The following is a 72,089-nucleotide window of genomic DNA, read 5'->3' as shown; positions in this document are numbered from 1 at the left end:
CCCTGCTTGTGTTCCCTCTCTCGCTGGCTGTCTCTCTCTGTCAAATAAATAAATAAATTAATAAAATATTAAAAAAAATAAATTCTAGTTGGTTAACATAGAGTGTAATATTAGTTTCAAGAGTAGAATTCAGTGATTCAGCACTTACCTGTAACACTCAGTGCTCATGATGATAAATGCTCTCCCTAATGCCCATCACCCATCTAGCTCATCCCGAGCCCACCTCCCTCCATCAACCCTCAGTTTGTTCTCCATCTTTAAGAGTATCTTATGGTTTGCCTCCCTCTTTTCTTTTTCCCTTCCCCTATGTTCATCCGTTTTGTTTCTTAAATTCCACACATGAATGAAATCATATGTTGTTTGTCTTTCTCTGACTGACTTATTTAGGAGTCTAGCATTATTCTTGTACCTGAAGCAGGTGTAGACATTACAAGAAAGAAAAACTACAGACCAGTATCTTTCATGAACATACATGCAAAATCCCTAACAAAATATTAGCAAATCAAAATCAACAATATTTAAAAAGATTATACCCAAGGCCAAGGGGGAGTTATTTTTATATTCTAGCAATCATATTAAAAGGAGGCACTATAGTGTAGGGATTAAATTCATGTACAATGAAATCAGAAATTAATTGTGTTTGAATGTTAGATCTGATTCTAGCATAGTGACCTTGGCCAACATATTTCATCTCCATGGTATATAATTTAGTATCTCTAAAATGGGGATGGTAATCGCATAAATGAGGTAAAAAACAGGTACAGTGTTTCCACGGATAGTCCATGAATATGCTTCCAAAAGAATTCTAAGTAATTCTTAATGAGTTTGTTAATAACTATTCCTTTTTCACTGGTATTGATCTAAATGATAATTTATATTTTTCTGTCATATTTTACTGTACATTGCTTTATTATACATTGCTTTCCATTTACTTATTTAACCAAAATTCTGATACTTTTTCCTTCTCTTAATGCCATGCCATGATTATTAAAAGTAAAACTCCCATGATGAATGGCTTGGGGACTCAGGTCATGGAATCATCAAATGGTCACCAAAAGCTGTTATTGTTTGAGCTGGAGCAGTTGTGAGTAGCACTACCCCTGTAGCATCAAAAGGGAAACATTTTTTAAAAGATCCATTTTAAAATGAAAATACTGCTTTCTGGGTTTGTTTGTTTGTTTGTTTTTAATTTCATGGCCAGGTAAGTGGTGGTAACATATGTAAATAGCCTGCTAAAAGTATTGGCTATTTTTGTTATACTGGTAATGCATACATTTATGGCACAACAGTATAAAGTTTCTCTCTCTCTCCTTCCTTTTTTTTAAAATCTGCATTTCTGTTTTTGAATTCAACAAGCACTTTTTAAACACCGTGTGGTGTCAGACTCTCCAAGGGAAGTGAGAATTTTCATTTCAGGTTTTATGCATTGCTCCATATGCCTAGATTAAGTCTTAATTTACAGGGAAATTTCTGACTCTTGATTATATTACATTTGGATAGGGACTAGAAAGGACCTTGGAAATTGGTTTTAATGTGAATAGCCTTACACCTGCCATATATTCACAGCAATTTCTAGAGCAGCGATTGTTTTTTATTCTATTGGCATTAATTCTAAATAGGAATAAGATGTAAAATAAAAGTCTTTACCACAAACCATTATCATCAATTACCCACACATTTTTGTACACATGCATGCCCACGTCCATCCAACCACTCATCATCTTTCCCAAACTCACACCACTTATGTGGGCCAGGATTTAGGACTAGGACAGTCCCTTCTGTCGAGAAGCTCATAGATCTAGCAGAGGAGATGGAGAGACTATTTAATTGTAAATTATACTATTATGAAAAGTTTATTATGAGAATTTGCAAGTATGATGTGAAAGCATGGAGAAAGAGTCTATAATCCAGACTAGAGGAGAGGGAGAAATCCTTGAGTAATTGTTGCATAGGTGGAATGAATTTTTAGAATGAGAAGTAGTCATCCAAATGAAAACAGGATACATTTAGTGCAGAGCAAAAGTATGGGTAAACCTGAGCGTTCATGAAAGTGCAAAGGGTGTCCTTGTAGTTTGTGGCATGATGTTTGTGAGGTGAGGGAGAGATGGGCTGTGGACTGATCCCAAGAGTTTTATATGCCAATCCTGTGACATTGAGAGAGCAGGAAAAATTACTGAGGAATTTGAAGCAGTGAATAGGCAACAGAAGAAACAAGAAATATTCTGTTGGTATGTCTGTTAACTGCCTCTCTTAAAACCTTTATGGTATTCCTTGCTTGCTTCTATTCCTCTCTCCTCTTTCTTTTCTTCTTTGTCCCTGTCCCTTCTCTTTCCTCCCTTTTCCTGCCTCTTCCTACCATCTCCTTCCTTACTAGTATCCATTAACTAAACGATAGATACATTTTAGCAATAGACTGCTCACATGAGATTTTATCATGGTGATGAATCTCCAAAAACATTTTTTAAGTGACTGTTGTGATACTTCATGACTATACAGTTGTTCACATATTTTTATGTCAATTTTTAAATGCTTATTTGAATGATACTGACATCACTACAATCTGAATTTGAAAGCCTGCACACTTGAACCCCTTATTTTGTATTTAAAAATCATACTTTTTTAACATTTAAAAAATTATCTATTTATTTATCTTTTTAAAAACATAACATTTAAATTTCATTACAGAGAAATAATGGATCTTACAAAATGGAAGTGGGGATTCCAAGTTGAAAGACCCTAAGAGAGAGGGAAAAAGTGCCTTTTGGGTGCCTTCCAACTCGGAGATTCTCAGAGGTGCTGGATTCCAGAACTTTGTACTTGTACTTGCATTCTGAGGTTGGACATGAGAGTGACAGATTAAATTTAACTCTCTTAATTTATTACCCTATTCCAGGCTTCTCCTAGGGCTAATTACAGTTATCAATTTGAAATATACCCTTCCAGAACCATTTTATAGGCATGTACATACAACTGTTTGTTTGAATGGAAAAATTATGGTTTTATTTTGTGAGTCCCATGCCTTTTTCTTGGGAAAAAAAAAAGTCATGATGTGTTTTTTTCTGCATATAAAAACACATTTTTAATACTTGAGCCAGGCCCCAAGACAATAGAGGTTATTTCCATAGTGTATACATCTGTAGTGCTGCCTCATCTAAAACGTTTACACTTTAACCTTGGCAGTCTTTCTTAGTCCCAGGCAAAAATAATTGCAAGGAAGGGATTTGGCAGAAGCCTCTTACAGGTAGCCTCCTTCAATGAGGCTTAGGGAATTGTGACCCCTGGTGGCCAGGGAGGGACTTTAAAGAAAGAGACTGGCCAGCATTCCGTCAGATTGGTAACTTCTCTCCCTCGCCTTGTGGAGCGGTTGGCTGGGCATGAGCTCCTGCCTCTTTAAAGAGGTCCCACTACGGGGACCCCACAACCATGACCGACCCCGGGCCCTCCTACATCGCCTATTCTTAGAGCCCTCTGCTGAGTGGCGCCCCCGGGGACCAGCTGGGGCCCTGGTGCCCTCCCCACCGGGGGAGGCCCCACTGGGCCACGCCTCTCCCGGCCCCGGGGCTCGCCCCTCACGGCCGCCCCGCCCCGCCCCGCACAGCCCCACCTGGCCCCAGCCTGCCCTGCGGAGTCGCGCCAGGAGCTTTGACTCTCGCTCCGGCTGCGTCTCTTGGGCTGGAATCAAAGACGCGAAGATCCCGGGCGTGTGGAGGGCCGCCCAGGCCGTGCTTGGAACCCCCGGAATCCCCCTCCTGCTCCGGAGGTTGATGTCCACATCAGCCCCTCTCTCCCAGAAGGCTGCAACCCTGACCGTCACGCCTAAGACTGGGCTGGCCGATGAGCTCCTGGACGTTCAAGTGGAGGCTTAGGCCCGAGGGAGTGGGTGACCCTGCGGGCATCGCCGTCAGCTACCAAGGCCACCTCTTCCACTCGCTGGCCCCCTACGAGGCGGAGGGCCGCGGGGGCTTGGACCTGGCCAGTGACTGGGCTCTGGGCGGCGACTTCATGGGTGTTGAGCCCATGGGGCTCCTTGGCTCCTCAGGCCGGTCAGCTCGGAGAATCCCTGCTTCAACCAGATGTCGAGAGGCGTGATGAAAAGCCCCCTGGAAGTGGAGGTGACCGTCCACCACGCGCCGCGGTGCCGCTGGGCCTGGCGCAGGCCTCCGCCCAGGTGCAGCGCTGGTTCTCCAGCCCGGAGCTGCGCGGTGCTTGGCTGCAGGCGGCCTGTGGGGCGTCTTCTTGCTGCCCCCGGTGCAAGAGGTCTTTTCAGTAGAGGGCTTTGCATGGACTTAGGGGATCGATTTAGGAAAGCTGGCCTGCTTTGCTGGCTGATTTATCTGCTGAAAACAAAACGGGCGCCTTAATTGCTTTATTTTGTCGCCCTAGATGCCACGTGGGACAGTCACTCTCCTAAATGGTGACTGGGATTTAAATTTAACCTGCTCAGGGACCTCTTTTCTACCAGCTGCCCCCACCCCCCCCCCCCCAGTGTGGCCGACGCTAGTCCTAACGCAAGCTTAACATAGCTGTACAGTTGCTAGCGTTAAGTACTTTTGAAAAAGATTTATTTATTTATTTGAGAGAGAGCGTGTGTGCACCAGCTTGCATGGCAGAGGAGGGCCGGAGGGAGAGAGACTCTCTCAAGCAGACTGTCTGCTGAGCCCTACTCAACACGTGGGGCTTGTTCTCAGGACCCGGAGATCATGACCTGAGCTGAAACTGAGAGTCGGATGCTTAAGCGACTGAGCCAACCTCGTGCCCCTTAAAAACCATACTTTTTTTTTAATAATAATTTTGTATTATGTTATGTTAGTCACCATACAGTACATCCCAAGTTTTTGACGTAAAGTTCCATGATTCATACTTTTTAAGTCAAAAGCAATGTAAATTGTTTTAGACTGTTTAAACAGTCCAGAAATACAGACTTCAGGAAGTGAAAGCCACATGTTACCTTACTTTTCAGGACTTATGATTTGTAATATGTTGTATTCATTCTTGGATAATTCTTTTATTCAAACACAAAGTTTCTCCTTAATTTTATGCACTTTCTTGTGTTTCGCTTAAAATTTAAATCTTTCCAAGATCTGTATGCATAGAATCATTTAGTTGATTTTAAGAGCGTCATAGTATGCCATTGTATATATGTACTAAAATGTGATTAATACCTTCTCTGTTGATTGAAATGGGTCAACAGTATTCTATATGTATACATGTCTGTATCTGTTTGTAAATACATATATATTATATGAACATATATGCTGCATACTAGGAATAGATTTGTACATTTTAAATTCTAACAAATATTATCAATTTATAGTCCCTTCATGAATGTATAAGAGTAACTTTTATATTGAAACCTTGATAATACTGAGAATTCTCTTTCTCTTTCTCTGTTGAACAGTAAAACAAAAAACAATGAAGGTTGATGGTGATCACTGATGATGAGACTGAACAATAAATATGTTTATCGGAGAGTCATACGTGTTGCTGTTGTTCATGGTGTTAGTTACCTGTGTATGCCTTCCCACTTTTTAAAGTTAGACCTCCTCCTTGTGGAGTTAATATAGATTTTTTCTATCAAATATAGTACTCTGATTGATGACAATATTTTTTCTTCTTACTGAAATGCACCAAATTAAGGCAGTTTGTATTAATAAAGGAATTTTTGACATTTGGAAATTTTTTAAAAAGAGAAAAACAGGGTCAAACACCCAGTTTCCCTACTAAGAAAAAATTTATTATTTTTTTCTTTTTACTGACTTTTCTGTTCATTGTTAAAGTATTTTTATGTATTTTATACAGTTGGGAACATACTAAATGTGTATGTTTTTTTATATTCTGTAATATCCCCATTTTATTTTTATTTTATTTTTTTAAAGATTATTTATTTATTTATTCGACAGAGATAGAGACAGCCAGCGAGAGAGGGAACACAAGCAGGGGGAGTGGGAGAGGAAGAAGCAGGCTCATAGCGGAGGAGCCTGATGTGGGGCTCGATCCCATAATGCCGGGATCACGCCCTGAGCCGAAGGCAGACGCTTAACCGCTGTGCCACCCAGGCGCCCCTGTAATATCCCCATTTTAAAATATCCACGCATTGTGTGCTCAAAATCTTCAGATGGAGTTGATTATAGGTGCTTTGAGATGTCATGGCCACTGCTATTCACCTCTGTGATTATCCCATTATCCTTTGCTTAATTTTGCTGTATTTTATCTTAGTTGTTGGCTGTAAAATTCTCCATCCATTGCTCTTGTGGTGGCTCCTCCTAGCACCACCCTTGTAGTGTTTCCTTTTGGCTACAATACTGTATTCGTGTCCATAATCCTCGGGATTCCCATTACTGCCTGGCCTGACCCCTCAAGTCCATTCTTGGCTGTAGAGGGATTCTGATGCTTCCACCTCTGCTGCTTTCCTGCTGAGGAAGCGCAGACTTGTGACATGCAGAAGCTGGGTATAATGCGGGGTGGCAAAGGGAAGAATGATGATATAAGAAAGATGGTTGTTAGTAGAGTGGGGTCTGGACAAAAGCTTGGTGTTGGGGGCGCCTAGGTGGTTCAGTTGTTAAGCGTCTGCCTTCGGCTCAGGTCATGATCCCAGGGTCCTGGGATCAAGTCCCGCATGGGCCTCCCTGCTTAGCGGGGAGCCTGCTTCTCCCTCTCCCACTCCCCCTGCTTGTATTCCCTCTCTCACTGTCTCTCTCTGTAAAAAAAAAAAAAAAAAAAAAAAAAAAAAAAGCTTGGTATTGGCAGTGCAGGTGGAGGAACTCATGTTATTTAATTCAGGTGTGGAATAAGCATCTATAATCGGATTTGATTGTTTAATGATAAGGTATCATTAATCATAATTAGAAAATTATGTAAGAAACAAATAAGTTACTGTATTAGATTGAAATCTGTAACATTAAATTTATCTTTGGAGCTTCACAAAGAACAATACCGTATGGTTCAAACTAATAAATACGTAGAAGCTCAGAGAGTAACAATATATTGATAAGCATTAAAGATAAGCATATTTCTATTTTTTCCATAGATATATAAGTTTTAAAAATGGGTTTCCTACTAATTTTTTTTTCTCAGATCTAGCGTTAGGGTTAGGATAGGTGCCTGGTATCCTGCTGTTCAGAGACTTCTCCAAAGGATTAGGGTTAGGGATTAGGGTTTCCTATTCATTTTATTTTATAACCATTTCTTTTTATTTAATTAAATTATTCATATCTTTCATAGTATGGACTTTGATTTCAATATACAAAATTGAATGCCTCCTCAGGTGGAATTACTATTAATATTTTAATTCTCTATTGTGGACATTTAGGTTATTTCTTTTCTTTTCCTTTCTTTTTTTTTTTCTTTTTTTTTTTTTTTTTTAATGATCAAGTAGATTTATTGCCAGGATGCAAGGGTGGTTCAATAGTCACAAGTCAAACATGATGCATCACATCAAAAACAGAAAAGATAAAAACCATATGATCATTTCAATAGACACAGAAAAAAACATTTGACAAATACAAAACCAATTCATGATAAAAACACCATCAACAAAGTAGGGTTAGAGGGAACATATCTCAGCATAATAAAAGTCATCTATGAAAAGCCCACAGTTAACATCATCCTTAGTGGGGAAAAACAGAGCCTTTCCCCTAAGGTCAGGAACAAGACAAGGATATCCACTCTCACCACTTTTTTTTTTTTTGAGCAAGTATGTGGCTTTCATGATTTAATTACAGAACATTTACAGGAAGTGATCCCACATAGATTAAGTCATGTGCCTTCTGAGAGAAGTCAAGGATCACTTACACACTCAGTTTAGCACTGATAAATAGAGCATAATCCATTTTTTCCTATATTGTTTTTAAAAAAAATCAGTCTACAGCGGTGCACCCATACTCCTGCCAATGGTGTATTTATATTTGATTTTTAATCTCAATGTGGACAAATAGACTTTATTCTTATTCAGTTTTTCAAAATAAAATGTCATTAACCATTTGATGTTCAAATTGTCCCCACTTTGGCCAGTGGAAGCCTCTTCAAGCTGTTTTATGTATTGTTTTGACGTGGCATTATCTATGTATATGAATAAATGTATATATGAGTATATCTACATGTAATCATATATGTATGTATATATCTATATGCTTGCATGCCTAACTACATACATATGCATATGTATATTTGCATATATATTTTTTGTTTTTATTAATTGTAAATTTATTCTGATGTTTTTAATTTTATTTTTTTGAAGTTTTTTTATTAATAATAATATTTTTATTATATTATGTTAGTCACCATACAGTACATCCCTAGTTTTTGATGTAAAGTTCCATGATTCATTACTTGCGTATATTTTTTAAATAACTATGGTGCTAATAGGTAGCCCTATAGCTTCTTTTTTAATTTATCTATTATAACAGTAAGCAAATTTTCTTGAAGTGAGATTCTTGGTCATAAATTAAGGAAAATTAATACCCATCACCAGCCTATGGTGCACTGGGTGTTGTACGCAAGTAATGAATCTTGGAACTTTACATCAAAAACTAGGGATGTACTATATGGTGACTAACATAACAAAAAATATTATAAAAAATAAGTTAAGGAAAATTAACCTTTTTTCGTATGTATTATTGTTAATTTAAAGAATTCTGCAGCTTGTTTTATTGAAGTATTGTTGACATACAATACTATACTAGTTTCGGGTGTACAGCATAATGATTCACCAATTCTATACATTACACAGTGCTCCCCATGATAAATGCAGTTACATCTGTCACCAGATGTTATTATACTATTATTGACTATGTTCCTTATGCTGTATATTCATTCTAATGAGTTACTTATTTTAGAACAGGAAGATTGTACCTCTTAATCCCCTTCACGTACTTTGCCCATCCTACCACCCCCGCCCCTCTGGTAACCATTAGTTTCTTCTCTGTGTTTATGAGTCTGTTTCTGTTTTTTTAATTGTTGTTTGTCTTGCTTTTTGGATTTCACATGTAAGTGAAACCACTTGGTGTTTGGCTTTCTCTGTCTTGACTCATTTCACTTAGCACAACATCAAAGTTGTCACAAAAGGCAAGATCTTATTCTTTATTATGGTTGAGTAGTATTCCATATTCCAGTAATAGTCCATATATTCTAATAAATATATAACCCATATAATCGAATACACACACACAATGTCTCTGCATCCATTCATCTATCAGGGGACACTTAGGCTGCTTCCATAGCTTGTAAATAATGCTGCAGTAAACATAGGAGTGCAGATATCTTTTCAAATAGATGTTTTTGTTTTCTTTGGGTAAATACCCAGTACTGGAATTGTTGGATCATATGGTATTTCTATTTTTAATCTTTTTTTTACATTTTAAAATCACTTTTATTGCTGTATAATTTACACAGAATAAAAGTCACTAATTTTTAGATATACGATTCAATGACTTGCCAAATATATGCAGTTATGTAACCACAAATGCAAGAAATGCATTTAAAATGTACTTGGTGGCTAATTGTTATTTGGAGAAAGTTTAAAGAATAACACAAAATCCGTAATTTATAAAGGGAAATGTGGATATATTAAATCTAGGTGGTTAAATGTGGAAAAATTAAATTCTAAATAATAAAAAGCACTATTAATGACTGTATCTGATTCCTCACAGCCTCATCCATGGTAAATCATCAATATTTTAAAAACTTAGACAATTTGTTAGAACAAAATGGCACTCTGACATAATATTATTTATATTTAATTGATTACTGAGTGTTTTACTTTTCATATGATTATGATTAATAGGCATTTTGTTTTGGTTAATAGTTTTCATGTTTTATTCATTTTAAAATTGGTATATTACATTTTTGAAATGTATTTAGAGGAATTAATTTCATATTAAAAATGCTAATCATCTGTCTGATGTTTTCCACAGTGTTTTTACTTTTATTTTTATAGTGTTTCCATCTTCATATAAAAATATCAATATGCATATCTATATACACTATCTTTCTCTATCTATGTATAGCTACATATGATATTATTTTGATTTTAATGTCTTGGTTACTGTCAGCTATTTCCTCTTTGTTTTGTTAATGAAGGATGTTAAGAAAGAATTTTCCAGGGGTGCCTGTGTGGCTCAGTCGGTTAAGTGTATGACTCTTGATTTCGGCTCAGGTCATGGTCTCAGGGTTGTGAGATCTAGTCCTGCATTGGGCTCCACACTTGGCCTAAAGCCTGCTTAAGATTCTCTTCCTCTCTCTCTGTCTGCCCATCCTCCCTCCCTCTCAAAAAAAAAAAAAAAAAGAAGAATGCATTTTCCTTCTTAATGTCTAAGTATTTATATATTTCTTTTGTTTTTTTCTTGACATTTAAATATCCATTGAAAATTTCCTTGAGTTCATTTTGAAAGGCAAAGACCTACATTTTTCCAAGTTTCATCTCCTTGTGCCAACACTGTTGATTGAATAATTAACCTTGTCCACACTGATATATGATTCTTCAGTAATCTGAGAGGTCACTAAGTTTACTTAGGCTTTTCATTTAGTTCTTTACATCGAAGCTTTGGTGACTGCTTGACAGCAGAAATATAGCAAGCAACTCCTTCAAATCCCCAATAATTTTCTATTGCTCTTAGGATGTAAGGCAAAGTTCAATTCACAGATACAAGCTTGCATCCTGGCTGGCCTATTACTCCAGCCTGATTTCAATTGTTCATCCTCTTGCTCTGCTAACCTTTCTGTCTCATGATCTTTGCACATGGTGTTTCCATAGTCTGGACTCTACTTTTCAGTAGTAAGTCCTTGTTAAGCAGAATCTGAACAATCACCACTTGAATGAGTCACGTAGTTCTGATGGTACTCTGTTCGTTTCCTGTAAATCTATTATCAGAGTTCTATCTGTATAAAGCTATTTAATGTCTAGACCCACCATTAGCCTGTAAACCTCCTGAAGTCAAGATCAGTGTTTTATCTCAAAACTTGACACAGTACCAGGCAGATGGTAGATCCTCAATAGGATTATTACCTTATTCTCTTTATGTATATTAGCTGAATGGATAAATTAATATATGAATGTTTTTTAAAAAGTTAATGTTTAAAATTTTTTTTTTAAAAAATGATGCTTTAAAGAAAACACCTTATGGCTGTTACTGAAGATTTCTTCTTAAAATCAGACTTAATGAAACAAGACTCAAATCTGTGTTTTTAAATAATAATTTTTGATAAATTCTTTCTTCATTATTTTGGTTTGGTCTTTTAGGTTCACCAGGCAAAGCCAATGTATGAAGCAAATTACTCTGAAGTGTCTCAATTTGTATTCTTGGGACTTTCTACCTATAGACCAGTGCAGCACTTTCTCCTTGCCTTCTCTACAGTGTTTTATGTAACAATTGTTTTGGGGAACCTCCTTGTGGTGTTCACAGTGACCTTTGACCCTTACTTACATTCCCCCATGTACTTCTTTTTAGCCAATCTCTCATTTATTGATTTGTGTCTTTCTACCTTAATGGTTCCCAAGATGATATCTGATCTGCACTCAGGGCACAAAACCATATCCTTTCAGGGATGTGTCATCCAGATATTTGCCCTTCATGTCCTGGGTGGATCAGAGATAGTGCTGCTCATTGCCATGGCCTGTAAGCCCCTCTACTACCTGACTATCATGAGCCCGCAGATGTGCATTTTACTTCTGTCTGGTGCTTGGGCTATTGGCTTCATTCATTCAGTGGCCCAGTTAGCTTTTGTTGGCCACTTGCCTTTTTGTGGTCCTAATGAGATAGATAGCTTTTACTGTGACCTTCCTTGGTTTATCAGACTTGCCTGCACAGACACCTACAGAATGGAATTCACGGTTACTGCCAACAGTGGGTTCATTTCCATGGGCACCTTCTTCTTATTGCTTATCTCCTATATCTTCATCCTGGTCACTGTGTGGAAACGTTCCATACGTGGTGGTTTGTCTAAGGCCTTTTCTACTCTGTCAGCTCACATCACCGTGGTGATTTTATTCTTTGGACCATGCATCTTTGTTTATGTGTGGCCATTTCCCACCATGTCAGTGGATAAATTTCTTGCCATTTTGGACTTTATGATTACACCCATTCTGAATCCTGTTATCTACACATTGAGGAACAAGGACATGAAGATGGAAATGAAGAGGCTGTGTAGTCAGCTCCTGAGTTTGAGAATGATCTCCTAAATAACTCATGAGAAACAAGCGGTGCCTTCTGAAAGTAATACTGTGTCCCTAAATGTTAAAGGGTTATATACTATCTTAAAACAATTAATTTTCTTTCTTCATTTCAGCAGTTCAAAAATCTTGGATAGTTTATTCCATGTTAATGACCAATAGTGTGATTGATTATATATATATACATACACACACATATGTATGTCTAATACTATTTTGCATATTTTAAATTTTTACAATACTAAAAATATACATTTTGTGTGGCTTACATTTTGCATAGTCCATAGAATCTTCTGAGATGGATTTCACATGGATTTTACACTAAAAAGCTTCATCATTATGATTGTTGCCTAGAAGGTCTGTCTGGATCTGATGTGTTGGATCCTCAGTCTATTCATGGCTGCTTTCATTTCCTGGTTCCTCAGAGTGTAAATAATGGGGTTCATTAAGGGTGTGATAACCGAGTAAAACACAGAAAGAAATTTATCCACTGAAAAGCTACTGAATGGCCAAGCATAAATGAAGATACATGGTCCAAAGAACAGGGTCACCACAGGGTGACCACACTAATGTGAGCAGACAGTGTGGACAGAGCCTTGGAGAGTCCACCAGAGGATCGACGTCGGACACTTACCAGAATGACAGTGTAGGAAATGAGCAGGAGTATGAAGCAGATGAAAGACAGCAGACCACTGTCAACAGTTACCAGCAACTCCAGAACGTAGGTCTCAGTGCAGGCAAGTTTTAGAACGCGGGGAAGGTCACAAAAAATATCGTCCACTATGTTGGGGCCACAAAAGGGCAAGGTGATAGTAAAAACCATCTGGCTCATGGTATGCACAAAACCGACAGCCCATGATAGCAGCACAGAGCCCACGAGGACCCGGCGATTCATGATGGATGTGTAATGAAGAGGTTTGCATATTGCAATGTACTGATCAACAGCCATGACTATGAGAAGAGTCATCTCACCGCCGCCTAAAAGGTGGAGGAAGAACATCTGAGCCATACAGCCCCACAAAGAAATAGTTTTATTCTCCCTGAGGAGATCTGTGACCATCTTAGGGGTTGTGATTGTATAAATCGACATATCCAGGAAGGAGAGATTTCCAAGGAGGAAGTACATTGGTGTGGAGTACAGAAGTGAGTCAAAGGTTACGGTGACCACGATGAGAAGGTTTCCTGCCACAGTCACTGCATAGGCCAACAAAAATATTTAAAAAAAAAGAAAACCTCAAGTTCCCGAGTGTTGGTGAGTCCTAACAATACAAACTCAGATGTTGAGCTATTCATTATATCCATCTACTCTATGTAGGGCTTTTCAGAAAGTCATTAAAATGTAGAAAATCTGGAAAAAGTGGTAATTTAACCTGTGATAGTTTTGAAGCTATAGACATATAGAAAGTATTTGATTCCTATAGAAAGAGAAAAAAAATGAACATTTCAGAAAAATACATTTAATTTATTAATTCAAGCAACATTCACATTACCAAATTTATTTTCAACCAGAAAGGCACAAAGGATAAGAAAGTCATTGTAAAAATTTGTAAACACAGTTTGCAGGCATAGAGTGCATCTCCACAGTGATTTGCTGTTTCTGTCATGAGTTTGTGTTTATGAACCATGAGTTCAATAGGCCAATATGTAAAAGAGCCAAATGACCCTTAGTCAAATGATTTAGTTCAAGCGAGTAGTAACATAGTAGTAATATAGTGTAACTCTGTGGCGCTGGTGACTCGTATTTGATTTTTGCCTCTTTCCCTCTCCCTAATTTAAAATACTCAGGTGCATGGATGTTGTTATATTTTTCAGCAAATTGCTTTGGCGTAATTTCTCTATCAGCTATACTGTATTATCACCCCTCTCTCTCTCCTTTTAAAGATTTTATTATCTATTATTTATTTGTCAGAGGGAGAGAGAGAGAGAGAGAGAGCACAGACACAGGCTCCCTGCTCAGCAAGGAGCCTGATGCAGGACTCGATCCCAGAACCCGGGGGTCATGAACTGAGCCCAAGGCAGACGTTAACCAACTGGCCACCCAGGCATCCCTCCCCTCTCTTTTATCTTAAAGAGGTGTACCAGTGATTTCACTTATTCCTTATTATAATAAATTATAATAAAACAACCTTCCTAGGAAGTTTCCAGACAAGACCATAAATGTTTCTCAGTGTCCAGGTTTCTTTCTTTACTTCTTTCTCTCTCTTTCTCTCTCCCTCCCTTCTTTACTTCCTCACTCCTTCTCTTCCTTCTTTTATACTTTCTTCCTTCCTATTTCTCTTATTCTTTTTTCTTCATTCCTCCCCTCATCTCCTTGTCCTCTTCCTCCTTCTTCTGAATAGTGCTGTGTATCTAATACTTTGATTTCTGAACAAAACTCGTGACCTCCACTGTTGAGCCTTTTTGCCTGTTTTCCTGAATCTATTGTTGCCGGGTTCTTGACTAGAATTTTCTTTCTTGTTCCTTTACATTGTGTATATAGATGGTCTCTGAACAACCAACAAACATTTGACTAATAGTTTTTATGTTTCCTTGGCTCCTAAATGCTTATCATCTTTGTACCCAGTGCTTTCCTCTGACACAGTATCACACTTGCGTGCAGACTGACTCAACTCTTATTTTGGCTCATACAGCCTTGACACTTGTACTCTGTATGTGTTTCCACATTGACCTGATATTGTTGGCTAACTTTTATCTACTTTTCATTATGATTTAGATCTTTTGGTCGCAGGTTTTTTGTTTTGTTTCGTTTTTTGTTTTTGTTTTTTCCTTTCTTTCCTTCCTTAAAAAAAAAAAAAAACTGTTAGTGAGTACACCAAACACACAGATCCAGACTCATACATATGCAGTCATAGAAGCACATACTTAAACCTCGTTCTAGTCCTGAAGCACCAAAACAGAGTGTGGAAAATCTGCTCTGAATTTCCTTTTTTTTGGCTTAATAGTTAATGAAATATTCAGAGGTTATTGTTTAGCTTAACTATCAGAGTTTAAAAAAAAAAACTGAATCAAGAATGAAGATTTAAATTCTAGTCCTGGCCTCAGCATTTACTAGGGAAATGTACTCTTAACTTTTGAACATTGATTTACTTTTCCATAAAAATGAAATGATACCTACACTACTACCTCACATATTGTTATGAGACCCCAGGGTAACATATATGGAATATATTCGTGGGTTTCATTGACTACATATAGCTCTTATGTATGTGCATTCACATAATTCTATCTTTAGCATTATCTCATTTTCTTATGATGTAAGGATACTCAAATCAGTAAGAACCACAGAAGAATTTTACTATGGAAGACTTGGTAAACAAGACAGCGTTAATGAAAGCATTTTTCTCTATGAAATATAAATTGTATAATTACCTAGTTGTCTTCATTATTAAGATTTAATATTATCATTGGTATATATTTCATGCAGTAATTGAGTCTACATACTGGTTATGCATAGCTTTGAAACTACGCAGTCCTCAGTCTCAAAATACTAACAGGAGAGAATCTTGAGAATTATAAAAGTAATTTTTTAGTTTAATTTGTAAAATTGGAAAATTAAAAGCAAAATTTATATTTATTAATTTAGCCTTTTTTGAAAATTTACAAGCCCCTTCATAAAATATATCCAGCAGATAGATGGATCCAATTCTGTTATGACAGGTGAAATCATTTATTATGACAGCTTGAGATTTCTTTTATTGAAGTGTACAGTTGCAGTTTGTTATTAATACTGATATTTAATCCTACCGGTTCTAGCTGAGGAGTGGTCTCTTCAAAGACATTCAGACACTGTGACATCCTGTATATATATATATTGTTTATCTTATTTTACCCCCTTGAATATATATGACAGTCATCTGCAGGTGAAAAAAAAAGAATCATATACATAAGGTGCTGACTGGTGATCAACCACCAAAGGGAATTATTTAAATAAACATGCTAGTGTTCCCTCGAGTTCAGAACAGGGACTTACTCTCTCATTATTTAAGTGGATTGTGAATTCACCAAGAGTATCAGCCATGTGAACTTTCTCTAGTAAGTGCTTTGCTCTAACTCAGGTGTTTTGGTTGGGTGGTGATGAGCACATTTATAGAAAATGGATCTATTATAGATGATAGACTTGAGGAAATTATAATTCTATCAATTTGATTACATCAGTCTGGATATTTATGATTAATTTGATAATTGAATGCATTTATTCAAGTAAAATTAGAATAGTGCCCACACTGAACAAGGCATAGAAGGAACTTCATGGTATAGACCAGCTCTTAACAGAGACAAATCTCCTTTTATCATGTAAAGGGAAGAAAGAGAGAGAGAGCAGAGAACTTGAGCGAGCAAGCAGGGGAGTCTTTCACCATGGTAATCAATAAATGAATAATGGTAATCAATAAATGATTACTTAGTGGATTTTTGCAATCAACCATTCTAAAGATACAGAATTCTGTTAGCCCTTTATAATTCTATAGAACTTTGTGATGACTCAAAAATATTAAGAAAGATCTGTAGCAGAACTTTATAAAACAATGCAATTAAGCAAATAAAATTCTAAAGGCTAACAGCATAACAGTATATGATTGCAGATGAGTTCATATGCTGCAGAAATTTTTCTGTATTTACTCTTATATATGACTTTTCCATGTTGCTCTGATTAAAATGCTCTTGAAAAGGTTACAAGAAAGTGAGGGTAGTAAATATATGATAAATGTGGTGCCACATTCATTTCCAAAGCCCATAGCAGACATTGTTAATAGATTTCTCATACTTTTTAATTGAACCCCAGAATTTTTTAAAAATTTGGTTCCTTATATAGCCACTAGCAAGTAGAATTGCCACGAAAAATAAACCTTTTAAAAATATTTATGGATGGGGTGCTTGGGTGGCTCAGTCAGTTAAGCATCTGCCTTCAACTCAGGTCATGATCCCAGGGTCCTAGGATCCAGCCCCATATTGGGCTCCCCACTCAGCAGGGAGTCTGCCTCTCCCTCCCCCTCTAGCTCTGCCAGTCCCCCCCCTACTCCTGCACTCTCTCTCTCTCCATAAAATAAAAAAATAAAATAAAAATATTTATGGTGAAGAAATATATACCATGGCTTGTGTGGCATTTGAAGAGATGTTTGCAAGAAGAAGATTCTTAAATATAGAAATCAGAAAGATAATATTAGAACAATATTGGGAACTCCGACCTGATTACTGAAACCAGTTGGTAAGGATGGTACACATAGAATTTTTTAGAAGAAAGCTGAACTGTTAGGAACACATTGTCTAGGCCAAATCAAAGTAGGGCAAATATACTTAAAAAGGGGATAAGGAGGGAAAATATGTAAGTTTGATAGAGTTTTGCACAGCAAAGGACGCCATCAGCAATACAAAAAGGTAACCTACTGAATATTTGGGAGTGATAGATCCAAGAAGGGGTTAATATCCAAAATATATAAAGAATTTCTACAGCTCAACACCAAAAAAACCAAACAATCCAATTAAAAATAGGCAAAGGACCTGAATACACATTTTTCCAAAGAAAAATGGTTAACAGGCTCATGCAAAGATGCCTGAAATGATTAATCATCAGGGAAATGCAAATCAAAACCACAATGACGTAACACCTTGCACCTGTCAGAATGGCTAGAATCAAAAAGACAAGACATTATAAGTGTTGGTGAGGACTTAAAGTTGTGCTCTGTTGGTGGAACTGTAATTGGTATAGCCACTGTGGAAAACAGTATGGAGATTCGTCAAAAAATTAAAAGTAGAATTCCAATATGATCCAGTAATTCCACTGCTTGTTATTTAACCAAAGAAAATGAAGGTACTGATTTGAAAAGATATATGCACCCCTACATGTATTGCAACATTATTTACAACAGCCAAGATATGGAAGCAACCAGTGTCCATCACTAGATGAATGGATAAGGAAGATATGGTATATATATATATATACACACACACACATATATATATATAATATTGCATATATTGCATATAATATTGCATATATAATATTGCAATCAACCTGCCCTTAGTGTGTGTGTGTGTGTGTGTATATATATATATATATATATATATATATATATATATATATATATATATGAAGTCTTGCTATTTGCAACAGCATGAATGGACCTAGAGGGTATTATGTTAAGTGAAATGAGTCAGAGACAAATACAATATAATTTCACTTATGTGGAATATAAAAAACAAAAGAATTAAAAAATAAAGAAGCAGAGTTAGAATATAAATACAGAGAACAAACTGATGGTTGCCAGAGGTGAGGCAGGTGGGGAAATGGGAAAAATAGGTAAAGGCGAGTGGAAGATAGAAGCATATACTTAGGGAAAGAACAAGTCACAGGAATAAGAAGCACAGCATAAGGAATATAGCCAGTAATATTATAGTAATTTGTATGGTGACAGATGGAGCTACACTTCCAGTGAGCATAGTATAACGTATAAATTTCTCAAATCACAATGTTGTGTACCTGAAACTAACATAATATGTATTTCAACTATACTCAAAAAATTTCATAATAAAAAAGCAAAAAAATATTAAAATGTTTTTTAAACTGAGACATTTAAAAAATTTTAAAAAGACATCAAAAGAGATGGTCCCCAAGATGTTCAAATAATTTTAGGTCTTCAATTTGCCTTTGAAAGTCTTTACAGTTTTCACAAACTCATGTATTATTATTATTATTTAATATTTAAATATTGTTTTATTCAATATTATTGTATTATTTAATAAATTCAGGCTTACTATCTGAAATAGTCCACTATTTCCTCTGCTTTTACTTTTGCTACATTATGTTCTCTATTTAAGAGGGCAGAGCTATACCAAACTGTAATACATGGGATCCCAACTTTCCCTTTATCAAAACACATTAATGGCTTTATATTGACAATAAAAAGGAATCCACTAGTCTGAAAACTCTGGTCCTTTCCTTTCTACAAAGTGTCAGCATAGATCTTCTCTCTTTTATTGATCAATCTCCTTCACCAAGGTCTCTCTTTAATACTAACACAAACTCTTTCTCACTTAACAATGTCTAGGTACTCTGGCCTCTTGCTTGGAATACTCTTTTCCCTGCTTAAATGTCTAATTCTAGAGCTTCCTTAATGTGTTAGTATAAGTGTCTCCCCTTAAAGTGATCTTCTGAGACCACCACGCCTAACATAGATCCCTCCCCTTGGTTACTGTCTCTGGAACAGGGACCAGGTCTGTATCTATAACCATGTGATATATACAATGGTTGGTACCTAGTAAATATTTTTTTAATGTTTCACGAATGATGGAATTCAGCTGAAAAAGCATTGAGTGTCCATGTGATCTGGTAAAGCAAGCTGCACTGAGCAGTTCATGGTTTCAATCTTTAATATTTCAGTTGATATTGATTCTTTGAAAATTATTTGAGTACTCAAAGATATGTTGGAAATATTTATTTTTAGGCATATTTTTACCTTCTACTAAATATATAGTGTATTGAGGCTATCCAGTGAGAAAGTATTCTTACCCTCAATCAAATCACAACCACTCTAAGAAGTTCCATACGGTTGCCAAATATTGATAGATATTTGAACACCTATTAAGTTAATCTAACTTTAGAAATAAAAATTGATACTAAATACCATCTAGTGTGCTATCTTACTAAAGTTACCTATTTTTCCATACTGAGCCATTAAAACTTTATAAAATTTTTGTAAGACATATGCTTATGTATTTTAAATGTTCATCAGGGTTGTTTCTCTGAATTTTTTTTTTTTAAGATTTTATTCATTTGAGAGAGAGAGAGAGCACAAGTGGAGGGGAGACAAAGGGAAACAGCAGAAGGAGAGGGAGAAGCACACGCCCCACTGAGCATGAAGCCTAATGCGGGGCTCAATCCCAGGACTCTGGGATCATGATCTGAGCCAAAGGCAGATGCTCAACCATCTTAGCCAGCCAGGCACCCCTGTTTCTCTGAATTCTAAGACAAGGAAGTAATTAAAGCACACTTATTTATGTGTTGAATCTGTGCTGTGAACATTTCCATTAGATTTTTAGTAAAACTGACCTTAATAATTGCATGGATTTTCAGGGAGGAAAATAGATAGTATTTAATATTTTCATTTTAATTATTCCAATAAATATGTAAGACCGTAAACCCCCAAATAGCAGAGACCACAATCAATCAGTTGTTGTAGACATTACTTAGGAAGTGAGCCAGGAACCAAGATGCTGGCTGCTGAGTCTCTTAATGGCTGCTTTCATTTCCTGATTTCTCAGAGTATAAATAATTGGATTAAGGAGGGGGTGATTATAGAGTAAAACACAGAAAGAAACTTATCTACAGAGTAACTATTGAATGGGAAAGCATAGATAAAGATAGTGGGACCAAAGAAGAGAGTGACCACAGTGATGTGAGCAGATAGTGTGGACACTGCCTTGGAGGATGCACTGGAGGGGTGCTGCCAGATGGCGACCAGCATGATAACGTAGGACATGAGCAAGAGAATGAAGCAGACCAGGGACAGGAGTCCACTGTTGGCAATCACCAACAGTTCTAGGATATAGGTGTCCGTGCAGGCAAGCTTGATGACCAGGAGAAGGTCACAGAAAATGCTGTCCACAACATTAGGACCACAGAAAGGTAAACCTGCAGTGAAAACCATCTGGCTTGTGGTATGTGTGAACCCAATTGCCCACGAGAGCAGTAGAAACACAATGAGCACCCTGTGATTCATGATGGTCTTATAGTGCAAGGGTTTGCATATTGAAACATACCTATCCATGGCCATAGCTATCAAAAGAGACATCTCTCCACCCCCAAAGAAGTGCATAAAAAACATCTGGGCCACGCAGCCCCACAAGGAGATGGTCTTGCGTTTTCTAAGGAAGTCTGCAATCACTTTGGGAGTTGCGGCAGAAGAAAGACATAAGTCAAAAAATGATAAATTTGCCAGAAAGAAATACATGGGGGAGTGAAGATGGTTATCAACTATCACAGAGATCACAATGAGGAGGTTTCCTACTATGATGGCTACATAGACAAGAAGGAAGATTGCAAAAAAGAATATTTGAATTTCTTGAGAATTGGAAAGTCCCAGCAAGATGAACTCAGAAACACTTGATCTGTTGTTCGGGAGATCATTCATCCTTTTGTATGAGTTTGTCAGAGGTTGCCTAGAAGAGGGAAAAACACACAGATGTCATAGGGACTGACAAGTCAATAAACAAGTCAATAAACCTGATCTTTACTTACATCCTGTCTCATATGAGAATCAAAGAATTTTGGAAGGCATCAACAAAATAGATTTTTATCTTTTTCAGGAAGTGCATTTATTAACACAGTTTGTGACATTCTCAGTATGCAGTAAAAAGTTTCCCATATTAGGGGCATCTGGGTGGCTCAGTCAGTTAAGCATCCAGCTCTTGGTTTCAGCTCAGGTCACAATCTCATGAATGGTGGGACTGAGCCCCTTGGAGGCTTGCACTGAGCCAGTGGAGTCATCTTCAAATTCTTTTTCCCTCTCCCTCCCCCTGTGCTCATCCTCTCTCTCTCTCTCAAATAAAATCTTTAAAAAAGTTTGCCACATCAAATAGTGCTGAAATCACAAAATCTACATTATGCTCCTTAAAAAGAACTGATTACAAACCATGAGCATATTGTGGCTAGAAGGTTGAATATGGAGACAGTTATATTATTAACTGAGATTAAAGCCTATTACTTTAGGCTTCAATGAGGAAAGATTAAGGTTTTTAGAATTGAATGACCCACATTGACTCTCAAAACTACTGATGTTCATCTACATATTGCTTCATGTCCCTTCAGTTCATTTGCTCAGACGTCAAGTGTATCCCATCTGTGCGTTCTTATCCATTGTTGCAAAATTGGATCAAATAACCATTTTTATCTGATATTTGTTTTTAAGTTGTATTTTTTCATGTATATGAGTATATAGAAAAACCTAAATCACTATTATTAAGACTAGTGAAGTTTACCGTTGTAGTCTTGTTCCACTTTCCTCCATTAGTGAGGGGTAAAGAGTAAGGTGAATCATTTACCTTTGTAAATGTGACTTTAAAAATTTTTAAATGTGATGTATTGTTTGAAGAGAGTACCATCTTTGGTTACTTAGCCTCCTTGGACCTATCCACCCTCATAATTATTTTCCTGAAAATTCTTTTAACCTTTAACTTTGTCAAGGATGGAAAAAAGTCATAGATATTATGCTACTGCCTAAGGTGAATTCTGCTAAGTGAAATGAACTATTAAAAAATGCACACATTTAAAGGGAATAGGTCAGCGCTCAATTTATATAAATTCACTTGTTTAAGCCCTTCCTAATTTTCTTGATTTTAGCTCTATTTTTCAAGTTTTATTCCAGGCTTGTTGTTCATCTCCAGTCCTTTCCTTGCTTCTTTGAAAGCCTAGACCCAGACCTAATGCAGATTGTCAGAAATGAAAATAAAATATACATGGTTTTGGGGTGCATTTTAAACTTTTAGTTACACAGTTCAAATCTGAAAAAAATATAGTGTATTTAGATAACCATAATAAGCACTTAGTCATATTCTCTTATATATATATAGTTACTATCACTAAGACACACAGTTATTGTAAATGGCCCATAATCTCCCATTATGTTTGACACCATCATTCAGAGTAGCATAAAAACTTCCTTCTTTCACAAGGTAATAGAACTGGAAATGGAAATCCTTGTTAGTTCTCATTCACAGATGTGAATGTGTATTTCTTTTTTGTGCTTCATACCCTTGCTATAAGATAATGATCTTACCTAAGCTATGGCTCCTGGACCTTTTGTATTTGTTTGAAGTATGAAGTAAGTACATTTGCAGGTGCACGTGGGTCTGGCAGAGATAGAGTCCTAGATAAGATGCTTCCTCTAATTTTTTTTTTTCAGCTTAAAAGTGTTTAACTACTTGGCCATTTTCAGACTGTTGGCATAGGAAAGTTGAATTTTCTCATACATTTTTCTAATAATTTCTAACAAGTATAATGATAGCATCAATATTTTATGAGTGGTGATATTCTATGATTTTCAAAGTCATGAATCAAGCACTTTATCCTTGCATTTCTATCATTTATCTCTCTTTTAAGATAATTGCATTTATAAAAACAATAAAGGAACTTTCTCGATCTTTCTGCTATATATAATTCAAAGAATATTATCATTTAATCTGATAAGGATAGCCAAACAATTTGATTTCTAGATTTCTTTTCTCTAAGCATAATTTAGTTGGCCTGGATTGCTGGGACTATTATCTTAATTTCCAGTAATCATTGGTATAGTGTTTCTGAATTTTGTATATTTTTTTTCCATTTCTGACAAAATCAGGTATATTCCAGTTTAATTTTCCCCTTTCAGCCCTCTCTTCAGTTATCTTTTTGGCATTTGTACTTATCACTTATGGACACATTTAAGGTTTATTAATGAAAATAATGAGATAGATGTGGTACGTACGGTAGAGTAACAGGTCAAGATTATGTAACCTACGAGTTTGCAGCTGTACTTCAGAAGTAACATCAATATGAAATGGATGCTTAATATTTCTCACCCAGTGATTTTATTTTCTGGTCTGAACTTCAAAAGACAGCAGTATATCAATGTATCCCTTGGTAGAAGGCACAAAGGAGAAACTCATTTGATTGTTTTAGATTCCTCAGAGACTACTAGTAAAAAAGTAATTGGGATGTTAAAATACACTTTTGACATTACAGAAATGAGACACCATTTTCATCTGCAAAATTGATAATACTTTAAACACAATTTTCAATACTCTGATGAGCAGTGGAGAGATAGGACTAGAGTTGAATTATGAGAATTTTGTATGATGTTCATTCTTTTGTTGTAGTTTGTTTTCTATAGTAGACATTGATAAATATGATATTTAGGAAAATATATTCTAGATTATTTTAATTCTAAATTTTATTAAGGCTGAAATTTTCACATTTAAACTCTTACCTGTCTAGAATTTATTGATAAATAATGTGAGATAATTTTTCATCTTTGCAATTAAATAATAATTCACTCCACTAAGAATTTGTTATGCTTTCTTTATAACCTTTTAAATTTGCCAATAGATCAGGCTCTTCTTCAGGTGTGCTCATTTACTTCCCCCCCCCCTGGTAGTTTTTGAGGAGGTGCTGCGTATTTTACTACTCATTATGTTTACAGTGTATTTCATGTATGGAAGGGCAAGTTTGCTCCCACTGCTTTATTCATTCACAGTTTTCTTGGCTAGTTTCATACGTTTTTATTCTAAATTAGATTTATTTTCTAATGTTAAAACAAGCTCCATTGATATTTCAATATCACAATATTACACTTAAAGGTAGAAAAATGAACAGAATTACGAAATTGAGTCTTTGATCCAAAAGGATGTTATGTCCCTCTTAATATCTGCCTACTTATGACACAGTAAAATTTTCTCATCTTCATTATCAACACGTTTTTTGTAACACATTTTTTTGTTATATGTAATTTTGCCTATTTCCTACTTTGATGCTTTCCTTAATGTGATCTTTTCCTTTATCGTAATTGATTTTATTGCTCTGGATTCCATTTTGTATAAATTTAAGTGGTAAATGGTATCATTGTGGAAATCTCATTTGTAATTTTTTCCCCAGTTCATTGTCTTCTTTATTTCAGGTTACTTGTAAAATAATCTACAAACATTAATAACATATTTTTTCTAATGCCTTTCTTGTGCCTTATGGCATTAATTAGAATTTTAGAGCAATGCTGAATAACAGTGTTGATAACTGGCTATTGCAGAACCTGTTAGTTTCCCAACCATGACCCTTCCTTCTTTCTTGAAAAAGAAAGCTCATTTTCTTGGGATCAGGTGTCTGTGCACTTCCATGGAGTTTCCAGCCCCATGCACAAAGCTGCTTCTCACTACCCTGAGCCAACCACAGTTCTTTATTTTCCTCACCAGTTTAGCAATGAGTCCAGACCATGTACCAGAGACTGCTGAGTAGCCAGCCTTCTCCCATTTTTCATTAGTAACAGACACCTGAATTCATTAAATGACATTGTGCAGCCTTCCTTGCAAGTAAAAGTGGCCAATAACATGAAAGTAAACAGTATTATTAGGCAGCTACTTGGTGAAAAGTCTTTATAGGGGCTGACTCCTGGGGGAGTTATGCCCTTTGTCTTTCCCCAACTCCATATTTTCTCAGGTCTAATTGGAAAAGTGTGAGTTTTTGTACTAATATTAAGTACTGTAAATGCTTAAAGTTTAATGCTATCAGTTAAATATTGTACAAACAGAAGGATGTTAAGTAATTACTCAAGTGACAAAATATCTGAGTCGCTAACAGGAAATGTTCAGGGAAACCAAAGACGAGCTGATGCAGGATAATCTCCCCACCTGAAGGTTTATAAATAGTCATATCTGCAAAGTTCTTTTTGCCATGTAAGGTAACATATTCACAAGTTCCTTGATTAGGGTGTGGACTTCCTTGGGAGACCATTATTTTGGTTATAACAGCTTATATACAAAAGATGGAAGTGTTGTGGTGCATTTTACTAGGAGAGCTAGAGCCAGGGAAGTGTTTCTGAGTTCCAGAGTGAGCCACAGAAGTACTGCAGATGTTGGGGCCAGTTTGAGTGTGTGTGTGTGTGTGTGTGTGTGTGTGTGTGTGTGTGTTCTTTGTTGTCCTTTCCTCCCACCGTATGTTAATCTAACAGTGATGCTCATTTGTAACCATCTGGAAGTCAAGTGACTTAGAGTCCTGGAAATGCAGTCCTCGTGGATTAGGGCTGCCTATAATACAAAACAAATTTGTAGGAATGAAAAGAATGTATTGGAAAGAAAATGGACCTATAATGGCACACATCCTTTTATTACTCAGTCTTTCTGGAATACAAGCGTGGTGTGTGGGATTTTTACAGATAATTTGTGACAAATTACTAAAAAAGAGTACACACAGGAGATTTTGGAGTGTCTGTAGATACCGTGGTACTACTATATCAACATTGAACCAAGATACTATTTGTTTTACATTAGAAAATAAACTTCTATCTAATTTAACTGTAACACTATAATCATGGTTGATTACTAGCAGACCAACAATTTTAGTCAAGGACATGTGATATATAATTACAGGGAAGTTAAGTGAAGTTTTCAATATTCCTAAAATAGGGCATAAGGAAAACAACATTTTCTCTTCCCAGATTAAGTCACTGCGAAGAATAAAGTGTGAGGACAAAAACCTCATTCATCGAAGATGGTATGGTCCTGCTGCATTTGTGAAGTTTGGTGGAGTTTATATAGGGCAAGTATGCTGAGACATCAGCTTAAATGTTAAAGTATTGCATCTTGTACCTCAGTCACTATACCACTAAGAAGAAAGCATAATGTCTGGTAGTCCTCTCCAAGTTCTAGAGGCAGTATACTCTAACATGTATATATTACTTATTTATTGATTAAAATGAAGGTTCTAGTTTTTGTGAACTTAGGTCAGGAAAGCACCTTAGCAGACTTAGTACAGAGTGAAAGTAGCCTTACCACTAGGGCCATATGTCCCGGCAAATTCTACAATATTAAAGCTACCTATGCTGGGAAACCATTTATAAGGTTTTCCATATCCTAATAGGAGAATCATAATGTAGTTTTATAAGATTATGTAGCATGGCCATGCCGTGTGCAGCAGAGAACTGTACATGAGTTGGAAATCAGCTCCTGGTAGTCTGCTATGCCCATGTAGGAATGGATCATGTGACCATAGAACTTCAACTGACTATTGAGATGGAGCTGTTCTTCATGTTTGTGTTCTTTTATATTAAGACTGACTAGAGGGGCGCCTGGGTGGCGCAGCGGTTAAGCGTCTGCCTTCAGCTCAGGGCGTGATCCTGGCGTTATGGGATCAAGCCCCACATCAGGCTCCTCTGCTATGAGCCTGCTTCTTCCTCTCTCACTCCCCCTGCTTGTGTTCCCTCTCTCGCTGGCTGTCTCTATCTCTGTCAAATAAATAAATAAAATCTTAAAAAAAAAAAAAAGACTGACTAGAGAGCATCACAATTTTAAAATTGGATCCTTCTATCTTGGGATGGCATCCCCTAGAGTGCAGCATACACTCTTATTTAATGACATTATATGTATTTTGCTCCCAATAAGAAGAATCTGCAGGCTTTTTAGGATAGTCCCCATTCTTCATTCCCCATAAAACAAGTGTAGAATTTATGCTTTCTTTTTCCACAGCTTCAGGCTCCCTAGTTCCAGAAGTTCTGGGATGTTTTCACCAGTGATGCAGTAAAATTTCTATTAACCTCAAGCTCAGTCACTTTTCAATTTTCTTTCCCAGAGACGTAAAGCCAAGGAAAGGTGTTACCATCTTGTAAAGGGTAATTTACCTTATCTCCCGAAGAGGTAGTACTGCTACTATACAATGATTAAGCAGGATCATGGAACATTTTTTTTTAATCCAAATTGAAGTGTGGAGTTGAACTCTCCTGTTTCTGAGGTGAAAAAAATGCATTGGATGGCATTACTTACAGAGATGACATTGAAGAAGAAAAGATTAGCGAACACGAAGACATAGCAATAGCACTATACAAAATGAAACATGAGGAGAATAAAAATAATTTGTATTATATACATCTCTTTAAAAGGTAAAAGACCATACACAACAAAGATAATAACAATATATTGTTGAATATATTATCTCAATGGATAATAGTAGACATTAATATAAAACAACACAAACACCAGGATCAAGAGAAGGTGAGTGGAAGTATACTGTTAAACTTTCATATATGATACCTGGAAAGATATAATATTGATCTTAGACTGTGATACAGTAAAATGTTCAGTATGTATTTGTAACCATAAAATAAACACTAAAAACCTCAAGAAAAAGATAGCTAAGAGGTCAATATTATTAATATGAAAAAGTTTAGTTAAATAATAAGTAGAAAGAAAGAAAATATAAATGACACTCAAGTATCCAAGAAAAAAACTGAAAAAAAAACATATGAAACAAATATAAAATAAAAGCATTGTCAATTTTAACTGAAATGGTTCTTTTATGATATATATAAATGAACTAATAACCTATTTAAAGGCAGAGATTATTGTATTGGATAGATTATGTTGCATACAAGAAACTACCATTAATAATAAAGACCTATATAGATGAAAAGTAAAAGGGTAGTGAAAGAAAAATTACTTTAATATGTTCCTATTAAACCAGATTGTGTTGTTTCAATTTATTCTTTCACTGTAACAAATTACCACAAACCTAGTGACTTAAAATAGCAAAAATTTATTATCTTACAATTCTTTAAGTCAGAAGTCTGGTCCAAGTCTCACTGGGCTACACTCAGGTGTTGGCAGAGTTGCATTCTTTTCTGGAGACTCTGTGAAAGAATGTTTCTTTGCCTTTTCCAATTAAACCAAAACGAAGCAGAAAATGTGAAAAAATATAAATATAAAACATCTGACAAGAAAGCAAATTTTAGTCCAATCATATTGATAATAATCCTATTACATGTCATTCATTTTACAGGACTATCGTCATGTATTTATATATATGCACACACACACACACACACACACACACACACACACACACACACACAAACCCAACAAGACATACTACTATTTTTTGTACAGTCAGTATTAGTACATACTTATTTACATATATCAACATATTTGACAAGCTACTACATTCCTTTTTTGGCCTTGAAATGTACCAGTTCGTAAGATCTTTGTACCCTTGTACTGGTCATCCTCTCTTTCTAGAATTATTTGTCCCCATGTAATTCCATGGGTATTTCTTTCAGATTGTCTGGTTATCAGCTAACCACCACTCTAAAAGACCTTGCTTAACAACCAAAAGCAAAGTAACTACCATCTCCCAGCCAAACTCTATCATAACATTAGTTTTTATTTGCTTCAGAGCACTATCTCTTTTGGATCTTATGGGTTGTTTTCAATTTAATAGTTTAACCTGTGTTTATCTACCTGAATATAACCCCAAGAGACCTGGAATCTTACCTGCCTTATTCACGTAGCTAGAATAGTGCCTGAAAATTGAAAGTACTTAATAAATGTAGTATTTGCTAAAATAACTGAATGATTCAGTGCATTAAGGAGTAAGTGATTTAATCATTTCCAACTGGATTTTCTCCTTTGTTGCTTGTCTCATTCTTCTATTTTGTTCAGCAAACCATGTGACGACTCAGTAACTTCTTCATGGAAGCTTTCACTTCCTGATTGCGAAGGGTATAAATCACAGGGTTCATCAAAGGAAAGATGACTGTGTGAAAGAGAGAAACCACTTTGTCAGCTGGGAAGGCTCTGAATGGGCGAGTGTAGATGAAGATGGCAGGTCCAAACATCAGAAACACAATGATAATGTGTGTGGTACATGTAGAAAGAGCCTTATTCTTCCCTTCAGAGGAATGTCCCTTCACACGGCAGAGGATGACCGCATAGGAGGCCAGAAGTCCCAGGAAGCAGAGCAGGGTGAGCAGGCCACTGTTGGAGACCATCAGGAGCTCCACCACAAAAGTGTCTGTGCAGGCCAGCTTGATGACCTGTGGCACATCACAGAAGAAGTTATCCAGCTGGTTTGGGCCACAGAAGGGCAAGCGGAGAATAAGGGCTGCTTGTACAATGGAATGAGTAAAGCCCCCAAGCCACAGAGCCAAGAGCAAGGCATAGCAGACTCTAGGGTTCATGACAGTGGAATAGTGCAAAGGATGACAGATGGCGACGTAGCGGTCGAAGGCCATCACAACAAGAAGGAACATCTCCCCTGCCCCCAGGAAGTGCAAGAAAAAGAGCTGAGTGATGCAGCCTCTGTAGGAGATTATTTTCTTCTCAGAGAGGAAGTCCACCAGCATCCTGGGAGCCACAATGAAGGAATAGGATGCATCCAGGAAAGCCAGATTTCCCAGAAAGAAGTAGAGGGGGGCTGTGAGGCCAGGGTCTGATCGGATGGTGAGGATGATGAGGAAATTTCCAGGGAGGATGATGAGGTAGAAAACCAAAACTAGCACAAAGACTAGGAGTTGAGCATGTTGAGACTGTGTTAGACCAAGGAGGATGAATTCTGTCACCACCGTGCTGTTCTCCCTCACCATCTCCTCTCTGTCTGCAGAATAAAAAAGTATTATCTGTTATAACCACCTTTCATCTTCTCCATAGCTCTTCTCCAGATAAATACATTTACCACATGCAACACTTGCCTACCTGAAAAAAATGCATGTCCCGTAGGTGTCTTCTGTTTTGCATTGACCCTTCTACCCTCCATTTATTGATCCCTCCCTAAGGCATCATTCTCATAACCACACTCTCATTCCCACTTAACCATGTGCTTTTATATAATTGTGCTCCTCTAGGACTCTGGGCTACTTTGCTTGAAGAGTGGTCGAAATTTCCTGATTAAAACAAAACTTAACCATTATTAAATTTGTCAGATGTGTTATCTTAGTTAGCTGTGGTGCACTGTCTCTAACGTTTAGATTTATTGCTGCGTTTTTGTCGCTTCTCTTCATTCCCATAGAGCAGAGTGCTTTGTAAGTGCTTCTTTCCTTTGGCTTCTGTAGAATCCCTATTTCTTGATTGATATCTCTATGTTTTGTTTTCTAAATGTGTGCCTTATTTGTTCCTATCACACTGTTCTGCTTTGGCAGCCTTGTGCACTTTTGTTCCAAACTGACTCAGGGTCTCAAACAAGAATCCTACATTCTCCTTACATAGAGGTGTCCCCTACATACATCCTTGGTTGGGTCCCAATCCTGAATCTGCTACACACCCTGTTCTTAAATCCTAATGAATACTAATCCATGTTTATTTGCTTGCCATAACCTACTTTTCCCTCAGATCTCAGAATGATAATCAAATGATATCCCACCCACAAATATTTCCATATAAAACTTATCAGAATATATAAAATATTTTTAATATCTCGACTAATATAATCAAAGCATGATAGAGTTGGAATTGGGTATATAGAACATATAGTATGACAGACTCTTTGGATAAATGAGAAAAAGCAATTGCAGTTAAGACTTTTAGTTTTGCAATTACTTCTCTTCTTCATTCTCATTCACAAGTGGAAAGAAAAATATTAGGTGTGCATTCCTCAAACTAATTAGGACATTAATAGTCATCATCCATCCATTGGCATTACTTTATTTAGGCTTCTAATTAATCATAATTTTGCTTGCATAAATATTTCCCCTTTTCAGTCTGTAATCTGATCTAAATAAGAGTTCTATTTAGAATTATGTTTGTAGTTATTTTCTAATTTTCATATTACTATAATTGTAGAACCATATTTAATAAATAAATACTCATATTGCGATATCTGTACATGTTTGACTGTTGACATGAATGATTTTAAAAATGAAAGATTGTAACTGCAACACAATACTATAATGTGATATATAACTATATTTCTCTTGATTTTGAATTACATGAAATAGTTGTTTTTCAAAAGTACTATGAATACAATGGAATACAGTTTGTCAATAAAGAGGAATGACATATTGTAACATGCTACAACATGGTTGAACTCAAAAACATTATGCTATGTGAAAGGAACCAGTCACAAAGGACTACATATTGTTTGTTTCTTGAAAATCTGTAGACATGGCTAATTAATAGAGGTTGGAAGTAAAGAGTGGTTGCCTAGGGCTATGGGTAGAATGAGGAGTGACTGCTAATATGAGTTTTCTTTTGGGGTGATTAAAATGCTCTAAAATTTATCATGGTGATACTTGCATAACTCTGTAAATACACTTAAAACAATTGAATTATACAACTTATGTTTGTTGTAAGGTAAATGGTAAATTTTATGCTATGTTGATTATATCTCAATAAATCTCTTTTTTAAGATTTATTTATTTAAGAAAGATAGAAAACGCATTTGGGGGGGCAGACGGAGAGGGAGAGAGCATCTTTAAGCAGACTGCTTTGCTGAGCATGGAGCTGGACAAAAGGCTCTATCCCAGGAGACCAAGATCACAACCTGAGCCGAAACTAAGAGTTGGTTGCTTAACCGACTGCACCACCCAGGTGCCCCTCAATAAGTCTTTTATTTTGTGTGGAGGGGAAAACTGGAGAAAGAAAAAGTCCCAACTGAAATTTGACAGAAATTTTTTATAACATTCCTGGAAAAAAAATGTAGGAAGAGAGGAAAAAAAGGAAAAGACTAAAGAAAAATCAACCTTAAAAAGTCCGTAAACTCCTGGGAAATTTAGGCAAAATGCTGGTATTTTAGGGCACACTTACTAGGAAACATCAGAACATATGTTCTATGTGACAAGTAACATTTGTAACTAGCAGCTAAATGTTATGGAAAAAGATTTATAACACATGGGCACATATCTGTGCATAGAGATACTTATTCACATATGTATAAACACACACATAGTGAGTCTAAGAAACAAAACAAATGAGGGACACCTGGGTGGCTCAGTCGTTAAGCATCTGCCTTTGGCTCAGGGCATGATCCCAGGGTCCTGGGATCGAGCCCCGCATCAGGCTCCCTGCTCCGCTGGGAGCTTCTTCCTCTCCCACTCCCCCTGCTTGTGTTCCCTCTCTCGATGTCTCGCTGTCAAATAAATAAATAATTTTTTTTTTAAAAAAAGAAACAAAACAAATGACCAAAGAGAAAAAGAGAGAGACTCTTAACTGTAGAGAGGAAACTGTTGGTTACCACAGGGGAGGTGAGTAAGGGATGGGTTAAATAGATGATGGGGATTAAGGTGTGCACTTGTTGTCATGAGCACCAGCCCTTGTATGGAAGTGTTGAATCATTATATTGTACTCCTGAAACTAACGCTACACTGTATGTTAACTACTGGAATTAAAAAAAAATAAAAACCTAAAAACAAAAGAAATAGGAAAAAAAAAAAGAAAAAGAAAAACACTTCTGGCATCCTTGAAATTAGCTTAGGAGCTTCCTGCTCTCTTTTACCCAGTATGCCTCCACATTCACTTCTTATTCTGTCTATAGAAACCTATAGAAACCTGCTCTTAGGAAAATAAGTCAGTAGCTCCTTCTGCCTACTCTTAGGTTTTGTGCTTTCCAGGTGCTCACTGACAGTTGTTTCTTGCTTCTCTGGATTGGCAATTCCAAGCCACAGGAAGCATTCTAAGAGTTACAATCTCCCTCTCTTCCTCTGCTTTTGTTTTTCCAGATCCACCTCTATTCCCTATTACTAATAGATGGAATTGCATACCACTCCCCACCCCTTTAATCCACTTTCTTCTCCCTTCCATTTACATACCTTCTGTTCCAGTGATTCTCAAATTGTGCTCATCACAGAGACTGAGGACAGACATGCATCAGATGAACATTACTCTGCATAAAATGAATTCTTGGGAAAAGAAGCCCAAAACATTGGCTCTCACAGAGACCAGTGTTTTGCTCTAATCAGAGAAGGCAAAGAAGTATTGTCAGTGTAGGCTAGGATAGAGACCTGAATGTTTTCATCATCCCTAACCTTCCTTGTTATTTCAATTGATACAAAAACACATCTGGCGTTGAAGATGTGCAGGTGGAGAGGGGCCTCATATCCTCTGCTGTTTCTCAGAGTGCAGACACACAGCATCCACAGGCCACACTGAGCATGCCTAGATTCCAGCTGCTATAGATCAGCTCCTGGAACCAGGTGTTTGGGGACTGACCACCTTCCTAGCATCTCCTCCTTCATCTCTCCCCATTCATTTCCTCTTGCTCCTTTTTTATTTTTCCTATTTGTCCATTCTCTTCCAGCTAATTCTATTTTATACACTCATTTTCTCAGTTATTCTTTTTACATTTGCCTTATCTTTTATTCCTATATTTTTCTTGCAATTTCTCTCCATTGACCTTTTGCTTTTCCTTCCTCATTGCTCTCTTATCATTCTCTTTCTTTCTCTCATTTGCCCACATTCTTTGAGTCTTACTTCATTTTCATTCTGTTTTATGCATGTATTCCACTTCATTATATTCAATGCCTGTTTTTCCATTAATTCTGAGACAACAGATTATTTTTCTCCAAGGTAAAGGGAGCACGGTACATGATTCCTAAGTGTTCCATTCCAATGGATTTTTCTACAGATAAGAAAGCTTGACTTGCTCTTCACTGCTAAGACTTTGTTCCTGGACATCATCCTTTTTGAAATTGACTTAGTCTTGCCCACTCATTAATTACTTCACATTCTCTCAAATATTTTGTCTAACCCATTCTGACAAAATAGATTGATTTGTGCTCTAAAGTAAATATCTTTAAAACCACCCCTGCTAACATGAATCCTTTTAATGGATGTTTGAAAATGACAGTGTGGTTTCTGGAGCATCTGGGTGGCTCAGTTGGATGAGTGGCAGGCTCTTGATTTCGGCTCAGATCATGATCTCAGGAACGTGGGTTTGAGCCCTGAGTAGGGCTCTGGCCTCAGCAGGGAGTCTGCTTGAGATTCTCTCCCTCTTTCTTTGCCCCTCCCCTGGGTGAGCATTCTCTCTCTCTAAAATAAGTAAGTAAATCTTTAAAAAAAATAAAATAAAATGACAATGTGATTTCTGACTCTGTATTCATACCCTTTTTAATTTTTTCCCCTTTATAAAAAAAAGATTTTATTTATTTATTTATTTGTCAGAGAGAGCGAGAGCACAAGCAGGGAGAGTGGCAGGTAGAGGGAGAAGCAGGCTCTCTGCTGAGTAAGGAGCCCAATGTAGGACTTGATCTCAGGACCTTGGAATCATGACCTGAGCCAAAGGCAGACATTTAACCAACTGAGTCACCCAGGCATCCCTTCATACCCTTTCTAAAATTATTAAAATACACTCTTACCCATTTCTACGAGTTTTGAAAAATGTGGAACGAGCTGAAAACCATCAAAAATATTTAATAGATACTAAACTTGAGGTTTATATAAAACTTTATTCAATTGCACAAATTTTCACCCAGACAACTACTTATCAGTTCAATGGGATAGCTAAATTGGATGATGGAAAGCTCTATCATCCTTTAATATTTTGTTGTTTTAGACAGTATCATAAATGTTCCAGGAAGAACTCTGCTTTGGGAATTATTCTATCTTATTTAAGTTACTATTTCTGCAACTTGGTAATAAGGGAGACATAGTATATCTACTCTTTCTACTGCATAGGGTTGACATGAAGATCAAATGAGAGGGTTAGTAGCCACGTCACATCTACACAAACTGAACTAAGAAAGCATTCAGTGATTAGACAAATTCTAGTAAAAAATGCTAAGTGGACCCTGTGTCAGTAGATTTTTTGGTCATTGTACTGGAGTTAATCCCAGACATGGTGAATGCTTAAATCTGAGTCATTTGGGGTAAAAACTTGTGTTGTTTCAAGGAAGAGTGTAAATTGTTTATTTGTATTGTTTTTTAAGCATGACGAATGTAGTAAGTAAGCTTGGGGAGGTTATTTTAGATCTTTTTTATATAATTCAGCTAGGATTTGTGAATCAAGTCTTTTTTGTTTTACAATCCCTAATTCTGAGCCTTATATTTGTATATGTTAGGATCATATGCAAGAGAAGAAACTCATACCAGCTGAATGTGATAACCAACAGGTTTGTAAACTTGTGAAATTTGTCTCTGGACTCAGCCTACCCCTTCTAACTTGTGATTCCCAATTTTCTTCTCCCCCTTGTCTCTCATTTACAATAGGAAAAACTTAGTCATTTGTGTGATACTCAAATGTAAATCCAGGTGGTGAATCTCCCAAGGCTGTTGGCATTTTCACTTCTTTATAATAGTGCAATTAAAGATTTTAACCCCTTTAATATAATTCTAAGCATCAGGAGGAAGTGCATGATGTATATTTGAGGGACGAAGTAGAAAATGCTATATGTCTGAATTTAGAACTTACCCTTTTCCTGTTTCTGCAGAATTACTCCATTCTCATGCATTTTAATGTCTCAGACAAAAAATATGCTTTCTTTCTAGTCTTCCTCTCAATTTCTTTTAAATATGAAGAACGAACAAAAATGTCACCTCGTTAGGACTCCACTGCTACTCTCAAACAAGGGACTATCCTCTTCCTTCTAATGAAAAGGAGATTACCTGATCATTTCTGAATTTTTCATCAAATATATGTCCTCATGGTGGGACATCGTAAATTCTGAAATCTGCTTTCTAATTTGTGATGCAGTAGGGAATATGTTGTGGGGTTTTACAGCTACCTTAAGCATGCAGAGTGTTTCCAATGGGAATTATTAGAATGTCAAGTAGAATTACAAGAAGAAAAAGACAAAAACATTTTAAGGATTAAAAATGTTCAAAACATGTGCCAGCTAAGACCCCACTGGATCATGTCAGCATTTTAAATTTGACCTTTAAACAGTGACAGTGATAATGGAATGGCACACATGTTTATTAAGCATAATGAAAGTAGTGAGCCTGGGGAGGTTATTTTAGATCTTTTTATATAATTCATGTAAGTGATGAGAAGGCAATAGTGTCTAATAAGAGATTAGTAGTGACACTAAGTCAATGGTTAAGTTTGTTAGTATCTGCATATTTTGCAAAACAGTTAGGTAGAGAGTATATTATGTTCAAAAAAGATTTTTTCAGGAATAATTCTGCTTAATTAAGAGAACTTGATGGTGTCTTATACACTAGGTTTTTTTTAATTTAATGATTTTATTTATTTGAGAGACAGCAAACGAGAGAGTGCAGGAGCAGGGGGAGGGGTAGGAGGGGAGGGAGAAGCAGACTCCCTACAGAGCAGGGAACTCCACATTGGGCTCCATACTGGGCTCCATCGTGGGGCTCCAGTGTCATGACCTGAGCTGAAAGCAGATGCTTAACCAACTGAGCCACCCAGGTGCCCCTGTACGCTAGTTCTTTTAGGAATATGCCCTCCCAAAGAAAAATTACTCTATTGTGATTTTGATATTTATAGTTATTCACTTTGTTGAATAGGTAGTTCCTATGTTCTGCCATAGCAAATGAAGGTCTTTGTCTTTTTCAACTAAAGAGTATTACATAAAGAAAAAATATTTAATCATACAAAACTCCATTTGTTTCAGTTTCTTTGTTATACATTAAAAGGGAAGATGTGATAAATCTGAGTCATATTAAAATTAGCAACAAACTTTTATAAAATAAATACAATATACAGTCAAGTATAATTCCATTCAAATTTACATCCAGTTCAGCCAGAGGTGCCGTGGGAGATGATGAAAAGTGGAGAAAAGAGATAAAGAGAGGGAGATAATGTTGTTTGCAGTTTTTTCCTATTAAATTTGTGCTGCAAATAAATAATTTTGCTTCTTGAAAGGTTAGAAAGCTAGAAATATAAGATAATTGGAAAAGAGAGAGGAGCAGAAGGAAAGAAATGACAAGACACCTATGGAAAAAAACAGGGAGAAGAGATGAAGGGGCAGAGAAACCATGCCTACAGAGATGCTATACCACAAAGCCACATGTGCAGATACCAAAACAGGGGTGGGGATTGGGGGCAGTAGGGAATTAGAGCGTGGAGGAAGGAGAGATCTTTGGAAATACAAAGTCTTTTGTTTTTCTTTTTGTTGTTGTGGTGGTGGTGGTGGTTTCATCTAATTACAGACTTCCTAGGGTCTCACTTCTCAGAATTTACCACAATGCTTTAGAAGTAATTGAAAGTAATATGGCAATAGTCTACAGTAGTCTAATAACTAGTCTGCAGTAGGCCTCTCCTCTCAGCTGAGAAAGCTTTTTCATCTCTGGCAATTTTTTAGTATCAAAAGAAAGACGTGTGTATGTGTGTGTGTCCATTTATGTGTTTTAAGAGATGCATCTCAGGATGACCTGAAGTAGTTTACTACACAAGGCATCCAGCAGTGATAAAAATACAAGACTGGAGTTCAGAAGACAAGATTGCAGTTCTGGCTCCACCCAGGATGGCTGTTCTTGGGAAACTCTCACGGATTCCTCAGATATTTCCCAATCAGAAACCGTGGAAAGGCATTTTTTCTTTTACAAAATGTTTGAATATCTGTCATGTGGTAGGCTTATTGCATGGGTGGGTCTGCAGTTCAGCAGTGGTTCTGGTATCCAAGGGCCTTGGTGTCAGGGATTTAATATGCCAGGGGAGGGAGTCAGTCAAAGAGCAAAGAAGATAGGTTTTAAAAATGTGTGGAATGTAAGAAACAACTAGAGGATGATAGGAGACGGGAGGGAAAACTGAATGGGAAGAAATCAGAGAGGGAGACAAACCATGAGAGACTCTGGTCCCCAGGAAAAAAACTGAGGGTTGTAGAAAGGAAGGGTGGGGTGATGGGGTAAATGGGTGGTGGACATTAAGGAGGGCACATGATGTGATGAGCCCTGGGTGTTATACACAACTCATGAATCATTGAACACTACATCAAAAACTAATGATGTTCTATATGTTAGCTAATTGAATTTAAATTTAAAAATGTCAAAAGTGAAAGAATATAAGACAGTAACATGTTGGAGAATGAATGCAGACAAGTAGGGTGTTCTTTCAGTAGGTGTTAGAAAAGTCTTTTTTGAGGAGGTGACATTGAAGCTGAATAACTAGCTCAATCTAGCTCTGAGGAGGTCTGAGAGAAGGGCATAACAGGCAATGAATGGGAAGAGCAAGAACAAAGACCATGAAGGCAAAAAGTTGGTGAATTGAGGAACAAAAAGGAGACCATAGTGGTGACTAAGTGATGGTCAAATGAGAGAAAAACATAAGGTCATGTCTGAGGGGTAGGCAGCAGTTGCCCAGGCCGTGGCATTCAGTCATTATTCTATCTGTGTAATTACAATAGGCCTTTTGTAATCTCAAGGCCACTCTGGCTACCGCGGATGACAGATTTGAAGGAGGCAAGTGTAATCTCAAGGAGAACGGTTTGAAGATTTTGCAGTACTCTCCATAGCACAGTTTGGGGACTTAGCCTGGGGGAGGATGGAAGAAGGAAGTAGGTAACAGAAGGAATAAAGAGAACTCGGCCTATATTTGTAAGGTTGGGTCATTTGGACTTGTCAATAGACATGATATCTGAAAAGAGGAATCAGAAATAACTCAAGAATTTAGATGGATTAATCATACATAACATTGCAATTTAACAACATGGAAGTGACTCAGACAAGATGAGTTTAGTAATAGGAAAAAACATGCTGTTTTAACCATACATTTATTTTTTGCAAAGGAAATATGTATAGTTACACATGTTTTTAAAATGAAAAAATACGTTCACTGAGAAATCTTCCCATCTCAGTCCCCCATCCATAACCCACACTCCAAGTGAGGAAACGATCAATTTCTTGTGTAAATTTTCAAAATTGTGACTGTGGAAGTAATATTTATGTGCATTCTTTTTTTTCTCTTTTGAACATATATTCAGAATATATCACACAATATCTTGTACCTTACTTTTCACTTAAAGTATATCTTGGGGAATTTTTCATGTTAATGCTTAAGAGTTTCCTAATTCTTTATATGGCTGCTTATCATTTAGTTCATTAATATAAAACTTTAATTTTCCTCTAATGAGGAAAACATAAGCTATTGATAATTTTTTGGCAATCCCAATGTGTTCTGTAATAATTAAACCTAAACATGTCATTTTTGGGAATACATAAAGGAAAAATTCTCAGAAATATAAGTAGGGGAACAATATTAGTGTGTGCACACATGTGCATGCTGTTTTTTTCTCTAGTTTACTGAATTGTAATTTATGTACAATAAAATGAACAAACCTTCTGTATACAGTTAGATGAATTTTTGAGCATGTAAGTAACTTCTGACAATGACAAAGAATAAGATATAGAGTCTTTCCAACACATCCGAAGGTTCCCTTGAGATCCTTTTCAGCCAATGACGTCCCCTGAAATAACCAGAATTCTTATTTTTATCAACATGAGTTAGTTTTATGTGTTTTTGAAAATAACATAAATGGGACGATAGAATATGTATCATTTTGTCTCTGGCTTTTTAAATTCAATATATTTCTTTTGAGATCGATCCACATTTATTGCTGATAAATATTCCATTTTCCAAATATATAACAACTGAAGGAAATCTTTTTTCCCTGAATTTCGGAGAAACATACATAAAGCTAGCAAGAGCATTCTTGGGATAAATCTTTCCTGGACATTTGCTCTCATTTCTCTTATGTGCACACTTATGAGTTGGGTTGCTGGAACATAGGGTCAGGATATTTTTAATGCTTGAGAAAAGACCCCGCTTGCTATAGTGGCTATAATATTTTACACTCTTACTATCAATACATGAGAGAAACAACTGTTTTTTATCTTCACAACAATTTGTATTTTTAGTCTTCTAAATTTAGCAGTTCAAGTTAGTGTGTAATAGCATCTCCTTGTAGTTTTGATTGACATATCTTTGATGGGGAATGATAGTGAGCAACATGTCAAATGTTTGCTACTTGGATGTCATCTTCCTTGTAGTGTCCTTTCAGGCCTTTTGCCAAGAGGACTCTATTTTGCACTCTCTGACCTTTTTAGTCCAATTTCGGTTTTGCTTTGCCAAAATATTTCTCTTTAAAACCTTGTGCATATCTTAGGAATCATTATTGTGTATACTTCATGCTCCAAAAGCCACATCCATAATTATTTCTGAGATAAATGTTTTTCTACTCTAAGTGTTCTTAGCTAATGTGGACAAAACCTGTTAGATTCTTGGAGATCCTATTTTCCAGCTAAGATTCTATGAGGCATTGTCTCTAGTGTCTCTGAAGGCTTATCAAAGGATCTGAGAGCCACATCAATGATTTATTCTTTATTCTTATTTCTTTCATGAAGTTTTTTTCTGTTTTTGCCAGTTGGAGAGACTGTCCTGGGCTTTCCATATTTTCTCTAAAATCTTTTGAAAACTTATATAAGTATATCTTCTTAGGATCTCTCTGTCTTCCTGTACTTTATCACACATGGTTAAAATAATCATCTAGTGCTGTCAACATTTTGTTTACAATATTCTTGAGCCATATCTTTAAGGAAATTTATACATTTTCCATATTCCATATTTATTCTGAAGACACTTCACCAAACAAGTCACCATGTTATGCAAGGTGCTTCTCTTTTCCATCCTCCAGTGTATCTGGAGCAATGCATGAGTGACCAACTAGATTGCTACTGGATTTCTTAAGAAGAAATTTGTTTTTTCTTAATAATGAAACCCCTTTCTCTAGGATGGTTTTATTTTCTTCTTTACCTTTTATCATGTTTTCAACTTTACTAAAATGAGTTATTTTAGTTTGAAATTTAGAAAAACAGTATCTCAATTTTGAAAAATTAATGATCTCCATTTTTACAAGATGTAATAGCAAACAGTCTATCTTTTATATTCAGGTTAGCAAAGAAGGGATGACTAGGTAACAATGAGATTTTAATATTTTAGACAAGTCATAGATAGGTCTTGATAGTGTAACACAGTCGGTGACTTACAGTCTTTTTTTCTTTAATCATAAATTGCTGATATTGAAAGCAGAAGAAATCAATGGCTTGGGAAAAAAAGAGAGAAAGAGAGAGGGAGAGAAGAAATCCAAAAAGATTTAAGGAGGTGACAGAGGAGACAGGTGAGTTGTGTGGTTAAATTTGCTGTTTCACTGGCAGGTCTAGTGGCTGAGTTGGAGGCAGTAGTACCAATTACAGGAATAGCTGTGAAGTTGTTCTCTGATACCTATTTCCCCTAAACTACCCTGCCTTATCAATGCTTCTGGTCCAGCCATGTCCCCATGATTCAGGCTGGCTTGCTACTTTCTCCCATTCCAGAAGTTTTCTTCTCTTTCATCTATTTTATGATGAAATCTATGTTATTTTGAACTTAGTAATACTTCATAACTCTACAATTATGTTTGTTCTTGTATAGTCCACAGTGAAAATTTTTTTAAAAATATCCCTGTGTAATAGCAGTGCACTGCTTTTGAAGATCATATCAGAAAGTGGTCTCTTTCTAGTAACTTTAACCCTAGTTATATGAAATATAGGGTGACAAGTAGAAGTCGAGCTTGCTTCAATACAGAGATTTGACGTTAAGGTAACAGGACAAAGAGAGATACCATCATTTTACTATTTATGCATATATATATATTTTCTTCTTTCTCTCTCTCACTCTTTCTTTCTCTATTTCTTCTTTCCTTTTTATTAGATGGATTTTTTTAATAATATTTTTTATTATGTTATGTTAGTCACCATACAGTACATCCTTAGTTTTTGATATACTGTTCCATGATTCATTATTTGCATATAACACCCAGTGCTCCATGCAATACGTGCCCTCCTTAATACCCATCACTGGCCTATCCCAATCCCCCACCCCCTCCCCTCTGAAGCCATCAGTTTGTTTCCCAGAGTCCATAGTCTCTCGTGGTTCATTCCCCCTTCTGTTTACCCCCTCTTCGTTCTTCCCTTCCTTCTCCTACTGATCTCCCCGCTATTTCTTATGTTCCATAAATGAGTAAAACCATATGATAATTGTCTTTCTCTGCTTGACTTATTTCACTTAGCATAATCTCCTCCAGTCCCGTCCATGTTGCTGCAGATGTTGGGTAATTGTTCTTTCTGATGGCTGAGTAATATTCCATTGTATATATGGACCACATCTTCTTAATCCAGTCGTCTGTTGAAGGGCATCTCGGCTCCTTCCACAATTTAGCTATTGTGGACAATGCTGCTGTGAACACTGGGGTGCATATGACCCTTCTCTTCACTATGTCTGTTATTAGATGGATGTTTGATCCTATGGTCAATTATTTTATCATTTCTAGGCAAAGAGGAGTCAATTCAAAATTCAGAAATCATAACTCAAAATCAGCCTTCAAGTTCTTAAAACAAAAGCCACATTATTATTAAGGAAAGAAACAGATCATCATAGGAGATAATTCAATATAAAAGGAAGAACCTTTGCATTTCACATTGCACCTTGAGAGGCAAACAGACTTCTCAATTAAAAATTGGAATATTTTTAGATGAATAGAGCCTCTGAGAGTCTTCATATTAGTCATCCATTTTTCTTTATAATGAAATTGTGACAGGAATCTATTTTCCTCAAAATTTTGACACATTACCTTGTCAAATGAGAAGACTAAAGCTCTATCTAGTCATATGAAATGACGTATAACTTTGATGACTGTGTTTCTCAGTTTGAACTGAGAAGTTGGTATATACACTTCTAAAAATGTAGACTAAAAGTCAGATGTTCTAAGTTACATTTTAATTGGTAAAACGTGATTGCCTATTGAGGCGTTAGTGCCAGGGAAAAAGAGATTAGGTAATAAATAATTTACTAGTAAATCAGATTATTTTGCTGGAAGGAACATACAAATCAGAAGTTATTATTAATTATAATGTACTGCTAGTTTAATTTTAACACGTGAGGTATAATTAGAAATAAATGAAGCTACAAAAATTCAAAAGACAAAATTGAAATTAAAAAATAAACAAACAAATAGCAAGATATCTATTAAGCCCAGCCAACCTAGAATTCCTTTCCCCCAGGCCTACTTTTACCTTGGAGCATGTAATTAGCCATTGGCTATAAGAACTTACAGCTGGCTGGAGACCCCTCAAGGGAGAAAAAAACAGGTTTCTGGTAAAGAAACAAAGCAAAATATTGCTCTAAAATAATTAATATTATTTCTGCAATATATTGAAACATTTTCTTTTATTGCCTGTACTGTTGAAAGGATACCATCCCAAATCCTACTTTAAACCACTTTATTTATTGCTTTTGTTGGTTTTTTTTTTACTAACCTGTTTACAATTCTCCTTATGATATGAGAAATATCATATAGATATTAAGATTAACTTATCTTAAATGTATAGATTGAAATTTTTTCCTATGCATGCATCTATGAAACTACTACACTTACCAAATTACAAAACATTTATCACACAAAAATTTCCCTTGGGCCCCTTCTCAGTAAATATTAACCATCAGGGCTAATGACTTCTCAATTCTATCACTAAATATCAGTTTTGTTTATTTTTAAATTTCATTTAAATAAAATCTCACAATATGTACTCTTTTGTTTTGAGTGTCGTCTAATAAAATGTTTTAGAGATGGATCTATGTTGTTGCATGTGCTAGTTTAAAAATGTTTTTCAATTTTATTACTGAGTAGTATTCCACTGTGAATATACTCTAATCCTGTCTACACGTCCCCTTCTTAGATGACTTAAACTAACTTAAGTGGTACTGGGAGTGATCTGAGAAAACAGGTGATAAATGGGGATTGTGGTTGGTTTACTCACTACCTGGTGTGGGACGAGGACTCCATTACAAGTGGTAGATGGGACACAGACAAGTCCTGCCATAATATAAGTGCCTGATTGCTTAAGACTTCAGTGGTGGTGGGATGCTTCACTGGCTCAGTCAGTGGAGCATGTGACTCTTGATCTTAGGGTCATGAGTTCAAGCCCCATGTTGGGAGTGGAACCTGCTTAAAAGCAAAAAATGAAAACCCTAAAGATTTCAGTGGTGGTGACCTGAGGAAACATCTTGGGGAAAAGGAATGCTATTGTAAGTGAATGATCCAATTATTTGAAAGATAAGGGGAGAAAAATTCTTATAAATAGTGAAGTTTGCTTATTGCTAAGTTGTATGGATGCCTTGGAATAAGAAACAAAAGACTGTATAACAAGCAGGTATAGGCTAAGTGCAGGGACCTAAAGAACTCTTATATTTTACATAGATGTCCCTATCTCCTATAGTAGAATTACCATAGATAGGAATAGATGGAAGATCTCACAGAATTACACAGCTCCAACAAAATATAAACACTCAGGCAAGTCATGTGTGTTATGGTAAGGTCAAGGCACTGGAGGGAAAAATCTAGGACTCTAAAATCTGGGCAGGATCTCCAGTGAGAGGGTGTCCTAAATCTCCTTAAATGCTTTAGTGGGCCTGGTTTTGCATTCTCTGGGGGTGCAGGAGACTTTCAATTCGTTTTTTATTTTTCTCAAAACGGAATTTTCCCATGAATTATGGATGAACTGGTGTGTTTGTGGGGGTAAGGGGAGATTTCCTATTCTGCCATGTTGCTGATGTGGCTCCTAGCGTTACGTATTGATGCATGCTGCCATGTGGTTGAGTCTTGAAAGCATAAGGCTAAAGGAGAGAAGCCAATCACAAAAGGCCACATCCTTATTCCCCTCCCCCCACACCTAGGTAACCATTAATCTACTTTGTACCTCTAAAGATTTGCTTATTGTGGACACTTCATACAAATGGACTCATACACTATGTAGTTTTTTGTGCCTCCTTTCTATTACATTACCTAATTTTTCAAGAGTCATGTATGTTATAGCATCTGTCAGTGCTCGATTCCTTTTTATTGCCAAATAATATTCCATTCTATAGATACACCACCTTTGGTTTATCCATTCATCAATTGATGAATGTTAGGTTTTTGAAAACTTTTTACTCTTGTGAATAAAGCTGCTGTAACCATTTGTGTTCAGTCTTTTGTGAGGGCATGTGTTTTCATTTCTGTTGCATACATATTTGGAGTGAAACTGCTAAGACACATGGTAAACATATGTGTAACACTTCGAAGAACTGCTAGAATTTTCTCCAAAATGGTTGCACCATTTTTATATTCCACCAGCAATGTATCAGGGTTCCAACTGCTCTATGTTCTCATCTGTCTTTTTTGATTATAGCCATCCTAGTGGATACGAAGGGGTATCTTACTGTGATTTTCATTTGTATAGCCCTAGTGACTAATGATGTTGAGCATCTTTTCCTAGTGCTTATTGCCCATTTGTATATCTTCTCTGGAGACTTTTTTTGCTTAGATACTTTGCCCATTTTCTAATTATTTGTCTTTCAATTCTGGAATTGTAATAGTTCTGTATATATTCTGGACCCATGACTTATAAATATTTTTTTTCTTCCATTTCATGCATTGTCTTTTCACTTTCTCCCAACTATCATATTTGTTGGGATGTTTTTGTTGGTCTTGTGATTTTTGATTGTGAGTTTTTATTTGTAAAACCTTTCTCTGAGAATTCAGTGTAACTTGTTTTCAAGGAACATTTTTTTTTTCACTGAGTATTTGTGTTTACTTTTGCCAAATGCCTGAGCATATACCCTCAAGTAGCAAGTTGAAAGAAAATTCTCACACTGATGTGCAGGAACATACAAAGGACATGATGACAAGCCCAGCCTTTGTGAAGGACGCATTTGTTTTCTTCTACATCCAGAATCAAGTTTGGATAACATTTCTTTTTCATGCTCTCTGCTTCTGCTAGGCAGGCTTTCTTCTAATAATCTCTCTCTCTCTCTCTCTCTCTCTCTCTCTCTCTTTCTCTTTCTCTTTCTCTCTCTCCCTTTTTTTTCCCTCAGAATCTGTGCACACAGCATGGCCTCCAGTCAATCTCCATCCTTGTTAGGGCACAAAGCCCAAAACACAGTCCTCTCCCAAATTTGTAGGATCTGTGGGCAACAGTATTTTGTAGATGTTCTTAGAGTAGGCACTGGTTCAGTGCTGGTTTACCCTCCTGAAATGCAGTTGAGGCTTCATACTGGACCTTAAATGTGATTTGTTTACCTTTGTTTAAAATGATTAATTGATTTTAATGTTTGTTTTAGATGATTCTAGCAGTCTTAGATGTTTTTTAACCAGAGGGGTTCAAGATTTTGAGTGTACTATACTACAGACACAAAAATCTTATGTAATGTTATCACTTGCAATATAATCCCATCCACCACTGGATGTATATTTTCCCTTTTAAATGGTTATGATTTATTTGATATAGGGTGTAATAAAATATAAGACTGAAATTTTAAGTTTACTGTCTTAGAATTGAATATGAAATTTTTCATGAATTCCACATTCCTTTTCCTTGTATTTCTATTCTTTTCAAGTTTTTATTTAAATTCTAGTTAGCTAAAAAAAAAATAGTGAAATTAGTTTCAGGTATAGAATTTAGTGATTCATCACTTACATAAACACCCAGTGCCCTCCTTAATATCCATCACCCATTTAGCCCATATCTCACCCACCTCCTTTATCAGCTTTCAGTTTATTTTCTATGGTTAAGAGTATCTTATGGTTTGCTTCCCTCCCCCCTTTTTTTTCTTCCCCTATGTTCATCTGTTTTGTTTCAATTCCACATATGAATGGAATTATATGGTTTTTTTCCTTTTTCTTAATTACAAGGCTGTCATCTCTGTAATTCAATTGCTAAAATATATGAGCAATATATGCCTTTATGCATTCTAATTTTTACCAGATAATATTTCACAGTAAAGTGCATGTATTCCTTAGTTGTAGGTTAAATTGAATAATATTCTGCTAGAATATAGTTATTTCATTTTTATTTCTTCAATCAGTAAATATGTGTGAGATGCTGGGTGCCAATACGTAGCTAGATACTGGAGATACATGGAATTTATAGCTTGAAGACAAAGCTGACATTAACCTATAAGTATATAAATAATTATTGCAATAATTTATGCAAAGGCTGGAAATTGCAGCATGCTATAAGTGAGTAAAATAAAGAAATCTAAACTGGACAAGAACATAGAGGAAAAGTATTCTAAAATGTAATATTGTGAGGGGCGCGTGGGTACCTCTGTCATTAAGCTTCCAACTCTTGATTTGGCTCAGGTCATGATCTTAGAGTCATGGGTTTGAGCCCTGCATTGGGCTCTATGCTCAGCAGGGAGTCTGCTTGAGATTCTCTCTTCCTCTCCCTCTGCCCCTCACTCCCTCAAATAAATAAATCTTTAAAAATATATATTTTTAAATATAGTATTTTGTCCAGGTTCTATATTCTAGGAAGAAGTTAGCTGGGTGTAGAAGTGAAGGAAGGTCATTCTGTGTGAATGGAACAGCCTGGAAATAGTCCTAATTTAAGATGCCTGATACTTTGGATAATTTGAAAGAAAGTCAGTGTGATGTAACATTATGGGGAAAAAAAGTACATTAGGGCTAAATTCCAGAGGAAGGATGGGTTTTGATGGCCAGTGAAGGATATGAGCCTGCATCTTAATGCCACAAAATAGTTTTAGCCAGGAAAGAAACATTGAGAATTGCATTTTAATCATATTACTGTAGATGCTTGTAGAGAATGCATTCAATGGAGGAAAGAACTTATACAGTGCTTAAGAAACAATTAGCAGGCTGTTGCCTAGAGGAAAGAAGAAATGTTGATGTCTTGAATTAGGAGAGAATACTTAAGATTACCATCAATGAGTGTGGGATTCCCAATTTAGCATGAACCCCTCCCTCCTTAACACTCACAACCAAATCAGATTTAGCTGATAATTAAAATAAGGATTACAAGCTTATGAGAAGCAAATTCAAGTGTATTTTATGTAAAGCACTTGGAAAGAAAAAAGTTATATGGTATAGTACCTAAAATCAAGAAATATGCTTCTACTTTCATTTATTGAGGTTTGAAAGGCAACTGGGCATATTTATGATATTTCTTGGAGCATTTGGTTTCAAGGCTACTTTTTTTAGTTCTACTGAAATTGTTCTTGCATTGGTTCCTTCTCTTTGGTACCTTAACATTCTCTCTAGCATTTTATATTCACTCTACTGTCAAATTTAATTATTTACTCTTATTTTTTGTCTCATTGGATCAAGAGATTAGAATCATTTCTTTCTCATTGTTCGCATTATTTCGCTCATTATTTGTACTGGTACTTCATTTAAAGATAGTATAAATCTATGAATGTCATTAACATATTATATCTATTAAAATTATCCCTATTAGTATTCACCATATTTTTAAATACTTATTTCTTCACTAATAAATATGTATCAAATATCTGTCAAAAAGGGCTCAGTGATTTCAAATGTCTACTTTGCTGTAGGTCACTCATTATCATTATGTGTTTTAGCAGCAGTAAATGTAAATTAAAATATTTTATGGTTTTCTGCACAATGGTTCTACCCTGGTCACTCTAACATAAGAGTGAAAGCATATATTATATATGATCTATTTAACTTCTGTTAGCACGGTGTTTGAAAGTTGTGTTGATTATATAGTGCTCAAATCTAGAAGTTCTGTGTAGAGATTACATGTTGGAACTGTAATTTGCTCATGGCCCCCTGCATTTTCTGATTTCTCAGGGTGTAGATAATAGGATTTGGTAAGGGTGTGATAACAGTGTAAAACACAGCAAGGACTTTATTGCCTGCAAAACTATTTAATGGCCAGGCATAGATAAAGATACAAGGTCCAAAGAACAGAGTGACCACAGTGATGTGTGCAGACAGTGTGGACAAAGCCTTGGAGAGCCCTCTGGATGGTCTTTGTTGTACAGTGATCAGGACAACAATGCAGGAGACAAGCAGGAGGATGAAACAGGTGAATGAGAGCAGTCCACTGTCAGCAATGACAAAGAATTCCAGGGTGTATGTGTCCACACAAGCAAGCTTAATCACAAGGGGAAGGTCACAAAATATATTGTCTATGACATTGGGGCCACAGAAAGGCAAGTTTACTATCAATACCATCTGGCTCATGGTGTGTACAAACCCAATTGTCCATGAAAGTATCACAAACCCACTCAGCAGCCTGTGGCTCATGATTGTCCTGTAATGCAGGGGTTTGCATATGGCTACATACCTGTCAAAGGCCATGGCTATCAAAAGAGTCATCTTAGCACCCCCAAAGAAGTGCATAAAGAACATCTGGGTCATGCAGCCCCAAATGGAGACGGTCTTGTGTTCATTGAGTAAGTCTGTGATCATTTTGGGTGTGATGACAGTGGAGAGACACATATCCAGAAAGGAGAGGTTTCCCAGGAGGAAGTACATGGGAGAATGAAGAGTGGAACTAAATGTCACTGTGACCATAATGAGAGAATTTCCCAACACAGTAGCACTGTAGATTAAGGAGAATGTTACAAAGAAGAAAATCTGAAGTTCCCATTGTCCAGAAAATCCTAGTAAAATAAACTCAGTCACTACAGATCCATTTTTAAGATCCATGTACTTGTTTCAGAAAGGCTCCAGAAGTTCTTTTATACCAAGAAAATAAAAGGGTGTCTGGGTGCCTCAGTCGGTTAAGTGTCTGACTCTGGATTTCAGCTCATGTCTTGATCTCAGCTCGGGTCTTGATCTCAGGGTTGTGAGTTCAATCCCCACATTAGGCTCCCCTTAAGGAAAAAAAAAAGAGAGAAAAAAAATAAATTCACAATTAGCACTGATGTTTTCCTATTTCTATTTGATGATAATAGCTGGTGATGTGAGAATATATCATTTTAAATATATTGGCATCACCATCTATAATTTGAAATTATTTTATGGGTCACATCACTTTGAAACAATATTCTTATAGTCATGCATTAATTAAAAAGCATTTGACGGAGTGGAGGTTTTATTTTCTATTGTTTTATTCTATCAAATGATATTCTTTTATCAATTCATCTTGACTGTCACTAATTTGCTCACTTAGAAAAATTAGGCAAGTAGTTACATTAGTATTTTTTGCCTTTTATTATCACCATTACTGTCACCTCTTGAGATCATGTTACAACAATATATAAGGAATATAGAATTTGGAAGTTTAGGAAATTGCTCACTGAAGTCATTTATTGATCATTCAGTGTTTCTAAAATAAATGAAATGCACATGCGCATACACATACATACAACATAGGGGCTGATTTGTACATGAAGAAAGTCTTTTAATTCATTAAAAATAATTTGCTTTTTAGTTTCTGTTGTATAGTGTTCTGAGAATTTCACAAAAATGGACTCATCCTCAGATCTTTATGAACTTATTTTCTCAATTCCTATATTACTATTGTTCACAGTGAGAAGTGTGTGCCTTGTGTGTAAATGTATGTTTGTGGTGGTTAAGAAGTAAATAGTGAAATGATTGAACCCTAACATAGATTTTACTTTGGTTGTAACATATTATACTAAAGTATTTTTACTTGGCTTTTTAGATGTTGTTCATAGGAACTAGAGTGATGAAATGATCAATAACTATTAAGTGATTACTATGTGCTAAACTCTGTCCTAAGTGTTTCACATACATTAACGCATTCAGTGCTCATGACAGTTCCATTAGGGGAGTATTATTATTATTATCCTCATTTTGCATATAAGGAAGCTATAGTACAGAAGTCTTTAATGACTTACAGGAATGCAGCTAACAAGGGTCAAAGCTGATACTCAAACCCTGTCAGTCTGGTCATGAATTGGGTCCATACTAATATGCATATTGCCTCCAAAATTAAAAGAATATGTATTTATGGTTAAGTTATCAAGTATTGATTGAATTCATATGTTCCATGTGAATTCCTTAGGAGATATGCTTCGACAGGTCTGTTGGAATCCTTCTATGTTACAGTTAATTATACTGTATTTTCTTAGACAGAAGGAATCACTGCTTCACCTCTAGAGACAATCTAGAGACACATAACTATCAGACAAAAAATAGCAATAAACCAAATAAAGACATTTAAGTGAGTACATGGTGTATGTGACACATCGTAAGAATTTTAAAAGAATGGAGACCAATTCCAAGTGACACTTTCAGCTATGGCTTCAGGCTCACTTGTTGCTGTCTTCACAACACTTAAAAAATAAACATAATCCTCATGGCCAGTACACAAAAAGGGCAAAGCTTAGAGCATGTGTGAGGGTTTATGGGAAGAAAACATTAAGAGCAGTGTGTAGGAGGAGTGGTACATTTAGAAAAGGGACCGAATGCAGATCGGAAGGTGCATAGGAAGTGCCTGTTCTCTTTTCTCCAATGACCTGTAACTTTCTCCTTGTTTTTATTTCTACTCAGGCCCTTGTCAACATGTCCTACCACCATTATCCAGCCTTAATTCCCTTGATTGCTTTCCTATCTTAGATATTTTTAAGAACTGGATAATTTGTACAAATTAGGGAAAATAAAGATGAAAGTGATGTTCTTGTTGGTCAACCTCCAAGAGCAGATAGAGTGGAAGTTGAATGAAGACAGTAGGTCTAGAAGAACACACACAGGACAGCCACCCACCACACCCTCTTCGAAGGGCTGTGTTTCATCATTATCGGGTGAGTGAGCAGGAATTGTGCTTTGGAGACATTCGTGACGGTAATTTTAATAATTAGATGCACTGTGGAGAAATGAAATTCTTAATGATTATTAGATGAAATGAATATGGCAGCTATAATTTGGGAATGAATACACTTGCTACATGGAATTTCATGTCCTGTGATACAATGACAACAGAAAAACTTGGATACGAAATGAATAGAGTTAAGCATAATGCAATTAATATGAATAAAGCCTACATTACAGCTTTATTTCACCCTTTCATTTTAGCTTAGAGGGAAAGCTGGCATTCATTTATGTCGATAGCTTCCCCAGCATGTTTCTCTTATTCTTCTCTTTCCTTTCCCAAGCAAGTTTCTAAAACTATTTCTTTAGTTCTACACGTGATATACCTGTTCTTATGAGTGAATAAAAGCAATATAAATGAAAGGAAAGAAATTATATAGTTTAGACAGAAATTTTATTAATGAAGAAAATTTTCTTCCTCTTCAATAAGCAATTGCGCATTTTGTTATAATTGCTTTTACTCAATTTATGATGTGCTTTTGAGGAAATTAAAGGAAAAATAATTCTATATTAGACTAGAAGGGACTTTGTAGTCATTTATTTCTTATATCTTACTTAGCAAATGAAAAGTCTAGGTCAACATAATTAAGTAAATTTCCCATATCTTAGATGTAGGACCACCCTAAAGAAATGTGGTATTAGGTGAGATGGTGTATGTGTAAGCTTCTGGCCAGGCACAGAATGAGTAGGGAGATGGCATGTGCTGAATCTGAATCATTCATGTAAATGCAAGATTATAATCCAGAGAATTTTCCATATAAATCCCCATTAGGAAAGGAACAAGCCAAGACTTGTTTTATTAAGTAGGTAGATATGAGCATTTCTGCTCTTGCTCATGTGTATACAATATATATTACTTAACCTAAAAATAACTGAGTCACTTAACTATAATGAACTGAGGGCTACCAGAGGGGAGGTCTGTGGGGGGATGGGTTAAATTGGTGATGGGGATTAAGGCATGCACTTGTCTTGATGAGTACCTGATGTTGTGTGGAAGTGTTGAGTTGCTATATTTACACCTGAGACTAATATTACACTGTATGTTAACTAAATGGAATTTAAATTAAATATATATATATAATTGAGTCAAGTAAATACTTTTTCTTTCATTGTCAGCACTTTAAGTAAAAAGAAATATTTCAATTTTGACTGATTCTGTGTTTTTCAAAATCTATTTATACTTATGCTAAAGTACTGAAGGATCTCAAAAACATTATGCTAAGTAAGAAGCAGGACTCAAAAGGCCACATGTATTATTTTGTTTATATGAAATGTCTGGTGAACACAAATCTATAGAAACAGAATGTACATTAGGGGTTACCTTGAGCTGGGGAGTGAGCGTAAGTGGACAGAGTTTTCTCTCTGTGGTGATGAAATGACCTATAATAAGATTGTGGTGATGGATGCATGACTATGAGACTATAATAATAATCATTGAAGTGTGTATTTAAAATTGGTAAATTTCAGAGTATATGAATTGTACTCAATGAAACTCAAACTATTATACATTTTTTTGCTTTTATTCTTAAATTAAAATTATTGTTAATATGTTAGTTTTTTTGAACAGTTTTCCAGTACTAACCAGCTGCTTTTACTCAAATATATTTCACTATGAGGTAGTTGATGATATACTGCATATCTGATCCAACTTAGGTTTCAATTTCTTTTTTTTTAAGATTTTATTTATTTATTTGACAGAGAGAGAGAGCGAGGACAAGCAGGGGGAACACGGGGCACAAGGATAGGGAAAAACAGGCCCCCCACAGAGCACAGTCCCAGAACCCCAGGATCATGACCTGAGCTGAAGGCAGATGCTTAACCGACTGAGCCACCCAGGTGCCCCAGGTTTAAATTTATTAATGTCCCCTATTTGATTTATATTTTTGACTATCTTATGTATTTGGAAGCATGCCATTCTCTGTTTTTGTTGAGGAAGTTTGTTGATATTTTCCATACTATTTTAAGTACTCATGATTGAGTTTCCTGCATTATTCACATTTTCATTCATTCCCTTGCATATGAGCATTTTGTAGGGAGTTATCCCATTTAAAAAAAAATGAGTACTTATTTATTTACTTATTTGAGAGAGAGAAAGAGAGCCAGGGGTGGGAGGCAGAGGGAGAATCCAAAGCAGACTCCCTACCTAACACAGAATCCAATGTAGGGCTTAATGTGGGGCTCGATCTCACAACCTGGAGATCTTGAGCTGAAATCAAGGGTCAGATGCTTAACCAATGTAGCCATCCAGGTGTCCCAGGACTTCTCCCTTTTTATTTCTTTAAGATTTCATTTGTATTTGTGGTGTAATGGTCAGTTTTATACAGAGATTTTCTGCCTATCTAGTTCTGGTCATTAATTTTCCCTCGCCTGCTCCTTCTCCAGCTCTCATTATGATGTGCCCATTTACATGTCCTTTCAGCACCTGAAATGATTAAAAGAAAAATTGAGTTTCTCGCTATTACATTGTTTTCAATGCTAGTATGAGTTAACTGGAGGCTCACAATTTGGTTTTCTTAATTTTCATCATCATTTTTAATCACTAACCATCTACTGCCAAGTTTTACTTGTCAATATCATGCTGAGAGCATATATTCTTTAACTTTGTATAAAAATTCTTGGCTTGTCGGTCACTGTGAATGTGATCTCCAGTGAGAGAGAATTTGATATCTCAAAAGCCACAGCTTTTCCTTCCAGCCAATACAAAATTGATTAAAATACCATCTTCAGTATATTAAATCTCTAATAAATTAGCTCTCGATGATGTTTCCACTTACCTGTTCTAAAGACACAGTATGAAGAACAGTATGTTCAAGGGGATAATCAAAATTATAAATCTGCTTTTCACTCTCTGCGATGCTCTGTGTATGAATGTATATATTATCTTCTTCTTTATAAAGATGTGAATCATTTGGAGGCAGATGTGTTGGAGCTCTGGGAATCCGTATTTCAGTGGGAGTTGTTAGGGCACTGAGGCTACTGCCCTAGCAGGACCAGGAGAGATGTTTGCACTTAATTTCTAGCCCTGCAACATGCTGTGGTTCTCTCTGAGCATTGGCTTGATTACAATGGGCATGACAGTGTTGGTTGATCGGTTGTGCTATAGGATAGACATCTTTGAATTAATGGATGCTTGTTTTCCCTCGTATTACTCCAAGCTATCCTCTTACCTTCCTTCTAACAACTTTGGGTAATTTTTTAGATGGATAATCTCCAGACTTTTCTAAGCATAACATCCTCAACATAAAAATAGATCTCTATATGTTATAAATTTACTACTGACAGCATATATTATGTTCAACATTAATATAGTCAGGAAGTAGAAATTTTAAAAGACAAAGTTAAAATAAATTATGCTAAGTAATTTAAAATTTGAAATGATACATTGATGATACAACCGTATGCTTGTTAAAATTTAATAATTATTTATGTGATTTCCAAAGTATATCTATATGGCACAAAATAGTTTCACAATCATTGCCCCCTTTACTATAAAATATTAATATAAATTCTTGTTTTAGAGATATTGCTTTTACAAAATTAATCATAATTGATTACCTTGGTGTACTTTGTACCACAGGCTTCAATAATAACTTGCCAAGAAAGGTTGTCATAAATAACTTTCAAATTGGCTGGTATTTGCAAGTTCTTATTTAATTCCTGTCAAATTCACCACTTAACCCATGGCTTAATGTGGTGTTTGTCATAGACACTGTGTTTATTATAGGAATCATTACAGTTGATGAAAGATTATTAGATACAGATGTTGAAATCATCCATACTTTTATATAACACAAAGCTCCTTCCCATAAGACAAATCTGATTCTACCACAAATCATTTAATTTGAAATCAGTAGAAGTAGTTTTCTGTGTACTGTATATTGTTTGCTGATAAGAAATGCATTTTATTTATTGTCATATTGTTTATGAAAGCCATTTTTACAGTGGCTGAAAACAGAAGTATTTTCTCAGTAGAATGTGGCTTTTCTCCTTTTGCTATTAGTTAAGAAACATTCAAGAACACTTTTAGTGAAAACTTTAAACCATTTATTAGCTGGTGAGTGTTAATACTGCAAAAAATTTGTGGAGTTTTATGTATTTTGTATTTCCTTTTTAAATGTTTTGCTTATCATGATCACTAGCTAATTTATCAAGGTACAGTGTAGATTGTTGAGTTCATTGTTAATAATAATGGAAGTAAATCCATATTGTAAAATAATGTTTCTTAATAATTTGGAATGTTTTTAGCCAGCTTATTGTCAGTTCTCATAGCTTCTTGTTCTTTTACTTTGTGATTTAGCTGACAAAGGGCTCATATTATGGTAAAATTGTCAACCCTATCATTTTATAATCATTTATGTGTTTTAATAACTAGAATTATCTTCAGTGCAAGGCTTATTGACACAAATTTATTTGAGCTCCTTATGAAGTTTTGGAGAACAAATCAAATTAAAATACAATAATGTACAGGGTGCCTGGGTGGCACAGCGGTTAAGCGTCTGCCTTCGGCTCAGGGCGTGATCCCGGCGTTATGGGATTGAGCCCCACATCAGGCTCATCCTCTATGAGCCTGCTTCTTCCTCTCCCACTCCCCCTGCTTGTGTTCCCTCTCTCGCTAGCTGTCTCTATCTCTGTAGAATAAATAAATAAAATCCTTTAAAAAATTAAAAATACAATAATGTAATCCTTCAGTATCCCTTTCTCCCAATTTTGGTACACCTAAGCTATAATATATAGAAATGTGTTCAAAGCAAATAACTGCAAAGAGAACTCCTCTAAATCTGTCTGTCTTTTGGTTAACTCATACCTTATCAGACAAACTTAAGTATCGTAAGTAATGTGACTAGGTATTACACAGAATAATTTTGAGTACCAAAAATTACCTGAATATTAAATATTAGTGAAGTTTACTTATCTTTTCAAGTTTAGACACATAAATAGATGTTCACATTTTTTCTCTATACTTGATGAATTGGTTACGGCCAGCTTAAAAGGTATTCACCCTCCTTTGGGACAATGGGTTTAAATAAATTGTAATGACTGTTTAATTCAATCTTGTCTTGTGGTTCAACAATGGATATTGACCCAATTTAATACTCCTCCAGGTCCCATACTTTCTACAGTAATAGTTCTTTACTTCTTGAATGAATATTCACCCTCTATTACTGGCCAGGGTAAAATTCTGTGATTCCTCAAATATTCCTTTCCTGTCCTCAAATGTTTAATATTCCCAATTTCTATTGTATTGCTGTATATTCCTTGGTGGTGGGGATTGTATTTAGCATTTGCCCTTCATTTAATTTCTTACTTTTGGCCAATTTATTGAGTGAATTTGCTTTCTGTTCTCTAATATCCTTTAACTCTCTAGTGTTGAATATACTGTCCTTTGATTTCCTCTAAAAAAAAATTCTGGGGACAAAATTTTGGTGTTTTAACTTTAAATTTATTTTCTAGGACTATAAGTTCTTATAGTGCAGATATTGCTCTTAAGATATAAGGAAACTCCTTACAACTAGTTTACAAGTGGCTAAAGTGAGGCCTTGAAATAGGTATTGAACTCAGCAAGTCTCAAATTTTCTTGGGCCCATACTGGATCTCAGAATCTTACTATTCAGTCCTGACCCCAAAGAACTCATTGCTAAGTATGATGATACAGGTATGCAAAAGGCAAACCTTGTTTTATGGAGTTTGCAAATTTCTCCTAAAAGAGGCTATCTTTCCCCCAAAAGGCAACTTTTGTCTTTAATGGTAGACATTGATTGGCTGCACAGAGAAGCAAGAAGAAAATTCTAGGCAGAGATAATTATATATAGGGAGGTATGGAAGCACAGAGTATTCTGACATATTGCGTGAACAGAAAAAAGCTTGTATGTTTGAAATATGTGATAGCTTGGGTGGTGAAGAAGGGAGAGTTTTTGAGGAGGACAGAAAGTTAGGTTAGAATAAGAACTTCAAAGGGTCTTAAATATCAATCAAAGTAGTTTGGAATATATTCTGTAATTAGTGAGGAGCACTTGAAATGGTAAAATAGAGACTGAAAAGAATTGAGTTTTCACATGATGATGGTAGTAGCACTGTGAAGTAATTACTGTGTTATTTTAATAATCTAGGTAAAAAAATGATGAAATCTGACCTAAGGCTGTGGAGGGTAATGGAGAAGAGGTTATGATTAAATTATCAGGTAGAATTGTGAAAATTTGGTAACAGAGTGTGCACAAATGATGACACATTGAACAGAGTAAGTGGTGAGTTCCATAATACTGTCTGCAGATGTTCTATGTCAGAATCAAATAAGGTAGGAACTTTTGGACTGGCAGAGTGAGGAGCCTAGTGGACTTTCTCTCCAACAAAACAAACACTTCACTCGTGAAACTTATAGAGAGCAATAATGTACAGTCTCCAGAAATTGTCCAAATCATATAGAAAATAGAGAAATGACCACTTAAGAAAACCGACCAAGTCTTAAGAATAGCAGTCTAGCATTTAAGCCTCCCCCCACCCCATGTCTCCTTTTGGAACTCCATATTGTAGAAGCCCTTTTCTGCTCTACTCTGGGTACTCTAATCTAGGCAGGTGTGGTGAAGAAAATAGGGATTCCCTCTCCGCATGATCCAGTCTAGCATATGTTCTTACGTTTTACCCTAGAGTGGTAAGGACTTAAGTGTTAAACATGTTCTATTCCAGGTGAATACCAAGGAAATGATGAGGTTATCTTTCCCCTTTCCTCACCTACTTGTAGAACAGAGATTCCACCTATATAAGGTATTTAAAGAAGTCAAACTCATGTAAACAGAAAGTAGAATGATGGTGGCCAAAGGCTGGGCAGAGGAGTAAATGGGGGAGTTGCTGTTCAATGGGTATATAATTTCAGCTTTTCTGGAATTTCTGCTGTACAACAGTGTCCCTAAAGGTAACAATACTATATTGTGCACTTAAAAATTTGTAAGAGGCTGGTTCTCATGTTAAATATTCTGAGCACAGGGGGCACCTGGGTGGCTCAGTTGGTTAAGCATCTGCCTTCGGATCAGGTCATGATCCCAGGGTCCTGGGATCAAGTTCCACGGCAGGCTCCCCACTCAGCAGGGGATCTGCTTCTACCTCTCCCTCTGCCCCTCCCCCCTTCTTGTGCATGCTCTCTCTCAAATAAATAAATAAAATCTTTTAAAAAGTAAATAAAATGTAAAAATAGCAATCATTTAAAAAATGTTCTTAGCACAGCAATAAATAATAAAAACAACAACAACAACAACAACTCTATTCTAGACATGACAGGATAAGAACACCATGGCCCCCCTTAGCACCCCTATCCTCAAGCTTACTTAATGTCATGAACTTAAAGTTCATGCCAGAAGTGGCAAGTTGAGATGACCAGAACCTTTGTTCTCCTAGTACCCACTCACACAGGAGGATGTCACTTGAGGAGAAATGGGCTGCTGTCCCTGTCCTCAGCTCTTGTGCAGTGGTACTCGAGCTCTGCACAGAGGAACAGGCATACCGTAAGGATGAAAATCTCCATAGTCCTATCTCAGGGGGCCTGGCTTTATTTGGAACAGAGCTTGGAGAGTTCCATGTAACAATGCAATGTCAGAAACAGTGGAGCTCTTTGTGAAGAGCAGTTAAGAGAGCACTCACAGCATCATTATACTGGTATCAAGAAACCAAATTGCATAGCAAACTGCAGTTTAAAAGATAAAAACAGTGACAGGCACAAGAGAAACCCTACTGGGATCACAGTCAACCCTGGGGATAAGGAAGGCTGTGTGCATTCAGTGGCTGTACCCACTTAGAAGAAACCAAACAAAGGTGTGGAGCAGAAATGAGAAGATTCTCCAAGCCACACATAGTTTCATCAACAAAGGGTGGAAGCCTCAGTGACACAAAAAGATTAAGGGCAACCTCTGACTAAATACTGTCTGAAAAATGAGCAACACTGAACCAAGAGCAACTCCTAGGAAGCCAAGCTTTAAAAAAAAAAAAAAAAAGGTCACACAAATTCCTATTAGTCTGGAAGACGCTGTGTGAGTGCCGAAGTCTGTGCACCTCTTAGGAAACACTGGAGACAGAGCATCCAGCTATTAGTCCCTGAATAAATGTGGGGCAAAAGTGTAAACTCTGAACTGTGATAGCAGCTTCTAAGCCATACACATGTCTACTAGTTAAGGGTAAAATTCTACCTGGCCTAGGAGACTTCAGCAAAACCACCAACCAATAAGTGGCTTATGATGTCCCAAAGGTAACCAAGCTGAAGATTAAAAACAAGAAAAAAAAATCTGAGCAAGGACATCATAGGCTACATACTGCAGGGATGGTACACTTCAGAGTTAATTCAGCCAAGGTACTAAACAACCACCCAATCAAACAGTTCCTATAACATCAATATGAAGAGGAGAGGGTTTAGTAACCAGAGTTCCTACAATACATTATAGAAAATGGCCAGTTTGGGAGCACTTGGGTGGCTCAGTCAGTTAAGCTTCTGCCTTCAGCTTAGGTCATAATTCCAGGGTCCTGAGATTGAGTACCACGTAGGGCTCCCTGCTCAGTAGGGAATTTGCTTCTCCCTCTCCCTTTGCCACTACACCCTGCTTGTGCATTCTCTCTCTTTCACTCTATCTCTCTCTCAAAAATAAATAAGTAAAATATTTTAAAAATAAGAAATAAATTAAAAATGTCCAGTTTTAGCCAAAACTGATGAGACATGTGAAGAAACACAAAACTATGCCCCATACATGAAATAAAGGTCAATAGAAACTGCTTTTGTGGGGACTCCAATGTTGCACTTAGCAGAAAAAAACCCTTCAAAGTAACTATTATAAATATATCCAGAGAACTAAAGGAAAGCATGCCTAAAGAAGAAGAGGAAGGTATGACAATATCTCATCAGGTAGAGGGTATCAAAACAGAAATTATTTTTTTAAAGTGGAGATTCTGGAGTTGAAAAGTACAATAACTCCTTCAAATGTAGAAGTCACTAAAGGAGCTCACCAGTTGATGTGAGCAGTCAGAAGAAAGAGCCAGTGAACTTGAAGATATATCTGTAGCAGTTATGCAATCTCAAGAACAGATGTAACGAGAAAATGAGGAAAAGTGAACAGAGCCTCAAAAGAATGACGACACCATTAAGTGCACCAATATATATGTAATAGGATGTAAATTTTGGCTTCTAGATTGGAGCATTAATCTGATTGAGATCTTATTAATTCAAATAGGGAATGCAGGAAAAATAATAGGTTTGGGACGGTAGGTAACTTATTTAGTTATCACATTTGGGGCTTCAAATATCTTTGAGATACACAGGGCATGGCTCAGTAGAAAGTTGAAAATAAAAGTTTGCAGCTCAGAAATGAGGAACAGAAAGGAGAAAATGAGGATAAGTATAAACAACTACCACCTCAAAGGCTGGATGAGCAAAAGAGGAATAGACATTAATCAGAACCCATAAATGCTGCTGGATCAGCGTCACCATTAATGGTGTTGGAACCTTTATCCTATTACTGAGTAAGAAGATAAGAGCTATGCACTTGATGAAGCTTTAGGAGCCTTGGATCCTTCAACCTTGCTGATGCTGCTGAGCCCCCTAAAATAATTCTGGAGTCCACAGTGCCCAATACTGCTTCTGCCTGAGCCCAAAGCTGAGGAATGTAAACTTCTCCCTTTTTCCTGCTGTCCAATATCATGTTAATGTCTCCCACTGATAGAACCTGATAGGGATTAAGTTTGCAAGGGAGTTCAGGAAATGTAATTTTCAGGCTTGTAGCTATCTCGTCTAGAGAGAGGACTATAGAGGAGCTAATAAGGGACTGAGAGTCATAAGAGAAATATTCAGAAGCATCTTCCCATTTGGTTGCTCAGCATCCATGCACATCACTCCACCTTTATTTAAACTTCCAATCAATAACAGTTGCTTCAAAATAAAGATTCATTTATCCTACATGCAAATTAAGACATTCTCCCCTTTTTCTCCAAGTGTAACACTAAATATTCTCATAAATTACTATATCCATCTCAGTGTAGTGTTGGGATCTCCTCTAGTTTAGTCATAATCCCACAGGAATATTCTGTAACCTAGAGACTAAATGGTAAAATTAATCAACAACATCTTCTTGGTGAGGAAAAAGAAAAGAAAAAAAGGAATTTGAAATTTCTTAATAAATGCCATAAATACACAATTGACATAATACACAACTCAGGAGGAAAATATTCTTAGTTACTATAATCATCATTTTCCTACTGATGGGTCATGATACTCAGTTGTCCTTGGTTGTTTTCATTTACTTCCAATTGCTTTCTTCTCTTGTCTTCATGTAGTATCTCCAATAATGATTCTTTACTTGGTGGAGTGAATTCAATTTAAAGTTTTATTGGCTCATGCCCTTCTCATTTACTTTTTTATTGAAATACAATAAACATAGAATATTATATTAGTTTCAGGTGTACAATATATTGATTCAGCAATTCTACACATTACTCAGTGCTCACACAATACATGTAGTCACCCCTAGTCACCATTAATGTTATCCCTGTGCACTGTTTTTGGGAATGTAAACTGATGCAGCCACTGTGGAAAAATTTTCATTTGCTTTTATTACTTGATATGCAAATATTATGAGGCACCACAGAGAATCACTTGAGTCTCATACATGATTTCCCTACCCTACTGAGTAACATTAATCCTAGTATACCTTGACAATTGGGACCAGTCTTTTCAGCTGGCTTAATAAGTTCTTCTATTAAATCAGAGGTATAAAGAGACTGAAATGGCTGGTGACTTCGACCTTCAGATCAATGGGAAATTGTTTTATCCTCTTGTTGGAAAGAGTTATTTATTGAAAACATGAAGGAGGGGACAGGAAACAGATTTATGTTACTAAAATTGAGATAGAAAATCAATCTATTAAAAAGCATAGATTTTGAAGTTAGAGGGAGGATCTAATTCTCAGTCTAGTACTTGCAATTTCTGTGGCAAGTTCATTGAATTTTATAATTCTCAGTTTTCTACTGAAAATATGTTAATAATATGCTCTATTTTCATTGTTGCGAAGTGAAAACATATGCAAAGTGCCTCATCCATGGTTAGAACTCAGTAAATACTTATTTAGAATCTCATTTAGTTTATAAAAAACTGAAAATTACAACATGTATGAGTGGGATTATATTGGAATGGTTTGTATTTGGATGCATGATTCAGGGTGTTTTATTGCAGATATATACTTGTGTAGGGAAGGATTACCATTTCCCAAAATGTGACTTAGGGTTGATACAAAATTGAATACCTCAGTGTCTTTGGATGATGATGATAATGGCAACAATGATGATTATAATGTTTCATTTAAAAGGTTGATCTGGAACTCACTTGCTTGGTCTTTATTTTTCTTATTGCTTTCCTCATGTCTTTGTTTCTGAATGTGTAGATGATTGGATTTAAAAGGGGAGTGAAAATTGTGTAAAACACAGAGAGGATCTTATCTATGGATACCCTGTTGAATGGCCATATATAGATAAAGATGCAAGGTCCAAAGAACAGTACCACCACTGTAATGTGGGTTGAAAGAGTGGACAAAGCCTTGGAAGACCCATGGGAAGAGCGATGCCAGACAGTAATCAGAATGATGCTATAGGAGATGAACAGAAAGATGAAACAGGACAAAGAAAGTAGTCCACTGAATGCAATGACTAATAGTTCCAAGATGTAAGTGTCAGTACAAGCAAGTCTGATGACCTGAGGCAGATCACAAAAAAAGCTATCCACAACATTGGGGCCACAGAATGGTAAAGTTACTGTGAACACCATTTGGCTCATTGTGTGCACAAAACCAGTGGTCCACGACAGAAGTGCAAGTCCTATGCAAACACGATGGCTCATGATAGCTTTGTAATGGAGGGGTTTGCATATGGCAATGAATCTATCAATTGCCATGACTACAAGCAACATCATCTCACTTCCACCTAAAAGGTGAAGAAAGAACATCTGGGCCATGCACCCTTCATAAGAGATAGCCTTATATTCACTAATTAGGTCACAGATCATTTTAGGAGTAGCAAAGGAGGCCAGGGTCATATCAATAAAGGAGAGGTTGGCCAGTAAGAAGTACATGGGAGAGTGTAAGTGAGGGTCCAATTTTACTATAAAGATAATAAGGAGGTTACCTAATACAATGGCTATGTAGATAACAGAAAAAAACAAGAAAAAGCAAATCTGTAACTCACGAAGCTCTGTGAGGCCCAGCAAAATAAACTCAGACACCATGGAGTGATTTTGTTTCTCCATTTGTTTGACTGTTGGCATATGTTACCTAAAACAAAATCAAAATAGGTAAAAATCTATGAATAAAGTTGAGAGAATACATATACACTTAACTTTGCTCCCTAAAATCCACTGAAATGTGCAAAAAGAATCAAAACTGTTGAATAACATTGAATCCAAAAATTTTTGAAAAAAGAATAGACAGAATTTCTTAGCAAAACTTATGAGGAATTTCTGCCATAAACTAAGACATTTGAAGAAAATTATAGTTGGCACTACTTAACTCATATCTTCACTCATATTGAAAAGAGTGAGTATCTGAATAGGTGAAAGAAATGAGAAGTTCTTTGCCACCTCTTTTGAGGATAAGGTATAGATTTATTGGTCGTCCATGGGCAAAGAAGGGGATCCTTCCATCTTGAAATCTACTTCTACACTGCATGTCAGTGAAGGAGAGGCCAAAGTAGTTTTCTAACTGAAAAGCAGGACCAAGAAAAATGAAATTAAGTAGATGGAATATAGAACATGGAGAATCTAAGAATCAGTTCTCTAGTGGCTGCTGAAAGTCAGATGAGCAGCAATAATAAACACTATGAGTTTTGAGACACTTTAATATCTGGTTGGCCCAAATTGAAATGGCTTCTCAACTTCCTTTTCCATAAGGTGGAAGAAAGGCTCAGATGTTTTGGTCTTCTCCCATGAGCTCTGACTTTGCCTGGGGGTAAGCTCTCTACCCCCAGGCCTATGAATTTAGTAGATAGGAAGGTACAGTGCTCAGGTATGGCATAAATGGATGCTTGCTGCTGGCTTCCTACTGCCTTGCTTAAGTTACTTTCTTTGTCAGGCGGCTAACATCCTAGTGGATTTGGTATAACATCCATATCACTTATAAGAGAGTATAATTGTAGAGTTCTGATAAACAAAGGGGGATCTATAGGGAACAGATCCATGTGCTTCTAGATGACTAAAGCAGACCCATGTGGAATGACGTCCATTTAAGCATGAATGTTCCCAGCCAGAAATTCTGAAGCAAAGTATCAAGGAACAGATAGTAGTAACAGAACAAATTTTTTTGAGACTTAAAAAAATGTGACATCTGAAAAAAACAAATAAATAAATAAAAGAATTAGAAAAAAACACAAAAGAGTTTATATCTGACTGAAGACCTCATTCATAGAAATAGATACAATGTAGTTTCAAAATATTTTGAAATGTTTTAAGAATTTGGAGAAATATAATAAAATAATTGAAATATTCATACTATTATTTAGAATTAATAAATATTTGTATTTTCATCATTTTGCTTCATAATTTTAAATAAAACAAAACCTACTGGCATAGGTAAATTTCACTTATCATCTTACTATTTTGTGTGTGGCTTATAAAAAATGAATAAATGATATCCTATCATAACAAAATTCTGCAAAAAAATTTTATTTTTACTGAGGAATTGCTATTATAAAAATGTTTGTTCTCTGTATTTGTAGGTTGGATTCTGCTTTTTGTTTCTTTATTGATTTGTTTTGTTTTTTAGATTCCACATATAAAAGAGCACTCTGATGGTTGAGGGTGTTGGGGGGGAAGGTGAGCAAGATGGGTGTAGGGGAGTGGGGGACACAGGATTCCAGTTACGGAATGAGTAAGTCATGGGGAAATAAAAGGTACACCACAGGGCCTATAGTCAGTCAATGGTATTGTAATAGGGTTGCACGGTGCCAGATGGTAGCTATGCCTGAGGTGAGCATAGCATGATGTATAGATTTGTGGAATCACTTATGTTGAGTACCTGAAACTAATATACTATTGTGTGTCAAGTATACTCCGGTTTTTTTTAAAATGGTGCGTTTAATGTATATCTACATGTTTATTTACATGTGAAAGGATTTTTGAAGATTATATAACTAGAAGTAGAATTACTAGGTCATTTTCAACTAACCTAATAATGTCAAATTCTCAACAAAGGGTTGTACAAATTTACACAACCACTTCCTTACAAATCTTGGTGTTTTGTTAGCTCTCATTCTAATGCTATTACTGTAGGAATGCAAAAATGATTCAATAGTAGGAAATCTCCAATTAATGATATTAAAGATATAAACAACAAATAATTTTAAGATGACAACAAAATAGACATCTAATAAATGGAGAGATATATTAGGTTCATGAATTATAAATATGTCAGTTTTCTTTAAACTGATGTATATATTCAACCTACTCCCTGTGTGAATCCTAGTGACTTTGGGAAATCATCAAGTTTATTCTAAAATGTATGTCAAAAGGCAAAAGGCCAAGATGAGCCAAGATAATTTTGAAGAACAAAGCTAGAGGATTTATACCAAAATATATCAAAACCTACTATAAAGCTATATAGTAAGAGAGTTTGATGTTGGCTCAAGAACCTAAAAATAAACCAATTTAATGGAAAATATCAGAAAAGCTCTACTTGATGATGACAGCCATAAGCCACATAGTAAAACACATGTGTGGAGAGACAAGCAGAACTGTTCACTGTTGAGCCAGGAGAATTGCGCTGAAATCAGATAACGGGTGCTGGTGATCCTTTTTAGAAAAGAGGATCTTCCTGATAGCAGATTCTACAATATCAATAAATGCCAGCAGTTGGCTTTATTATAGTCTCTGAAAAAGCTAACTTCAAAATTCATATTGCTTAACTTCTAGAGTTTGACATTTTAATTTTTCCTTCTGAGTTTGTTCTGTGGTTTGCCTGCTTGAAAGGTAGATTGGGGAGCAGGTGAGATCACCTTCCCAGGACACATTATAAGGCTGCATGCAGCAGTGACTCAGCCACTGTATGCTTCTCCATGAAATGATGGAAGAAGAGAAGAACATTGCTAAAGTTTTACTTGTGCGTGTTCCTACCAAATCCTGCCTTTTCGACGTGTGACTCTGCCGAGTGACATAGTGCTGTTTGCCTTCATGCACTACTTACTCCACAGCTTTATAGGGTTACAGCATTTCAAAGAATGAGGACCCAACAGAGGAGAAAAGCAACATATAATAGAAAGTATTGTCCAGACCTACGTATATACTCATATTTAACTGTGATATATAACAGAAGTAGAATTTTGAGTCAATAAGGAAAATATTCAGTAAATGATAATGGGGCAACTAATTTGTGATCAGGGCTGAGGAGATCAGATTCCCAGCCTCATTTTTCGCTTGAAAATCAACTTCAGAGATGTAAAAGATTTATCTTTGTACAAATAAAACTACAAAATGAATAAAAGCAAACACAGGTAAAAATTTTAATATAATGATGCTGATAAAACATTTTTGATATGTAAAAATTAGAATCCATGAAGTAAAGACTCAGAGTTGATGTTCTGAAAGTGAAAAAGTAAAAAGAGTAAACATAAAATAAGAGATGAGAATATATTTTCAACAAATGAAACAAAGAGCTGTTATGTGTAATTAGTAAGAAAAGGTTAAGAAAACGTGGAAAAGTGGAGAAATCATTTGGGTTGGCAATTCACAGAAGTAGAACTACAAATATCTTTAAACACATAAGTATTCAACCTTATTCATAATTAAAGAAATACAGGTAAAAATAACAAAGTACATGATTTTATCCATCACATTAAAACAATAAATTCAATTTTGGTAAGAATGGTAGTTTGTATTTTGGCACAATATTTTTTGGAGGAAATTTAGCACTGTATTTTTTTTTCCCAAACACCATTTTATTTCACCAGTACACATTTCAACAGTATATTTTGAAGATAAGACTTATTCTTGAAAAACCCACAATACAATTGATCTACCTAAATATATTAACATTAATTTATATCAGGAAATATTACCTAACATGGTTTTATTTTTTTTAATGATTTTTTATTATATTATGTTAGTCACCATACAGTACATCCCCGGTTTCCGATGTAAGGCTCGATGATTCATTAGTTGTGTATAATACCCAGTGCACCATGCAATACGTGCCCTCCTTACTACCCATCACCGGTCTATCCCATTCCCCCACCCCCCTCCCCTCTGAAGTCCTCAGTTTGTTTCTCATAGTCCATAGTCTCTCATGTTTCATTCCCCCCTTCTGATTACCCTCCCTTTCTTTATCCCTTTCTTCCCCTACCGATCATCCTAGTTCTTATGTTCCATAGATGAGAGAAATCATATGATAGTTGTCTTTCTCTGCTTGACTTATTTCACTTAGCATTATCTCCTCCAGTGGCACTGTATTTTTTATTTAGGTTTTGCAATATTTTAAAAAAAGAGGCTTCAGGGGGCGCCTGGGTGGCTCAGTTAATGAAGCGACTGCCTTCGGCTCAAGTCATGATCCCAGAGTCCTGGAATCAAGCCCCACATCAGGCTCTCTGCTCAGCAGGGAGCCTCCTTCTCCCTCTCCTTCTGCCTGCTGCTCTGCCTACTTGTGCTCTTTCTCTCTCTCTCTCAAATAAATAAATAAAATCTTTTTTTAAAAAAGAACCTTCAGTTCTGTGATTTATAGTGTAAGTTTTCAAAGAAAAATAGTCGAGTGCTCTTGGTACCATTGTCTTTAATAACCAAAAATTGGAAAACTCCTCCAAAGTCCATCATTAATGAAATGATTTAAAATGGAAATTTATATGTGCTCATATGGAGATATTTGTAAGATGTATTATTAAATTTTAAAATGTCATATTTTAAATAGATTATTATAACATTTTATGGAAAATTACATACCCACATACAAATTTCATAGAAATCTCAGAGAAACATACATGCATTAATGTATCAAGAATGCTTACCTCTGGGTATATTAGCTTATAGGGTTAATGCAGAGTCCAATTTTTATAAGTCCAAGTTCTGTTAAATTTCATAAAGTTGAATTAGATTCTAGCCCTGGATAAATGTTCCCCAAAATATAGTTGGTATTTAGGGGCTTCAAATCAGAAAATCATTTATGTTACATATAGCTGTAAAGGAACTTAAAAAATAATGTGTAACTTGCAGCTTGTGATAGTAACAGGCTATGCTGGTTTATCATCTACTACCTAAAACGTTTATAGTCACAGCAGCACTAAAGGTGATATTATGGATTTGGCAATCTATTACAGATAGCCAGGATTGGAAATACATTTTATGTCCTATATCCACTTGTGACAAAGCAACTCACCGATACAGGGAAGATGTCTTCTGCCCTCTTTTTCCACCAGCCCTTCCACAGTGTCCTCTGAGAATTTCCAGGACAGTTCTTGAAAAGAAAAATAGACAAATCTATTGATTTTAAAATGTGTTAGAAAGTTAGAGTAATGAAATGATACTTCACCTTCCTAAGAATAGATAGATTAATAAACAGATGTAAGAAACCTGAGATTTTAGTAAAAGAGTCCTATAAATATACGTTGTTTAGGATAAAGTCAGTTACTCGGGAATAAATAGGCTGGATGAGCTACACAGTCTTAAATAAAAATGAATTTAAAAACTTTAAATATATAAATAATAGTTCAAGCAATAAAAGAGAGAGAGAAATATGTAAATGAATAACATGCTTTGTTGTATTTTATAATATTGGGTTATGGTCACGACAAAGGCAGAAACCACAGAAGTTGAGGTTAATAGATTTTATTCAGTGAAGAGGAGCAAGCTCTCTATTACCTCAAAAACATTAAAAATTCTAAGAGGCAACTGGAGAAAAGTAGCCAAATATATATGTCCTTAATATCAAATTCTTATAAGTTGATATGGAAAATTTCAAGAGCCCTATATAAAAATAAGCCAAGGTAAAATACAAAATGTTTAAGAAGGGGCGCCTGGGTGGCTCAGTTGTTGAGCATCTGCCTTCAGCTCAGGGCGTGATCCCGGCATTCTGGGATCGAGCCCCACATCAGGCTTCTCTGCTTTGAGCCTGCTTCTTCCTCTCCCTCTCCCCTGCTGTGTTCCCTCTCTCGCTGGCTGTCTCTATCTCTGTCAAATAAATAAATAAAATCTTTTTTAAAAAGTTTAAGAAAATATATAAATAATGGTTGAATATATGAAAAAGAGTTTAATTTCAATAAAATACACCTCAAGGTCACACACATCAAAGTGTTTTTGTGCTTTACTTTGGGTGGTATAATTATATATCTGGTATATATTTTTCTACATTTCCTGATTTATCACAAACATTATATATTAAACATGTTCTACAATTGAAATTGGAAGTTTTTTAAGTAAACAACTTATTTAGTGAAATGGAAATCTTTAACTTTTCTTGTCCGTACCTTATTCTTTCTTTGGGAGTTGTGACTGAAAGTCACTGAGACTCAGGAGTTCTTTCACTTGCCCCCACTTTTCTTCCATGTTCCTTTTGTGTGTCCCCACTCTAATGAAGGAGAACTCCCTTTTATTTTGAAATCACAGAAAACAACATGAGGACTTTGTCAATTAATGACCCTGGGAAAACCTTGCATCCTATTAATGAATTCCCTCAGCAATTAAAGCCATACATTTGGCAAGCCAGATTATTCAGCATCTCTCATTAGTGTGTAGCTTTTCCCCATAAAAAAGAGACAGAAAACTGAATGGGAATAAATCAGAGAGGGAGAAAAACTATGAGAGACTCTGGACTCCCAGAAACAAACTGAGGGTTACAGAAGGGAGGGGGTGTGGGGGATGGGATAACTAGGTGATGGGTCTTAAGGAGGGCATGTGTTGTGATGAGCACGGGGTATTATACACAACTAATGAATTGTTGAAAACTTTATGAAAAACTAATGATGTACTATATGTTGATTAATTGAACATAAAAAAGAAAAGAGACAGAAAGAAGGCATTATCAATCAAATAACATACCCATATTTCTCTGAGCAGACACAGACATACAAACTGAGTGTCTCTTTAAAATGTGTATAACTTTGAATTTTCCAAAGTCCAAAGTAAGAAGAATTTAGAAACATGAGATAAATAGAAAACTTCTTATAAAACTTCGACGGTCACAAAAATCTCTTTCATTGATCCTATCATCTGAATAAAAATATCTTTCATTAATCTTATCATCTGAATAAAGGTGAAGAGTACCATTTAATGGAAATAACTGGTTCCTAAGAGTCACATCTCTCTGATACCTTTCTAATTTTCCTCTATAATTAGTTCCTTTTGGATTTGTTAGCTCTGTTGGTACTGCATTGTGCCAGAATACTTCATGGTTAAAATGAAAGCAATTTGCTGTTCTTTATTTGATCTCTTAATCAGCAATAGCTGACTAATTTCTTCTTTCTCACATTGGACTTCCTGTGTTTATGAAGTCAACAAATGGCCTATGCCCTATACAACCAACTACTTTGTCTAATTTTGCTATCATTTCAGTGAACAGCTTGGTCAACAATATCTAAAACTACTTTATTTTTGTCATCTCTGAATTGAATACTTCACCCATTGATGACTTCATACAATTGTAGCTCAGACACTTAAGAAAATAACATTTATTAATGGGGTTCCTGTATTATTTCCAAAGCTGCTGTAGTCATTCTTGCATATTTCTTATGGGCATAATCATTCATTTGTCTTAGAGGTATACTTTGGAGTAGAATTACTGGATCATAGGGTAGGTATGTCTTTTGGAAAGTGTTAGAGAGGTGCAATGTGGTTGTACTGATTTCCACTCCCACCAGCAATGTGAAGAGTTCTGGTTGTTCTACATCCTTACAAGACTTTGGTATTCTGAAGCCTTTTCAACTTTAGC

The 72,089-nt window shown here is 36.1% G+C and overlaps 5 protein-coding genes and 1 pseudogene across 5 annotated transcripts; 1 reads left to right on the top strand and 5 right to left on the bottom strand.

Moving 5' to 3' along the window:
* The first annotated feature begins 11,254 nt into the window (after positions 1–11,254).
* On the top strand, positions 11,255–12,175 carry LOC123781417 (olfactory receptor 4F6-like). Its single transcript, XM_045780873.2, has one exon. The coding sequence runs from the start codon at positions 11,255–11,257 to the stop codon at positions 12,173–12,175; it is 921 nt and encodes a 306-aa protein (XP_045636829.1).
* A 341-nt stretch (positions 12,176–12,516) lies between these two features.
* On the bottom strand, positions 12,517–13,468 carry LOC123781416 (olfactory receptor 4K13-like; annotated as a pseudogene).
* Positions 13,469–20,347: 6,879 nt separating this feature from the next.
* Positions 20,348–21,291, bottom strand: LOC123781418 (olfactory receptor 4K13-like). The gene is given in 2 exon segments (XM_045780874.2): positions 20,348–20,445; positions 20,448–21,291. Coding segments are annotated over 2 exon segments (942 nt in total).
* An 8,037-nt stretch (positions 21,292–29,328) lies between these two features.
* On the bottom strand, positions 29,329–30,255 carry LOC123781457 (olfactory receptor 4N5). Its single transcript, XM_045780929.2, has one exon. It carries the CDS (start codon positions 30,253–30,255, stop codon positions 29,329–29,331), a length of 927 nt encoding a protein of 308 aa, XP_045636885.1.
* An 18,852-nt stretch (positions 30,256–49,107) lies between these two features.
* LOC123781469 (olfactory receptor 4L1-like) lies at positions 49,108–50,046 on the bottom strand. The gene has a single exon (XM_045780958.2). It carries the CDS (start codon positions 50,044–50,046, stop codon positions 49,108–49,110), a length of 939 nt encoding a protein of 312 aa, XP_045636914.1.
* Positions 50,047–63,499: 13,453 nt separating this feature from the next.
* On the bottom strand, positions 63,500–64,441 carry LOC123781423 (olfactory receptor 4K13-like). Its single transcript, XM_045780886.2, has one exon. It carries the CDS (start codon positions 64,436–64,438, stop codon positions 63,500–63,502), a length of 939 nt encoding a protein of 312 aa, XP_045636842.2. The 5' UTR covers positions 64,439–64,441.
* Between the last annotated feature and the right edge of the window lie 7,648 nt (positions 64,442–72,089).

Source organism: Ursus americanus, chromosome 34 (genome assembly GCF_024610735.1).
Source record: "Ursus americanus isolate L20-20 chromosome 34, mUrsAme1.1.p, whole genome shotgun sequence".
Classification (NCBI taxonomy): Eukaryota; Metazoa; Chordata; class Mammalia; order Carnivora; family Ursidae; genus Ursus; species Ursus americanus.
This window is presented reverse-complemented; position numbering and strand designations above follow the sequence as displayed.

Coding starts and splice junctions, on each gene's coding strand:
- LOC123781417 (XM_045780873.2), top strand. CDS start 11,255: ATGTATGAAGCAAATTACTCTGAAGTGTCTCAATTTGTATTCTTGGGA.
- LOC123781457 (XM_045780929.2), bottom strand. CDS start 30,255: ATGGTGAGGGAGAACAGCACGGTGGTGACAGAATTCATCCTCCTTGGT.
- LOC123781469 (XM_045780958.2), bottom strand. CDS start 50,046: ATGGATCTTAAAAATGGATCTGTAGTGACTGAGTTTATTTTACTAGGA.
- LOC123781423 (XM_045780886.2), bottom strand. CDS start 64,438: ATGGAGAAACAAAATCACTCCATGGTGTCTGAGTTTATTTTGCTGGGC.